General features: G+C 40.9%; 3 protein-coding genes and 1 non-coding gene across 4 annotated transcripts; 2 read left to right on the top strand and 2 right to left on the bottom strand.

The window, feature by feature from the left end:
* Positions 1-16,891: 16,891 nt before the first annotated feature.
* On the bottom strand, positions 16,892-18,939 carry LOC143304172 (uncharacterized). The gene is made up of 2 exons (XM_076626538.1): positions 18,793-18,939; positions 16,892-18,296 (listed from the first exon to the last, which is right to left on the bottom strand). Exons 1-2 carry the CDS (start codon positions 18,876-18,878, stop codon positions 16,892-16,894), a joined length of 1,491 nt encoding a protein of 496 aa, XP_076482653.1. The 5' UTR covers positions 18,879-18,939.
* Positions 18,940-32,830: 13,891 nt separating this feature from the next.
* Positions 32,831-44,371, top strand: LOC143304167 (uncharacterized). Its single transcript, XM_076626534.1, has 2 exons — positions 32,831-42,575; positions 42,631-44,371. The coding sequence occupies exon 1, from the start codon at positions 38,829-38,831 to the stop codon at positions 40,650-40,652; it is 1,824 nt and encodes a 607-aa protein (XP_076482649.1). The 5' UTR covers positions 32,831-38,828; the 3' UTR covers positions 40,653-42,575; positions 42,631-44,371.
* Positions 44,372-46,008: 1,637 nt separating this feature from the next.
* On the bottom strand, positions 46,009-48,828 carry LOC143304163 (uncharacterized). Its single transcript, XM_076626530.1, has 2 exons — positions 46,935-48,828; positions 46,009-46,841 (listed from the first exon to the last, which is right to left on the bottom strand). The coding sequence occupies exons 1-2, from the start codon at positions 48,826-48,828 to the stop codon at positions 46,009-46,011; spliced, it is 2,727 nt and encodes a 908-aa protein (XP_076482645.1).
* Positions 48,829-52,524: 3,696 nt separating this feature from the next.
* On the top strand, positions 52,525-52,643 carry LOC143304178 (5S ribosomal RNA). Its single transcript, XR_013060880.1, has one exon. It is a non-coding gene; the product is annotated as a 5S ribosomal RNA (ribosomal RNA).
* Positions 52,644-57,687: the final 5,044 nt, after the last annotated feature.

The raw sequence follows: 57,687 nt of genomic DNA, 5'->3' as shown, positions 1-57,687 counted from the left end.
GCTATAAACATTTTAAATATCATTTATGTCTGGATTTCCTTGCGAAGTTCTCGAAGAATTCGTCAAATAATGTCATCAACAATATAAATAATCGTAAAACATCTATATTTGTGTTTAAAAAATATGCAAATAAAGAGAAATAGAATAACCGAGACCGGAGAAAAAGAATCAACTTTTTTAGCAATGGCAAGGCACATCCCGTATCTGATACAAGCGGAAGAGAAATCAATTTCTATCATGTCGCACGGTGAACAAGAACGCAAATACGGAATCCTTTGTACTACTCCAAACTCTGTTGAGTCACAGTAATAATAATAATCGGGTGTTGACTTCTGCTCGTTTTTACTTGAAGCCTGCTCGTTACCTCTGACATTTGGAGGATCGTTTTCTGCCGAAACCCGTTCCATCTGACGTTAAAATCAATAAAAGTAATATTACAATAGAGACTTTTATCTCCATTGTCGTCGACTTCCGTCAAGTCTTCGTTTTCTGCTCGATGGATATAATACGGATTCCCAAAAACTTTCTTCATATGAAATTTTATTAATATACATTTATCAAAGATTACACATTTTAAAATGTCATGGTAAGGTATACTTCGATATTACTTTTACTCTCGATAGACGTCGCCGTCGTTGCTGTTGCCACACACGAGACACAACAAATCACGAAATTGACATATTACCGGTAATCTCCTCGCGTCGCAGTTCGAACATTTCACAAATAAGTTGAAGAATTGAACTTTAGATATAGTGGTAAAATTTATTATATATTTTTTTTAATAACGTTTATTTAAACCAAGATACATTTTAATACATTTGGGTATTCACAATAAACCATGAATTTTGATAAGATGTGTTAGACAGAAGTACCGATACGCGACGATACGACATAGCCATACTATGTTATGTGTCGCCGTTTTACATTTTTTGTGTTTTAATCTATTCGTTGGATTTAAGCCGTTGGGGAGTGGAGCTTTTATGTGATTTTGTTGTTGGTTGTTTTTTTCTGTCCTGAAAACTTGGTCGCAAAACAGCACGCTTCGGTAGTCTACTTTTTGGGTGCTGTGTAACTTTGGGGAGGGGCGGGATGAGAAGAGGGAGAGGGAGGGGGAGGGGGATGTTAAATAGGTTTATTTACAAAATTTACAATATTTACAATGTTTGCACCTGTGTTATACGGGGGCAGAATTGAGTTCTGATATGGTATGAGTGCCCCTTTGTTTGCTTTTTCTCCTAGTTGGAATTTTTTGCAGTATTCTCTTTCAATTGGGCCGATTTCACTTGACATGGGTCTAAACAGTATGGTTTCGCATTTGCTTGTATTGATTTTTAGTTTCCATGCGTGGTAGTAAGAGATTTAGTAAGTCACTGTTGTAAATACTGAAAAGTAACGGGGAATTTACTGTACCTTGTTGTAGACTGTTTTTTATGGAGAATTCTTTGCTTGATGTGTGTGAACCTTCGGTCATTACGAATGTTCTGCTTGTAATCATGTTCCAGACTATTTTAATTAGGTATTTAGGAAAGTTTTTCTTGATCAATTTGTATATGAGACCTGGGATCCAGACTGTGTCGAAAGCTTCTTCGAGGTCTATTAAGCAGGCGGCTACTCGTTGCTTTGCGTTTAGAGCCCAGCAGATGTCCGACGTAAGTTTGTTTATTGCGTGAATTGTGGAGTGTTTGTGCCGGAAGTCAAATTGATTTTCTGGGATTATGTCATTTTTTGTGCAGAAGGAGGTTAGGGTGTTGTTTATGATTATTTTAAATACTTTGCTTATGTTGGGGAGGAGACTTATGGGTCGTAGGTTTGCGGGCGATGAGCCATCTTTATCTTTTTTTGTAATAGCTATCAATTTGGCTTTTTTCCATTTTCTGGGGAAATATGTGTTGTTTAGTGCATTGTTGAAGAATACTGTGTAGTACCATCTTATTTTGTTCGGCAGGCGCTTGAGTAAAATGTTTGGGATGCCGTCGAAGCCGGAGGATTTTTTGTTGTTTAGTTTGGAGAAGATTGTGTTTAGTTGAATGTAATTTGTGAAGTAGTTTATTTCTGGATCTGGTTGTTTGGGGTTGTCTGCGGTGTTTTCGTTTGAGAATGTGCGGACTGTTTTGTTTAGCGTTTTGACTTGTTCCATTTCATTTTTGAGTTTGTTTGTTTCGGCGATGATAATTCTGTTTAGTTGTTCTCGGCCCATAGGTTCGTTTTGTGTGTATATTTTGGAAAAGTGGGTGCCGATAATGTCTAGCTTTTCTGTTGTTTTAGTTATGATGGAGTTACCCTCGGTGTCTTTGATGGCGTTGTGTATCGCTATACCTGCTTCTTGGATGAGGGAGGCTTTTTCTGGGGGCAATTTGAGAGGTGGGATGGGGTTTTGTCCTTTTGGTCTGAAGATTTGATTTATTTGTGGGAACATTTTTTTTAGATGTTTATGGTGATTTAATTTAATTTGATTTGATTTAATTTGAATTTAATAGGAAGGGAAAATTTAAATGATATGATTGTATTTAAGATATTGATTTAAGATTTCCGGTTAAGTTCTATTTCTAAAGTTTAAAAAATTCTTTTTTATCGAAACTTTCGATTTACACGGTAGTTGCTGCCACCAGAAATAGTCTAAGGACTATTTCGATTAGAGAAATTTCTTTAGATGGTTTATTAATGAATTAATTGCTCCCAGCTTCGTGACATCGTCACTTCCAGTGCCTGACCGCACTGAACTCCATCCCATAGCCGCACCTGGGCTCATATAATTCTACGATCCTCTGGGATCGGGGTACTCACATCGCCATGGTCACTGTTCTCGTCATCACAACAGACATCCAACTCCGCAGGAATGCAACTATCCGGCATTTTCCTTAACCTGTCATGACTGTACTTGTATGACCTTTTCCCATCCAGTGTTTTCAAGGTATATCGGTCTCCTTCCAGGACCTCCGATATCACAAACGGACCCCTGAATTTTGGATCCAATTTTGTCTGGTTCCTTTCTTCATTTTGGCGTAGTACCAAATCACCGGGATTAAACCTAACTACTTTAGCTTTGGTTTTATCGAATCTCTCTTTGTCATACCTAGCACTAGTTTCCATCTCTTTTATTGCCTGTTGTCTTACACTGGAGATATCTATTTCTTTTTCCTCGATGTTATCAGGTAGTAATAAGTCATACGGTCTTGCTGCTCTACCAATCAATAACTCTAAAGGACTCGATTTGGTTACGCGGTTGATGGTGCAATTCAAAGCCAATTGCATCTCCCCGATCGCGTCTTGCCATGAGCGCCCGGTCGTTTCCACCGTTGTGAACATATTTTTTAACGTGCTCATAACACGTTCTACTTGCCCATTGGCCCTACTTGCACCGGTCGCGATCAAATGAACTTTGATTTGTTTGCTTGCACAGAATTCTTGAAATTCCCGGCCTGTGAAACATCTACCCTGATCTGCTATTATCCGACAGGGACTACCGAACAAAAACACGGCGGACTTAAGTGCCTTGATAACGCTAAGCGAATCCAATTTGCGTGTGTGATGTAAGTGCACGAATTTCGTAAAGGCATCGATCAAGACGACGACATACTCTTTCGAGTCATTCTTGCCACTCAGCTTGCCCGTTATGTCCATGTGCACCGTATGCCACGGTATGCCGGTCTTAGGTATAGGATGCAGTTCAGCCTGTATTTTACCTGAACTAGCCTTCGAAACTCTACAAGCATGGCAGTTCTCGACAAATTTGCGAACATACTTCGCCATTCCCTCGAACCAATAATACTCATAGAGCTTCTCGAGCGTTTTATCCCATCCTAAGTGCATAATTGACTGATGCACATGGTTGATGACGGACCATCTAAAACCTCTCGGAACAATGGGTAAGCAAAGGGTTCTGCCCTTTCGTTGTATTTTACGGTAAAGTGTACCGGATCGCAGTTCGTAGGTATTCGCGATATCTTCCGCGAGCTCTTCGTTCTGTAATTTATTAACGATTTCGGAGATTTGCGGATCGCGACGTTGTTCCGCTAATAGCCAATCTTCGGAGATCTCGGCCAGATTAATCTCTTTCTCTGCGACCTTGTCTATCATACGGCGATTCAAGTCTACGGGGTTTCGCGAAAAGAAATCCACGTGGGCCATTCGTTTACCCTCTTGATACATGATGTCAAAATCTAATGTTTGCAAATAAGCCCACCACCTATAAACCCGGTCGTTTAAGTTTACTTTGTTGCTGGAGGCTTTCAAAGAATTACAGTCGGTAACTACTAAAAATTTCCGTCCATGTAAGTAGTGTCGGAAATGCTTGACGGCGCTTACTACTGCTAGTGTCTCCAGTTCGTACGAATGATACCTAGATTCCGCGGGACTGGTCCTTTTACTATAATATTCGATGACTCTGTTTTCCTTTTCGACTCTATGCATTAAAATAGCTCCATACCCCTCCGAACTAGCGTCGGTATGTAGCTCTATGGGACGATTGGGATCAAATATCATTAACACCGGCGCGTCGGTCAGAACGGAAATCATCCGTTGTCCCATCTTTTCGTGCCTGTCCGTCCAAGTTATGCGCTTGTTACTAGAAGTGAGTGCGTACAAGGGTTTCATCACTTGTGAAAATTTAGGAATAAATTTTCGGAAGTAAGAGGCCAAACGTATAAACTGCCTAAGCTGTGTGACGGTCGACGGTGCAGGTAAAGAATTCAAAGCTTGTATTTTTCCCGGGTTTGGACGAACTTCTCCGTTACGAATTACATATCCCAAATAAAGTACCGACGTCTTCAGAAAAGAACATTTAGCGAAATTGAAAGAAAATCCGGCGTTTACGAGAGTGTTTAGTACAGTGTGCAACCTTTCTAGAGCTTGATCTATTGAGTCGGCGATTATTAGAACGTCGTCCAAATAAACAACGACATACGAATAAGCGAGGTCGCCTAAGGCCTTGAAAATGGCTCTCTGGAAAACGGCTGGTGCATTTTTCAACCCAAACGGCATCGTCACGTATTCGTATTGACCGTCGGGGGTAACGAACGCAGTATATTCCGTCGAGTTAGGATGAATGAGAATCTGGTGAAATCCGCTAGCCATGTCCAGGCTAATGAAGTATCTCGCACTCTGCAATCTCGCGATTTGGTCAGCAATAAGGGGTAAGGGATACCGATCCGCGACCGTATTTTTATTCAGCGCTCGAAAGTCTACACACAATCTGTCTGAGCCGTTCTTCACGAGTATCATAGGGCTCGCGAACGGCGAATTACTAGGTTTTACAATTTGTGCTTTAATTAATTCGTCTATTCTCTCGCGTACTATTCTTCGCTCTTCCTCGCTAAGCCTGTAAGGGCTTCTCTGCACGGTGACGTTGGGATCAATTAGCCCTATTTCCAACTGGCCCGTACTGACGCGAGTACGCGGGAAACCCGTAATGAATGATTCTTTAAATTTTTCGAGAACAGAGATTAATCGATCTTTATCGTTACCGATCACATCAGTGTCAACCTCGTTAATGTTGACCGCATCTTCCGCGACTTTACCACAAGCGTTAACGACCTTTGTTTTACAAATAACGAGGCTATTTTGCGTGATATTTACGTCGAATCCCTGGCTCAAAATCTCGCGACCAATCATGATGTCGTATTTTAGGTAATCGTCAGCAAGGACATGAAAAACTATCTCCAATGTAAGACCGTTAATACAAACAGTGGACAAAATCTGAAGTGTACTCTTAATACAAGTATTCCCGATCCCCCGCATCACTACCACATCGGTTATTCTTTTACCCGAAAATTTCGAGGCTAGGGACTCTTTGATTAACGAACACTCGGCCCCAGAATCAAAGTAAAATGGATACGACTCACCCAGATGGCTTAATCTACCAGCCGGAGCTTCCACTACACAGGAGTCGATCCGGCGTTCGTCAATGGAATCGTAGTTTCTTTTCCGCGATGATGGGCAATTAGGCGCGATATGTCCCTCCTCGTGGCATTTGAAGCAGGTCACCTTCGACGATGCGGCTGGTCGTTTTTCCTTCGGGTTTCGTATATCCTGCTCCTTCCCCGTTTGTGTTTGCAGGCGACACTCCGTTCTCCAATGTCCGTGAGCACCACAGCGGTAGCACTTAATCCGAGGAACTGATAGCCTACTTCGTTTAGCTTCAGGTTCCGTTAGTGAATTTCTTGGCGAAAGTGTCGGCTGATCGTTGTAAGGGAGAATCCTCATTTCATCATGAAATTCATCCTCCGTCCTGATATTATTCGCGAGCGTTAGTCGCCGAAAGCGTCGATCTTGTGAACTCAGTATATAAAGGGCGAGGGCATTGATCACTTCGGGCATCGTTAGATCTTGCAACTTCATCTGCAGCATGGAGCGGAGGCGACTACCGTACGCTCCCGGGGATTCAGTCTCCGACGGTCGTTCTCTGGATATCCTTATTAACGCCGAAGCGGCTGTCTCTCTGCCACCAAAACGCGAAAGAAATTGTTCCTTAAACGTTGGCCAGGTAAGCTTTCCACCGCGCACCATTTGTGAAAGCCAATGCGCAGCAGAACCCCTTAGGGCGCGATTTAGAGCGGAAAGTAACGCACTATCTTGCATCGGGTGGTCTTTTAAAATCAGATCAGCATGAGAGCACCACGCGGATGGATCGGCGCCCGCGCCTTCGGGGTCAAAACGTGGTAACGTTGCATCCTTAGATTCCGTACTCGGTCTTTGCTCCCCCTGTTTCTGCGCTAGCGTCTGAATTAACTCGCGCATAAGGACCATTTGCTCCTGTAGCACTTTAAACGGTTCTAATCCCACTTCTGATGTCGGATCACGATTCGAATTTTGGGCGCGCGACGACTCTTCATGTGGACTAGCCATCGTTTCACAAAGCCGAGATTTTATTTACACGTATATACAGGTCTATCACTAAGCTTAACAAATAATAGGTACAACTAGTAATAAGTCTAACAAACACTAAGCCTAATGAATAATACGATCTACGAATAATTAAATTAAATAATACTATTAGCAATGTTTGAGTTCAAACGAATCCACGGTCACCGGGATAACTCCTTACTAAGCGAAACTAACTTAGACGCAAATGCGATCGTCGAAAATGCTCGATGTATCACTCTCCAAGGCAATCGCAAGAATGCCAGCCTCGTGGAGATTTTTCTCCCTGTACGATTGCATTTTGTTTTCTATACCCGTTTGGAAGCATCGAGAAGGTTCCAAACGCCGTTGCTAGGCACACTCGTTGGAAGCATCGAGAAAGTTCCAAACGCCGTTGCTAGGCAGTTTCTGCCTGGAGTTTTGATTACTAATACAATGTATGTCCCATTGCATCGGCACCTCCGAGGCAACATCACACGTGGCTAGGCCCGCTCTCGAGGCCGCATGCCGCCACAACCACATTTCTCGGAAAACACATACAACCACTCCAGACCTCCGTTAGATAAAACATCCATCCCGTGACCGTGGCTACGTTCAGCGACCGATTGTCACCTCGAACCCAATCTCGCTTATTACAAATCTTAAGCAATTACAACTATAATAAAATCTAGGCTAAGGTACTAGAGGATGTTCCCAAAATTTCCAAGGAAAGGCTTCGGCTTTCCTTTCATCTCCGACATGTATATATACAGACATGCATGTTTCGTAATGTAGTTCTTATTTTATAATTCTTTACCGGAATGTAGGCTAGTTTCAAGTATGTATCTGTTTAATAGAATGCGCACACATATATGTCGGAGATGAAAGAACACCGGAGTCTGTAATTGAACAATTGTAGTTATTCAATCCGATTGTAATTGTTCGAGAGTTGTGATAATGAGCTTGGGCTCGAGGCGACAGTCAGTCGCCGAACGTAGCCGCGGTCGCGGGATTTGCCTAGCAAAGGTATGGAGTAATTCTATAGCTCTCCTTAAAGGAAATATTCGTGGCGACACGCGACAGTAAACATTCCAACGGTTTCTGTCCCGTGGCTCGCCACACGCAGACCCTATTTTTCGAGTAAGATGATTGCCAGATGTCGATGCGTCTCCGCAGTACATGTTCGGCTAGCTCGAGGGCCCGTTATAAATCTTAAGGTTTAGTTAACTAAAGTCCTTCAAACAGACAAACAGTCTTTGTCCCAACTACGGGAAGATAGGGGAGACATATTTTCAACGAGCGCGGTCTCCCACTAGCAACTTTCCCTCGAGGGCGGCTAGCATATTTTTCTAACCACCGATATGGAGATTGACCAATTAGCAGCAACGTCAATTTCCCTTACTTTCTGAACGAAGGCTTTTCTCGACGAATCCGATGATCTCGTATCCTTAGACACACCCCATTATAGTTTTCCTCTGTGGCATCATCGGGACGGGAAAGGCATTCTCGTTCGCGATCTCACTGATGAAAGGAGTAACCCTTTACGACCAGTGAATATCACGCATCCGACTTAGATTTTGTGAGTACGTTCATCTATCATCCCGTCGACCGCGGATTCGTTATTGAACCTAGGATCATTGTCATTAGTTTCTCGAGTGCCTAACTACCACGGTTACTTGTCCGGCTCTATAATAATTGTATTTGCACTAGTCAATGTCTTCTCTATTGCACAACGACAACGTGTAACCCAAACGAAGATTCGTTTCACGCCCCTAACCCTAATTCTAATGTTCTCTCCGACATATATATATGTTTCTGACAATGTAACTTTTATTTCTTTAATAATACAATATTGTATGTTTTATGTATTCGTTTGATTATTAAGTCTTAACTTCGTATATACTTATACTTCATAAATTGTGTTACGTCGCGTAACACTCTACCTAGCCGAGGCCACACACCGCGGGCAATGTGGCAACCAGATGTCTTCGGATACTCGCAGCGTATCCTCCATAGTTTCAAGGACCTTCCATAAATCTCATAGATTTCCTAGGAAAGGTCCTTCAAACAAAACAAACATCTGGTTCGGAAGAATTTCCAAAGACTATTGTCTACCACGGCTTAACTAAGGAAAGTTGGTTTTTCGCACGTACGCTGCAACTGTCCTCCCACTAACCACTTTCTCTCGAGGGCGGTTAAGACCCTTCGTTTAACCAACTAGAAACGAAGCCTATTCCCTCACTCTCCTAAATAACATCGGCACAAACAAATCCGATGGTCCCGTGCGCTAGACACACCCATCCTTAGCTTTCCTCCGACACATCATCGTCTCCCAGTACAGTACTGATTTTACATCCTTCGAACGGTCAACATCCTTCCACCGGGTATACACACCCGCAGATCAGTCACTCGCTCATCTCGTACATACGCATCAGCGTAACTGTCTTCGTTATAAGTTGGTGGAATAAACGGTGAAATATAACTTACTACTGTGTCATATTCATTTAACCACCTCTGTTATCTTAATCGAAACAGGGGAACGACTACTTCGCGGCGTCGATTCACCGAATCGTAGCGAGAATTTACGCCTCTCGCTGACGCGTTTTCCTCGCGACCGCGTCTCTCCGCGAACGGTCGTAACAAATCGATAATATTGTATTTGTTGCATAGTATTATAAGCATTAACTCTAGTATTTACTAGTTCATTACATGTCTAGCATATATGTTTATATTTATATGTAACTCTCCAAGTTGATTGATTAAAATATATTTATATGTCGGAGATGAAAGGAAAGCCGAAGCCCTTCCTTGGAAATTTTGGGAACATCCTCTAGTACCTTGGCCTAGATTTTATTATAGTTGTAATTGTTTAAGATTTGTAATAAGCGAGATTGGGTTCGAGGTGACAATCGGTCGCTGAACGTAGCCACGGTCACGGGATGGATGTTTTATCTAACGGAGGTCTGGAGTGGTTGTATGTGTTTTCCGAGAAGTGTGGTTGTGGCGGCATGCGGCCTCGAGAGCGGGCCGAGCCACGTGTGATGTTGCCTCGGAGGTGCCGATGCAATGGGACATACATTGTATTTAGTAACCAAAACTCCAGGCAGAAACTGCCTAGCAACGGCGTTTGGAACTCTCTCGATGCTTCCAACGAGTGTGCCTAGCAACGGCGTTTGGAACCTTCTCGATGCTTCCAAACGGGGATAGAAAACAAAATGCAATCGTACAGGGAGAAAAATCTCCACGAGGCTGGCATTCTTGCGATTGCCTTGGAGAGTGATACATCGAGCGTTTTCGAGGATCGCATTTGCGTCTAAGTTAGTTTCGCTTGGTAAGGAGTTATCCCGGTGACCGTGGATTCGTTTGAACTCAAACATTGCTAATAGTATTATTTAATTTAATTATTCGTAGATCGTATTATTCATTAGGCTTAGTGTTTGTTAGACTTATTATTAGTTGTACTTATTATTTGTTAAGCTTAGTGATAGACCTGTATATACGTGTAAATAAAATCTCGGCTTTGTGAAACGATGGCTAGTCCACATGAAGAGTCGTCGCGCGCCCAAAATTCGAATCCTGATCCGACATCAGAAGTGGGATCAGAACCGTTTAAAGTGCTACAAGAGCAAATGGACCTTATGCGCGAGTTAATTCAGACGCTAGCGCACAAACCGGGGGAGCAACGACCGAGTACGGAATCTAAGGATGCAACGTTACCACGTTTTGACCCCGAAGGCGCGGGCGCCGATCCATCCGCGTGGTGCTCTCATGCTGATCTGATTTTGAAAGACCACCCGATGCAAGAGAGTGCGTTACTTTCCGCTCTAAATCGCGCCCTAAGGGGTTCTGCTGCGCATTGGCTTTCACAAATGGTGCGCGGTGGAAAGCTTACCTCGCCAACGTTTAAGGAACAATTTCTTTCGCGTTTTGGTGGCAGAGAGACAGCCGCTTCGGCGTTAATAAGGATATCCAGAGAACGACCGTCGGAGACTGAATCTCCGGGAGCGTACGGTAGTCGCCTCCGCTCCATGCTGCAGATGAAGTTGCAAGATCTAACGATGCCCGAAGTGATCAATGCCCTCGCCCTTTATATGCTGAGTTCACAAGATCGACGCTTTCGGCGACTAACGCTCGCGAATAATATCAGGACGGAGGACCAATTTCATGATGAAATGAGGATTCTCCCTTACAACGATCAGCCGACATTTTCGCCAAGAAATTCACTAACGGAACCTGAAGCTAAACGCAGCAGGCTATCAGTTCCTCGGATTAAGTGCTACCGCTGTGGTGCTCACGGACATAGGAGAACGGAGTGTCGCCTGCAAACACAAACGGGGAAGGAGCAGGATATACGAAACCCGAAGGAAAAACGACCAGCCGCATCGTCGAAGGTGACCTGCTTCAAATGCCACGAGGAGGGACATATCGCGCCTAATTGCCCATCATCGCGGAAAAGAAACTACGATTCCATTGACGAACGCCGGATCGACTCCTGTGTAGTAGAAGCTCCGGCTGGTAGATTAAGCCATCTGGGTGAGTCGTATCCATTTTACTTTGATTCTGGGGCCGAGTGTTCGTTAATCAAAGAGTCCCTAGCCTCGAAATTTTCGGGCAAAAGAATAACCGATGTGGTAGTGATGCGGGGGATCGGGAATACTTGTATTAAGAGTACACTTCAGATTTTGTCCACTGTTCGTATTAACGATCTTACATTGGAGATAGTTTTTCATGTCCTTGCTGACGATTACCTAAAATACGACATCATGATTGGTCGCGAGATTTTGAGCCAGGGATTCGACGTAAATATCGCGCAAGATAGCCTCGTTATTTGTAAAACAAAGGTCGTTAACGCTTGTGGTAAAGTCGCAGAAGATGCGGTCAACATTAACGAGGTTGACACTGATGTGATCGGTAACTATAAAGATCGATTAATCTCTGTTCTCGAAAAATTCAAAGAATCATTCATTACGGGTTTCCCGCGTACTCGCGTCAGTACGGGCCAGTTGGAAATACGGCTAATCGATCCCAACGTCACCGTGCAGAGAAGCCCTTACAGGCTTAGCGTGGAAGAGCGAAGAATAGTACGCGAGAGGATAGACGAGTTAATTAAAGCACAAATTGTAAAACCTAGTAATTCGCCGTTCGCGAGCCCTATAATACTCGTGAAGAAGAAGGACGGCTCAGACAGATTGTGCGTAGACTTTCGAGCGCTGAATAAAAATACGGTCGCGGATCGGTATCCCTTACCCCTTATTGCTGACCAAATCGCGAGATTGCAGAGTGCGAGATACTTCATTAGCCTGGACATGGCTAGCGGATTTCACCAGATCCCCATTCACCCTAACTCGACGGAATATACTGCGTTCGTTACCCCCGACGGTCAATACGAATACGTGACGATGCCGTTTGGGTTGAAAAATGCACCAGCCGTTTTCCAGAGAGCCATTTTCAAGGCCTTAGGCGACCTCGCTTATTCGTATGTCGTTGTTTATTTGGACGACGTTCTAATAATCGCCGACTCAATAGATCAAGCTCTAGAAAGGTTGCACACTGTACTAAACACTCTCGTAAACGCCGGATTTTCTTTCAATTTCGCTAAATGTTCTTTTCTGAAGACGTCGGTACTTTATTTGGGATATGTAATTCGTAACGGAGAAGTTCGTCCAAACCCGGGAAAAATACAAGCTTTGAATTCTTTACCTGCACCGTCGACCGTCACACAGCTTAGGCAGTTTATAGGTTTGGCCTCTTACTTCCGAAAATTTATTCCTAAATTTTCGCAAGTGATGAAACCCTTGTACGCACTCACTTCTAGTAACAAGCACATAACTTGGACGGACAGGCACGAAAAGATAAGACAACAGATAATTTCCGTTCTGACCGACGCGCCGGTGTTAATGATATTTGATCCCAATCGGCCCATAGAGTTACATACCGACGCTAGTTCGGAGGGGTATGGAGCTATTTTAATGCATAGAGTCGAAAAGGAAAACAGAGTCATCGAATATTATAGTAAAAGGACCAGTCCCGCGGAATCTAGGTATCATTCGTACGAACTGGAGACACTAGCAGTAGTAAGCGCCGTTAAGCATTTCCGACACTACTTACATGGACGGAAATTCTTAGTAGTTACGGACTGTAATTCTTTGAAAGCCTCCAGCAACAAAGTAAACTTAAACGACCGGGTTTATAGGTGGTGGGCTTATTTGCAAACATTCGATTTTGACATCATGTATCGAGAGGGTAAACGAATGGCCCACGTAGATTTCTTTTCGCGAAACCCCGTAGACTTGAATCGCCGTATGATAGACAAGGTCGCAGAGAAAGAGATTAATCTGGCCGAGATCTCCGAAGACTGGCTATTAGCGGAACAACGTCGCGATCCGCAAATCTCCGAAATCGTTAATAAATTACAGAACGAAGAGCTCGCGGAAGATATCGCGAATACCTACGAACTGCGATCCGGTACACTTTACCGTAAAGTACAACGAAAGGGCAGAACCCTTTGCTTACCCATTGTTCCGAGAGGTTTTAGATGGTCCGTCATCAACCATGTGCATCAGTCAATTATGCACTTAGGATGGGATAAAACGCTCGAGAAGCTCTATGAGTATTATTGGTTCGAGGGAATGGCGAAGTATGTTCGCAAGTTTGTCGAGAACTGCCATGCTTGTAGAGTTTCGAAGGCTAGTTCAGGTAAAATACAGGCTGAACTGCATCCTATACCTAAGACCGGCATACCGTGGCATACGGTGCATATGGACATAACGGGCAAGCTGAGTGGCAAGAATGACTCGAAAGAGTATGTCGTCGTCTTGATCGATGCCTTTACGAAATTCGTGCACTTATATCACACACGCAAATTGGATTCGCTCAGCGTTATCAAGGCACTTAAGTCCGCCGTGTTTTTGTTCGGTAGTCCCTGTCGGATAATAGCAGATCAGGGTAGATGTTTCACGGGCCGGGAGTTTCAAGAATTCTGTGCAAGCAAACAAATCAAAGTTCATTTGATCGCGACCGGTGCAAGTAGGGCCAATGGGCAAGTAGAGCGTGTTATGAGCACGTTAAAAAATATGTTCACAACGGTAGAAACGACCGGGCGTTCGTGGCAAGACGCGATCGGGGAGATGCAATTGGCTTTGAATTGCACCATCAACCGCGTAACCAAATCGAGTCCTTTAGAGTTATTGATTGGTAGAGCAGCAAGACCGTATGACTTATTACTACCTGATAACATCGAGGAAAAAGAAATAGATATCTCCAGTGTAAGACAACAGGCAATAAAAGAGATGGAAACTAGTGCTAGGTATGACAAAGAGAGATTCGATAAAACCAAAGCTAAAGTAGTTAGGTTTAATCCTGGTGATTTGGTACTACGCCAAAATGAAGAAAGGAACCAGACAAAATTGGATCCAAAATTCAGGGGTCCGTTTGTGATATCGGAGGTCCTGGGAGGAGACCGATATACCTTGAAAACACTGGATGGGAAAAGGTCATACAAGTACAGTCATGACAGGTTAAGGAAAATGCCGGATAGTCGCATTCCTGCGGAGTTGGATGTCTGTTGTGATGACGAGAACAGTGACCATGGCGATGTGAGTACCCCGATCCCAGAGGATCGTAGAATTATATGAGCCCAGGTGCGGCCATGGGACGGAGTTCAGTGCGGTCAGGCACTGGGAGTGACGATGTCACGAAGCTGGGAGCCGGTTTAGTACCGACAGCGACGATGTCACGAAGCTGGGAGCCGGTTTAGTACCGACAGCGACGATGTCACGAAGCTGGGAGCCGGTTTAGTACCGACAGCGACGATGTCACGAAGCTGGGAGCCGGTTTAGTACCGACAGCGACGATGTCACGAAGCTGGGAGCCGGTTTAGTACCGACAGCGACAATGCCACGAGGTTGGAGCTGGTTTAGTACCGATAGCGACAATGTCACGAGGTTGGAGCTGGTCTAGTACCGACAGCGACAATGTCACGGATTTGGAGCTGGTCTAGTACCGACAGCGACGATGTCACGAAGCTGGAGCTGGTCTAGTACCGACAGTGACAATGTCACGAGGCTGGAGGCGGTCTAGTGTTGACAGCGATCGTGTTACGAAGCTGGTTATGTAACGAACTTTGAGAGTATGTGCGATTCGAAGGATGAGACCCATTTGGGTGTGAAATCGAGAATGGTCCGTCATGTCATTACGACCCGACTGAAAGCACGCAGAATGCAACTGGCACTTTGAATGCTAATCACAATGACACTAATCTTGTTTCCTTTTGTTTTGTTAACGAAGGTACACCCGAGGACGTGTGATAGTCAGGATGGCCGTGTCGGAGATGAAAGGAAAGCCGAAGCCCTTCCTTGGAAATTTTGGGAACATCCTCTAGTACCTTGGCCTAGATTTTATTATAGTTGTAATTGTTTAAGATTTGTAATAAGCGAGATTGGGTTCGAGGTGACAATCGGTCGCTGAACGTAGCCACGGTCACGGGATGGATGTTTTATCTAACGGAGGTCTGGAGTGGTTGTATGTGTTTTCCGAGAAGTGTGGTTGTGGCGGCATGCGGCCTCGAGAGCGGGCCGAGCCACGTGTGATGTTGCCTCGGAGGTGCCGATGCAATGGGACATACATTGTATTTAGTAACCAAAACTCCAGGCAGAAACTGCCTAGCAACGGCGTTTGGAACTCTCTCGATGCTTCCAACGAGTGTGCCTAGCAACGGCGTTTGGAACCTTCTCGATGCTTCCAAACGGGGATAGAAAACAAAATGCAATCGTACAGGGAGAAAAATCTCCACGAGGCTGGCATTCTTGCGATTGCCTTGGAGAGTGATACATCGAGCGTTTTCGAGGATCGCATTTGCGTCTAAGTTAGTTTCGCTTGGTAAGGAGTTATCCCGGTGACCGTGGATTCGTTTGAACTCAAACATTGCTAATAGTATTATTTAATTTAATTATTCGTAGATCGTATTATTCATTAGGCTTAGTGTTTGTTAGACTTATTATTAGTTGTACTTATTATTTGTTAAGCTTAGTGATAGACCTGTATATACGTGTAAATAAAATCTCGGCTTTGTGAAACGATGGCTAGTCCACATGAAGAGTCGTCGCGCGCCCAAAATTCGAATCCTGATCCGACATATATATACATGTATATCTGGTGTTTCAATTATTTCCCCTTTTGTAGTTATTCTTATTTCCCGGTTTATTTGTTTGGTTCGTAACTCGTTCAATCCGTTAGCTGGTTTCATTTATTATTTTTTTTATACTGATCGGATTTATTAGTTGCCCTCGCCTTGTTAATCCTTCCTTTAGTTTCGTAGCGCCGTGTGTTCGTTTGTGCATTCAAATCTTTATTCGCGCGTTTTGCATGGGATAGTTTTCTTGTTCTCGTTACGGCGCGTGCGGAGCGCGGGACGTGACATCCCCGCCCTTGGAGTTCAAATTTCCAAAGGAAATTTGACTGATGGTATCTCTGAGTTCGCTCAAGGCGGACGTAGATGTCGTTGGTAGTTGAGTGACTACCGGTGTTATCGATATCCCTTGAGGTTGTGCTGTTTGATCATCGATATTTCGTTTTCTTTTGAGGTATAGTAGCAGGTGGGTAACCGAGCCGCATATTGCTGCTAATAGGGCGATTCCACATCCGTAAGTTTCATGTAATTGGTATCCATGTATGGCTATATCTATTATCGTCTTGATTAGTTTAAATATTACAAGTATTCCAAATATTGCTGCACTGACGGTTCCAAATTCCATGAAACCAATCCATAAGCTTGATATGGTATTTTTTGCTATTGTCGTTAATGTGTTTTCGTCCATCATTCCCAGAATGTTTACTGTTCCAGGGACGATTGTTTTTCCTGTTTCTCCTCTGGCCAATGTGTTCAAAACTGCAGATTTTTCTGCCGGGAACATGACGTGGTCCCGAAGTGCATCAAGGTCCTTTTGGGTGTATATTCCGCTCGTGGCCAACGACGATGGTGCTGAATATTACATACATATACATATATACAATATATATATACAATATATATACAATACATATACAATATACAATATTACATATATATATACAATAATACATCCGGGCGGAGTTCCTGTGGTGCAATTGTTTCCATGGGTTTTGGTACGAATTTGTGCCAGAGTCCGTCGATATTGTATAGTGTAGGTAATACCGCGCTACATTCTCTGTGGTTTCCGTGTTGCGTTAGAATGTGTGTTTTTGGCGTTAAAAATGCGGTGCGATTCCCTTGCCAAACGGGTAGCTCCGAGTAACATTCTGTTGTATGTCGTACCTTTACTTGTACCGGAATGCATTTGACTATGTGGACTGCTTCTCCTGCGATCAGGGCCATGTGTCCTGGGGTTTTGGTTATGGTATATGCAAATTCATCGGGCAGTAAGATTGCTAAGCTTAAAGCATTCTCTATTAGTTTCTTCTGCGTGGTACATCTTTGTGTCAATATATCATGGTACAATGTTGTCATTTGTCGTTTAATATGTTTCTCTACGTAAATGAATTTTGAGTTGACGTATGCGAATATGTCCAAGTTTTCGACTGCTGTCTTTCTTTTGGAGATGAACGTATTTCCTCTTGTTGTTTCTAACAGGAACAATTTGGGATGTTCGGTGGATAGTAGGGTATATCCACACAGTGGCTGTTCTCCGGTTTTAGTCAGTGCAAATGTTACTTCCTGCGTTGTTAGTGCGTAAACTGGTTGTGCTGATTCTCTGTTGGTTTTTATTTCTTGGATCTTTGTAGCAATTCCTTCATATAGCACATCGTACTGATCAAATTTGCATGGTGAGGGTGGTTGTGGTTGCCAATAAGTGTATCCGTCTTCAGCGTCTAGACAGTTTCCTTCGCTAAAGGTACATACCGTTCCTGATTTCAGTAGAATTTTGTTCTCCTCGATCCGTACTGGCACGACTGCTGATTTTAAACTTATCCTCACTGTTGCTTGTACGACGACCTTTTCCCAGCTCCCGTATGGCTCTACATACTGTGTTCCCTGGCAGCTGCCGTCGTCTGTTAGCTTGCCGGCTAGGACAAGCGACCTTGTTTCTGTTGCATTATCCTTTAGGCCAACTATAAGGTTTTGTGGTCCGAGTGAAAACGTGCCGTCTTGGTGCATCCTTGCGCATTGTTGGGCGGTTGTTTCATGGAGGTATTCGGCGAATCCGTTATGCACTGCCGACGTGTGAGAGTGCATGCCACAGTAATATACAATTCGAGTTATTTGCACCTTGCATTGCCTTACGTTGGTAAATTCAAATTCTGAGAGTTGAAGTAATTGTATATAAATATCTTGGGTTTCAGTCAATGTAGGCTGTATGCTGCAGTCCCCGATGGAGTTTAGAGAGATAGTGGTAACATTGAGGTGGTTGCCATTGCAGTCATATCCTACCAGGCCGTGTGTTATTTTGATGAGGGTGAGTACGATGACTAGGCAGTTCATCTTCCTATCAACAATTTATTAAATCGTTTCTTATTTCTTACTCTCGGGTTTATTAGAAATAAGAATAACCTTTTATTATTATTATTAATATATAAAAAAAAAGTTTATATGTTTTTTTGTGTGTTGTTTTTTTTTTATTATTATTTTTTTTTTATTACAATTATAGCTTGTCTTTGAATATATATATATATATATATATATATATATATATATATATATATATGTGCGTGCAATGGTAAATATGACGACTTATTTTACGAGTCACTTAGATTATCAATAGATATCGCCTACTTTACAACATGCGTGTATGTATATATTGTTAAACATTAGGTGAAAGTTATATGCATAGTTATAAATGTCATTTGTTTACAGGTGGATAGCAAAAGTATTTGGTTTCGTGAGTGGCGTACAGGTGCTTTACAGTTCTACGGTACGGATTGCTATTCCTTGGACTAAAAAAAAAAATTCTTTCGATGTCTGTCAGATTTTTGTAAACGAACATGCATGGAAGGATTTTCTGCAGAGATTCAAAATGCTCTCTGGATTCCTCGTGAAACGTCTGGACAACATCTACATGTTCTTCCATCCGTCGTTCAGAGAATGGTTGATGAATTCGCCATCAGTTCTATACACACATACAAAAATAGTTAATATATATATATTATATATTTTTTTTTCTTTTTTTTTATATATATATGTTTCATTCGGACCTGTTCCTTGTAAGAATACTGTATCTCTGTATATAATATAATATATATAATATGTTATGATTATGTTAGTTGTTATTTATTATATGTATTTTCCTTAACTCTCTCCCCTTTTTTTTGTTGTTGTTTTTTTTTTATTAGTACCTAATATTACTATTATGATGCTGTATTTCATTCTATTGGCTATTATTTGGATGTGAGCGCGACGAATTTTTCAACATGGCCGCTCGCGTGTATCTTTGGTATGGCGTTGGTTTAATGTCAACAGTAGCGTGTCGTTGAAATAGTTAATTAATTGTTAATCACTATAATTTTACTTAGTAATGTTTTTGTAATATTGTTTTGTGTTTCATGATATTGTGTGTGTCAATACCGTGTGCTACCTTAATGTGATAGCATGGATTGTATTGTTATCGAATTTCGATAGTCATTGTTTTGATTATACGTGACTTGCATTTATATAAGTCTTGTTTAATTTAGTTAATGTTTTTTGTGTATTGTGTTACCAGATATTTTGTGTAGCGTAACTTTATTCTTTTGCACCGAGTTCAGTCATGTTGTTAATATTTAGTTAGTCTATCTTGATTAATTTCTAACCTACTTCTGTGTTTATTGACCTTTCTCATTCTTTTCTATTAATTTATTATTGCTTGTACTTGCTATTTGCTATTATTTTGTGTATGATATGAATTAGTTTCTTTATTAGTGATTAAAATCTATTTGTTAGATTAACATTGTCTGTAATTCTTCAGATTCTACTCTTTCGATGCTGCATCACTTACCTAGATCATTCCCACAACATCATCCGATTCTTCGATAAGCCTTGGATACTTACTACGGTTGTCTTCAATCGTCTTATATCTGTGGCTATAAAGGTACTGTTTAATTCATTTAATTTAATATGTGTATAATGCATTGTGTGTGCGACCGCTATTGTGCATTACAAAATCCACTTCTACATGTTAGATATAATAATATAACAATGCTACGTAGATTAATACATAATAAAATATCCTTTTACTTTCAATTAATCTATCTTAATTATTTTCTAACCACTTTCTATATTTATCAGCTATTTTATTTCTTCTTGTTAATCTGCGAAATCCATGCATGTACACTTCCTTGTATGGTGATTGATTGTTCACGAGGTAAGTTGCACTTTCACTGTTTTCGTTATTCGTTGAACTAGCTCGTTTCCCATTCAAACAGTAATTGGAGCACTTGTAATAAGCTTCTTTTCTTTTGAGGTTTCCGCCATCTGTGTTGTTCGATGAACAGTGCAATGCTTCCACAGTATTGTTATAACATTTAGTACTGTTGTATTTTGCATTAAGGCAATTGAAGTTAATTAGTTCATTTATTTTTCAGCTGGCTGTTGTACATGGTGTTTCGCAAACAGAGATCCATAACCTATTTTGCACGTAAACCTTCTCGTATGATGATTACTTGTTCACAAGGTAACTTTCACTTTCACTCTTTTAATTTTATTGAATCAACACGTTGTATATTCAAACAATAATTGGAGTACACATGATAATTTTCCTTTTTTTTTCTTTTTTAGGTTTTCCCTATCTGTATTATTCCACGAACAGTGTCACACTTCCTTTTGATTTATCCACAATATAGTTATAACACTTAGTAACCTCGTATTTTGCACTGAGACAATTGAGACTAATTTATTCACTTATTTTAGGTAGCTGTCGTACATTATGTTCCACGAACAACGATCCATAACCTATACTTGCACGTACACTTTCTTGTATGTTGATCACTTGTTCACAAGGTAACTTTCACTTTCACTAGTTAATTGTTCATTGAGTTAACACGTTTTATATTTAAGCAATAATTGAAACACATATAATAATTTTCCCTTTTTCCTTTTAGGTGTTCGATATCTGTATTATTCGACAAACAGCACTACAACATACACTACTGCACTACGTTGCCCACTGAAATCACTTTATTCATTGTTTATTTCGATTATGCGCTAGTTTTAGCTTGTTTAAGTGCACTGTTCGCGGAATCCCTTTTACTTCAATCTTGACGTTTTGGTTCTGCAGGATTTCTAGCACTTTATATGGTCCAGTATATTGATCGGAGAATTTTCCTTTACTGGGTTCTTTTAGTAAATATATCGAATCTCCTACTTTAAAATCCTGCGGGTTGATTCGTCGGTCGTAATATTCTTTTGATCTTAGTTTGGATTTTATTAAATTTTCTCTTGCCATTCGTTGTACGGTGTTAATTTTATCGAACAGGTCTTCGAGATATTCTGCGTATGTTGGTTCCATGTTCTCTTCGATTATTACTTCACCAGTAGGTTCTCTGGCTAAATGTCCAAAAACTAATTCGTGCTGGGAGAATTTCGTTCCTTCGTGTACAGAGGTATTATAAGAAAACATAGCTAATTCTACCCATTCGTCCCAATTTCTGGAATTTTCAATGTATAATTTGAGATATTCAATCAGTACGTGGTGAGATCTTTCGATTGAACCGTTACTTTGTGGATGATATGCCGTCGTGGTGTATTGTTTGATGCGGAATCTCTTTGCTACTTTCTTCATTAGTGAGGATGTAAAGTTCGTTCCTTGATCAGTGAGAATAGCTCTCGGTGATCCGAAACGACAAATAAATCGCTTTACAAAAGCGTCCGCTATCTCGGCTGAACAGATTCCTCCTAGTGGAATCCCAATTGAGTATTTTGTTAATAAATCTTGGATGGTTAATATATATTCATTTCCCTTTTGAGTTTTTGGTAATGGTCCTACAATATCCATACTAATTTTATCGAATGCTTTACCCGGTGTGTCTGTAAGTACCATTGGTTGTTTTGCTTTTATTCTTGTGAGTTTCTTTAATTGACATTCCTTACATGTTCTTACGTAATCTTGAATTTCCTTTTTCATATTTTCCCAATAGTAGTGTTGTCGTATTCTTTGATAAGTTTTGGTAATTCCTTTGTGTCCTGCTACGCTTGATTCATGTTTTTCTCGTATTATGTTGTTCCGCGCTTCCACAGGTGGAGTAATTACTTCTCCAGTGCAAATGGTGATGGATAAGGTTTTTTCCATAAATATTCCCTTTAATTTTCTGATTGTATATCGCCAGGGTATTTCCTCCAAGTTTCCTTTGCTAATGCTAAACGGAGTTAACTGTTTTTCATTTACTACGTCTAATAGAGATCTTAGCGAGTTTAATAAATTGTCTGGTGTTATTGGAATATTTCTATTTTCCTTTATCGGTAGGGATACAATGTATTTTCCGGAATCGTAATTCAATCTTGCTTTTTCTAACATTAAATCTTCATAACGAGGCAATTTTCCCGTTTCCTTCATTTCTAAGGCTGCTTTATCTATCGGTTTGCCGTGTATATCTATAAATACTACTTTATGGTCACTTACTCTTGCAATTGAGTCTCGGGTTTCCGAAATTTTTAGTTCCGCAATTATCGTAGGTCTCGTGTCCTTTTCTTGTTGTTGAATTAGTTCTGGAACTACAGTGGAGGTTTCTTTTTCGCTTGTCGTGTCCGTGTCTTCCTTTTCTCGATTGGTTATTTCTCTGTCTGTACTTACATTGATTTCTGTTAGTGCTTGGTCTAAATATTTTATGGGGGTTTCTTCTATTGTAAAATGTTTTCGGGTAAAACCCTTTCCTTGGTTTTTGGAATCACTGGGTTGAGGCAAGACGCGTGGTTTGGCTTCGAATACGGGAGAGTCTTCCGTTGACGTGTCTATTTCGAATCTTTTTGGGACAGGATAGCGAATCGGTGAGACTTCCTCTCTCTTTCTGATTGGTAAACATACTTCTGGAAGGTTCCTGCGTCTGCGTTTACGTTCGCTCTGCCTTCTTTGTATACAATATCAAATTCAAAGTCCGATAATTTTAATTTCCATTTCCAAATTCTGGAAGTAGGATCTTTGATAGAATGCATCCACACTAAAGGTTTATGATCGGTTACGATAGTAAACTTTCTTCCGTAAAGATACGGTCGGAAGTGCATTGCGCTGTAAACAATTGCCAGCCACTCCTTTTCTATGGTAGTGTCACGTCGATTCGGGGTAATTTCACGTTCCGCACGCAAGGTGAGAAATTCGTACTTACATTTTGATTGTTATTAGAAAATTTATTGAACACTGACACAGTAACAATACAGAATGGTCAAACAGCACAGAAAAGAATGTTCTTACAACGACTCGAGAGGTACTTTTTTATATCAAGGACCCGGCTCCTGTGGAGGGGCTATCGCTGGATGCCGGTCACATAGGGTTTCTATTACTGCTTAGCCATCATTTTGCTGACCAAGGTATGTGAGGCATAACCATCCTTTCGTTGCGTTCTCACGACCACCGTGACATTCCCCCCTCCTTAGCTTCGCTTTGCTCCGCTAAAGCGTAAGGCTCTGGTGGGGCTTCTAAGTTGAATGATCCCCTCATCTTCGTCTTCGGTGATATTTTGGAAGGTGACCGTCCTTGGTATTGTTGATGTTTGATCGATCCTGTTTACGCGAGCGGTAGGGCAGAGTATTTTGATACGTACATTTTTAGGAAATGATCGGCGTAGACATTCGAAAAGTTTACATTTGTACATTACATATATTGTTCCTAGTCCTAGGGCTATGATTCCTAATATTTGTAGTGTGGATATGCCATATTTCTTCAATGAATTTATGCGTCGCTCAAATTGCAGGGTACTGATTTGTGTTTGTAATGTGTCGAGGTTGGCTTTATATTGGTTAAAATTGTGAGTTACTTTTGGAGCTGTTTCTAATATTTTCTCTAATATTGGAACATCTGTTTCTTCGAAGCTGTATATGCTATTCTTAAATTTGGTTTCGTAAGAGATATTTTTATGTGATCCTCCTATTTTCATAATATTATGATCGTATGTGATTATGCACCCGGTTTTACTGCTAATTAAGCTTGGTTGTCTAATTTCTAGGATTTTATGTGTCTTACATAACACGTCGATTTGTACATTTTTCGCAGGAATAATAATATAATGGTTTTCCGTCTGCAAAGGTACGAACGTCAATTCTTCCAGCTTGAAGACAGCAGTCGGGCAAGTTTTGACCGTCTGTCGATTAGTAATTAATTCTGATCTGCATTCAGGTGAATTGATTCTATTGTGACTCGGTTGAGTTCTTTTACAAATGTGGATGATTGCCGTTCGTTTACAATATTTGTTTAAGTAGTGACTATCGACAAAGGTGTATTGTTCTGAGTCGGTTAGTATCAAATCAGTTTCTATTACAGGCGCAATGAATACAGAGTTTTGTTTGGAAGGTATCGGGTAAATTTTAGTTATTTTCCATTCATTGTTTTCCAAAAGCGGCACAGTTATTGTATATATAAGTTTGTTATCTCTTATCCATACCTTTAGTTTGCTTAGATCTAGAATTAGTTGAAAGTTTTGAACTGAAGGTTCGATATGGTTAGTCATAAAGTTTTGTCTCGTTATTTGGTCAAGTGTTTTTAAGAATTGTTCGGGTTCTATAACTTGTGGGTTTATGATTCCTTGTTTCCCTAACATAACAGTGTTAAAAATTTCGTCGATGTTTATATGGAGTTCTGATATGGTAGATTCGCTTTGAATTAATAGGGAGACTAATATTTCGTTTTTTTCATTGTGGTTTTCAATCTTGTGTATATCGTTGGCTAAGTTTTCAAGTTGATTTGTTTTGGTATTGTCTAGCACGCGTTTGATGAGTGCGGTTTGGTTACTAAGAATTGTTTTTATTTTATTGTTGGAATCAAATAATGTATCGATGTTCTTGTTAATGAGTTCTAAATCGTTTTCGTCGAGAGTTCCGAATAAAGTTTTGGATACTGAGCCTATGACATTGAGCAATCCGCGTTTGCTTTTATAACGCAATAATAATTTGAGTTGCCGAGTCAGGTTTTGAAGATTTCTGTACTTAAATTTTAGGCTGCTTATTTCTGGTATGTAAGCGCAAGGTGGTTTACATTGACGGTCTATTAAATCTATTACGCGTTGTAATCTATTAACTTGGTCAATTGGATCGTTAAGGCCTACTATAAGGGTGATATCTATTTGTTCGTTGTACAGATAGCAATTGTCAATGTGTTCCAGGAATATGTTGGCGTAATTCAATGGTTTTACTTCTAGATCGCTTCTAATGTACTCGAGTGTTATGATGATCCATATTATGGTCTTCTTCCTGAAAGGTAGGGTTTTAGCCTGTTACCGTGGATTCTTTGCGTGTGACCGTTGGAATATTCGATAAGATAGGTGGGTGGATTGGATGAGAGGATTTCTGCAGGTCCTAGCCATTCGTGGTCTAGCTTGTTAGTTTTGTGATCGTTATGTACCCATACTTTATCTTTTACTCGGAATATCGTCTGTGTTTTAATAATTTTTCGCATTTGATCCCTCTGGTATCGCTTTTTGTTAGATTCGGTAACTCGTCTTGCTTTAGCTGTATAGGCGTTGTGTCGATTTTTCCAGAGGTTAAACAATTGTTCTCTGGTTAGGCTAGGAGTGGTTGATATTGAGGATGGCATGTTAGCTTGTCGTCCAAATGTTAGTTCGAATGGGGTATGTCCGGTCGTCTCATGTACTGAAGTATTATATCCCATGCATATTAATTTTAAGTTTTCATCCCAGTCGTTCTGTCGGTCGGTCGTACAAGTTCGAATAAGGTCCTTTACTACGGCATGCGTTCGTTCAAGGGATCCGTTAGATTGTGGATGGAAAGAAGTGGTTTTTATGTGTCGGATTTTGAAAGCCCTTTCAAATGTGTCCATCAATTTACATACGAAATTTCGTCCCATGTCCGTCAGAATACTTTTTGGTGCGGAAAATATGTACACATAGTGATCCAAAAGTTCGTTAATGATTGAGTTGGCTGTTTGGTCTTTTAAGGGTATGAGGATGAGATATTTGGTTAATTGATCTTGGATAGACAGGATAAACTGATTGCCCCGTTTGGTTTTGGTGAGAGGTCCGAATATGTCCATTGCGATTTTGTCATTAGGATTAAGGGGTGTGTCAGTTATCATAGGTTGTTCCTTGGCCCTGATACGATTTAGCTTTTCTCGTTGGCAGGTTTCGCAGTTTTGTATGAATTCTGTAACGTCTTGTTCTAGGTTTGTCCAGTGATGGTGCTCTTGTATTCGTTTCACGGTGCGGTGTATACCTAAGTGTCCTACTAATTCGTTACGATTTTCGCGTAGTATCGTTTGTTTTTGTTCGTTATCGTAGTCTACTGGCGGATCTTGTCCAAATATTAATTTAATTTGAGGGAATCTAGTTGTTAGAAACGTTAGCATGAGTTGAATATTTACCTTTTCTAACGTGCTGAAGCTATTGTCGTTTATTCCTATTTGTAAGCGTCCGGTTCGGTGTTTAATAAAGTGTTTGGTTAATTGACGCAACCAATGCTGTTCGTTAAAGTCTCCCAGTTCGGTCTTTGTAATTTGTTTAAAGTGTGGTCTGTTAGGTTTTTGGGTTATCGGAGCTGGGGTGATATTGATTTTCCAGTCTATATACTCGTCATAATAGTCCGGGTTTTCTACATTGGGTTGGATTTCTTCATTAGTGATAGGATACAATCGGGATAGAGCATCTGCAGCTGTATTTTCTTTTCCTTTTTTGTATTCGATTTCATAATCGTACTCCTCGAGTCTCAAACGCCATCGCATGAGTCTCGATGAGGGGTCTTTAACATTCTTTAACCATTTCAAGGCTTGATGATCGCTTTGAATTTTAAATTTTCTACCAAGTAGGTATTGTCTTAGTCTTTTGATTGACCATACTATTGCTAATAACTCTTTCTCGGTTGTGGAATAATTCTTTTCAGGAGGGTTCAAAGTTCGGGATATATAACAGCATGGATGTCCGTCTTGGGAGAGTATTGCTCCTAACCCTTCGTTACTTGCGTCTGTTGTTAATGTGAATGTTTTGTCAAAGTCTGGATATTGTAGTACAGGGGCTTTGCAGAGTTTTTGTTTTAGTGTGTCAAATGCAAGTTGTTGTCTATCGGTCCAGTAGAATGGAGTGTCCTTTTTTGTGAGATCTGTCAATGGTTTTGCGATTTTAGAAAAATTACGTATAAATTTTCTATAGTATCCAACGAGTCCTAAGAATGACTTTATGTGGGTCGCGGTCTTTGGTGTTTTAAAGTCTTTCACGGCTTGAATCTTTTTGGGATTAGGTTTTACTCCTTCCTTTGTTACTACGTGTCCTAAGTATTCTAATTCCGGTTTCAAAAATTCGCATTTGTCCGGTTGTATTTTTAATCCTAAATTTTGTAGTCTGTCTAGTATAATGGCTAGATTTCGGTTATGTTCTTGGATGGTGCTCCCGAATATTATAATGTCATCCAGGTATACGAAACAGTTATTTCCTATTAACCCCCGTAGCGCGGTATCCATCATACGTTGAAACGTCGCCGGTGCGTTTTTAAGGCCGAAGGGCATGCGATTATAGTGGAAGTGACCTTGTGGGGTTGAGAATGCAGTATATTTTTTGGAATTTTGCTCCATAGGTATCTGGTGAAATCCTGACGAGAGGTCTAGGGCCGAGAAAAATTTAGCTTTGCCTAAGTGCTCGAGTATTTCGTCCGAATTTGGTAAAGGATACGCGTCTTGGTCTGTTTGCTCGTTTAATTTTCTAAAATCTATAACGATTCTCCATTTTTGTTTGCCTGATGCATCTAATTTTTTTGGAACTACCCAAATTGGTGCGTTATATGGACTGTCCGATGGTTCTATGATTTGTTTGTCTAACATGTCGTTGATTTGAGTCTCGATTTCCTTTTTATGACATTCGGGCGGTCTATAAGATTTGATGTTTATAGGTTTGTCTGTCTTGAGTGTGATTGTATGTTCTGTCAAGTTGGTACATGGTAATGAGTCTGTTTCCATATTAAAAACGTCTAAGTAATTGATGAGGATTTTCTCAAGGGGTTCTCGAAGTTCTGGATCAATATGTTTGGTACGTATTATTTGTGCGAATTTATTAGTTTGGCTTAGTTTATCGGGTTTCTCTATTTCGTTTGTAATGTGACAGATTTGCTTACCAGTGTCGATGAAACATACTGTTGTGGGCTTTCCTTCGATGTATTGGGCTGAGATTAGAGTTTCGCCTGGTCTTATCTTGCTATCGGTTTCCTGGAATGGTAATATAATTTCGTCTAAGGTTAGTTTATTGTTAGTGACGCTGTATTGATACTTTGTAAGGAATGGGAGTCCGATTATTCCATCTTCGATTAGGGGAAAGTTGTTAGGGACTACGTAGAATTGATGATTTTTCTTGAGCATGGTTAAATTGCAAATTTTGTTAGTGGTATGTTTGTCACTTCCCATTAGGAAGGTTTTTGGGTTAGAAGTTTGGACGTTTAGTGAGGCTTTTTCTTTTATAAGGTTGATTCCTGCTCCGGTATCGATGAGGAATCTGGCTCTTCCTCCGTCTCTTCGTTGCAGTACGATTGATAGTAATCTTCCGGTGGTGGTGCAGTTAACTCGAGGTAAGCTTCCTCTGGGTTCTCCGTTGTTTGGTTTACTCGAGGTGGAATCTTTCCTTGGCTGGCGAATGGAAAATTTCGAGAGTAGCATTTTTCGGCTGTGTGTCCAATTCGTAAACACTTTGGACACTTCGGTTTCATGCGGTTGTCTAATGGTCGGCTAGGTAGCTGAGCAAAAGTTTATGGCTGTGAATCGGTAGTAGTTCGCTTGGATACTAATGTAATGTTGTGAGATTGATTCTTTGGGCGGTTGGCAACACGATTTGCATCTCGTAACCATTGTTCTCTATCAGCTGCTAGTTGTTGGGCAAGGTTCAGGTTCTTTGGATCGCTAGATACCACCATCTGTCCTATCTCGTATCGTAAGTTGAGCAAATATGTTTTAAGTGCTTCGCGTTCTTCAATATCTATAGCTACGCGTCGTTCTGTTGGTGTGCGGTTTTCGTTTTGGACTGCATAATTTAATTCGTTTAGCTGTTGTCGGAATCTGGAGTTAAAAGATTGTACACTTTCTGTTGCCCCTTGTTTTAAATTCTTTAATTTGTCCCTACAGTTGCTAATAGTTGTTGGTGTTAATACGTGTTGTCTTAAGCATGAATATAAGTCTTCGAACGAGTTGATTTTTAGATATCGTATGTTTCGTTTCGCGTTGTCGGTAATCTTTTCGATCAGTATGAGATCTAATAATAGCTCTCTGTCACTTGCCTTGCACCTAGCTCTTGCTTTGCGGACCGATAAGATGAAATCTTCAACGCCTACGTCATCTTGACCACGTAGTGTCTCGACAGTTCGTATGGCCTTATCTGCCTCGAGCCCTCGATCTTCGTTGTAGTTGTTTATTGGTTTAATCGCGGCGCGGCTAGATGCGGCTCGTGGTCTTTGTGACGTGTTCGGTCCGTCAGTTTCGTCATCCGTTACGTTATCAGCAGCGGTTTCTAAATGGGCGTTTATTTGCGACTGGTCAGTCTCGGTGTCGTATTTTATTTCCATGGTTTTTGCAAGATCGCGTATTTCTTTAGAGCGATTTCTATCGCTAGTTTCCGCAAATTCTTTTATGTTTTTAATGTTTTGATCGGTGCTGTTTCTAAAGCTTCTAAACTCGTGAGTTAGGCTTTCAAATTGTTCAATCAGGGTAGCGATTAGTTCGTTTTGTTTAGCGGTACTCTTGTCAGTTTCTATTACTGCTTAGCCATCATTTTGCTGACCAAGGTATGTGAGGCATAACCATCCTTTCGTTGCGTTCTCACGACCACCGTGACAGTAGAGTAGTTTTGTTCGGCGGAATTTAATAGTCTTGAGGCATACGCAATCGGCAAATCCTTTCCGATTGGCCCTTGACTCAGTACACCGCTTATTGCATATCCTGATGCGTCTGTGGTAAGGTTAAAAGGTTTAGAAAAGTCTGGATATTGTAGAATGGGTTTCGTCATTAACGCTGTTTTTAAATTATTGAATGCATCTTCTTGATTTTCCGTCCATTTGAAGGGAGTATCTTTCTTTAATAGTTGTGTCAATGGTTTCGCGACCTTGGAGAAATCGGGTATAAATCTTCTGTAATATCCTGCTAGTCCCAGAAATTGTTTGATATTTTTCGCCTTCTTTGGTCGTGGAAATTTTGATACGGCTTCGACCTTTTTTGGATCGGGTTTCACGCCATCCTCACTAATTATATGTCCCAAATAATTCACCTCATGCCGTAAAAATTCACACTTATCGGGTTGTAATCGTAATTTGGCTGTCCTCGGTCTTTCCATTAATTTATTAAATTTAATTTCGTGTTCCTGGAGAGATCTGGAATAAATCACTATGTCATCCAGATAGACGAATAGTTCTATTCCTTGCAGACCCGATAATACCGAGTTCATTAAACGTTGAAATGTTGCTGGGGCATTTTTTAATCCAAAGGGCATTCTTTTGAATTGAAAATGTCCGTATGGTGTCGAAAATGCCGTTTTGTGGGCGTCCTCTTGCGACATACGGATCTGGTGAAAGCCTGATGCTAAGTCAAACGTGGAAAAATATTTTGCACTTCCTAATTGATCCAATATTTCTGTGATGTTGGGTAATGGGAAGGCATCGCCAATCGTTTTATCGTTCAATTTTCTATAATCGATAACTAATCTCCAGCGTTTATTTCCTTGCGAATCGGGTTTTTTGGGCACAATCCATAACGGGGAGTTATATGGAGATATTGATAGTTCCACTACGTCCGTATCTAGCAATTCTTGAATCTGTCGATTTATCTCTTCTCGATGTATTGGCGGATATCGATACTGTTTGGTATTAATTGGTATATTATCTGTGGTAATTATTCTATGTTCCAGAACTTCAGTTGCCTCCAATGTATCTCTTGGAATATGAAATCTATCTTGATTGTTACGAATCAATTTTTTTACATTTTCCTTTTCTTCTTCGTTCAAGTGTTCGAGTCGTAGTAACTCATTTATTTTTTCGTATCTACTTTCCTTCGATTTTAAAACTGTATTACACGCTGTCCTAGGAAGCGGGGAGGGATTTTCAAATTCCTTAATTACCATCGTCGGTGTTGTAAATTCGTAATCTCTTGAAGTAGTATTTATTACTCTTATATAGCCTTTTCCTTTATGATTCCTCACAACTGCATTTCCGAAATAGATTCCCTTGCTCGGCTCGATTCTTGGAATAAATCCCTCTTTTATCTCTGGATTAGCGATATTAATTGAACACGTTATTGAACTTCGCTTCGGTATAATTATTTTCTCCTTAGTGTCGAAGGGAATATAAATATTTCCCCATTTGATATGTTTTTCTTCATAATCTAAACGAGCTTTACAACCTGCAAAAAATTCGGATCCTAAGATTCCGTCTTGATCGATTAGTAATGAATCATCGACTACGTGAAAAATAACCGGATGGCCCGCGACCTGTATTACCGTCTGCCCTAGGGAGACCAGGCTCGTTGCCGTAATTCCTCGCACTTCAATTGATTCTTTCTCGTCGATGATGGCTGAATCGGGTAAAGCAGGTTTCTTGATAATATTGATTTCCGATCCAGAGTCTAACAATAAACTCGTCTTGGTTTTTAGATTTGGGGAAACTATTCGTGCAGTTGGGGTCGTTGGAGAATCGTTAAATTTTACTGAAATAATTCGGAGAGGTCGCCTTCCGAATCTGAATTCAACTCTTGATGATTTTCCTTCGCCGGTTGCTTGTGCTTCGCTCTTTCCCTTTTGTCTTGAGATTCTGGATTCTCTGTCTGTGGCCTTGTTTGGTTGTGGGATGACTCCCCCACAGTATTTAGTGGCTGTTCGTTCGATCTTATAGTCGGCATTGCGTTCGCTCCGTCTCTCGTTATGGGTGGTGGAGTTGATCTCGCGTGGGTGGCTGCCCTCGTCCTGTTTGTTGCCGTCGGCGCCGGTCGCCTGATTGCCGCTTGTACTCTCGGGCGATTCGGCGTATCGTTCCCTCGTGGCTCGCCCCATTCTCCCGAAGGACGTGTTTGGTTTCCCGACGGTCTCGAAGCGTAGGGTACGATTAATCCGGCGTCTACTCGGGCTTTAAATTTGTAACAGTCCTTCACTAAATGTCCGGGTTTTTTTACAATAGTTACACATGATATTTTGTCTATTAGTATTCGGAAAATTCTGCGATGGAGGTACTGATCTTCGATCTTGGCGGTTGTTTCTGATATTGTTATTAGTGTTCGAGGGACGTGCGTTATCGCGTCTGTAATAGTTCGAGGGTGTCGGTCGATGGGGTCGCGTTCTGTCGGTTATTTGTCTCAATTCGTGTGTTGCTTTAACGGCTTGACGATACGCATCTTCTAAAGTATGGTACCCTGCTATTTTTACTCGTACATATACCTCGTTCGGAAGTCCTTTAACGAAAGCTTCTCTCGTTTCCCAATCTATAGTATCTTGTACGTCGGGGGATATGATGCCGTAGTCGCCTCTTTCTCCGTCCATTATTGCTAATCTAAGATTTCTAACGCGATCCATATAATCTAATATATCTTCCCCGGGTCGTTGAAATATCGTTCCTAATTCTCCCTTATATTCATTAAGAGATTTCTTTGGGCCGAATAGATCCTTTAATTTGTTTCCGAAATCATTTAAACTCATTAATTCCGTGTCTTCGATGGCGAGGAACGCGTGTCCACGAAGCTTATTTACTAACAATTTTACCAATTGAGGTTCTTGATATCTGGGAATCATATTTCGCGCGCGCTCACAAGCTCTTAAAAAATGGAATACCGATGGTCGATATCCGTCAAACACTGGCACCGATTCGATCGCGTCTTTTAGCTTAATTGGCTGGGTATGTCCACCTGTCTGGACCGTTTCCTGTTGTGCTGTCGGCGGCGATTTGGGTGTTTGAGGTTCCTGTTTCGTTTTAAGTTCGAATAATCCGCTTTGTAATTCGGCGAGTTTTGCACTCATATCGCGAAAGTTCGCATCCCATGCTTTAAGCTTTTCCGACAATGTCAAAACCATTTCTTCGTCAAACGATTCCACTACAGTCGCCATTGTTTTTTAAATATATATTTTATTAACAAGTGTGACAACTTTAATCTACTATGGAGCGTGTCAAATCGTTTAAACCAACTTTAATCCTCCGTGAAGCGGATCCCACCGCTGCCACCAAAAATTTACTACTCCAAATGTTACGTATTAATTTGTTTGTTTAAATCGATCAAATCTTAAGTTTAAATTTTACTGAAAAATTTTTTTTTTTATATAGTTTGAGTTTGTATGTAATCTGAAGGGAAATAAGTTGAAATGATATTATTGTGTATTTAATTCCGATTTAGGTAATTAATTAATACGGTAGTTGCTGCCACCAGAAATAGTCTAAAGACTATTTCAAAATATTTTATTTTTATTATTTTCTTTTGCGTTTAAAGGATAGCGTTAACTGACGCTTAATGCAACTGGTAAACGAATTTCACTTTTCGGCTAACTTGCTATGCGCAGGGATACTAGCGCGGGAGAGGATTAAAGCTGGGTACAATGAATATTTTTCCTCGTTGAACGGATTTTTATTTTGACGTAGAATTGCTTAGGTTATTATATATATATATTTTATTAGCTGGATATTTATATTTTAGCGTTGCTGGATTAGATAGGAATATGAGATTGTTCGTTGTTTTATATAAATTTATTTTTACGTTCGACTTCTTCTTCTCTTTTAATTCCGCCGTAGTAGTTTGTCGTTAGGACCGAAACTCAATTCATTTACCACGATGAAGTCTGTCGCCACGATCTTCTTGCCTTTTGAGTTTAATTAACGAGGATGATTCTAACGATCCTCTCTGCGTGGAACTCGTGTGATTTCGCAAGCCTTGCCCAAAGACGGGTAATATTTTACCAACAATGGGAGGAGGAATGCGAAGATCAGAGGATGTTTCAGTAGCTGAAAACACCGTTCGCACAAGCCGACACAACGGACAACACCTTTGTTTAAAATTTAAGCAATGTTTCTATCTTTAAAACCGTTCGCGAAAATGAATGAAATCGATGATAGGAGGTTTTTAATTCAATTCTCGAGGACAACGAGATTACCAGAGAAGAAGAAAGTTTTTAAAATTAATTCTCTTACCTTGAGGAAAAGGTGCTATCGGGTGCCATTACTCCAGGTGTTTCGGTGATCGACGAGGTTTGTTGGGTTTATTATTTAATCTCGAATATAGGGTTTTTACCAGCCTTTACTTTATTAAGCTATTTCGATACAAATTGAGTAACTCGCTAACTGAATTAATACCGTAATGAGGACTTAAAATTTTCTTTTATTTAATCGCGACTCCTTTTTCTTTACCGAAAAACTAAAGACCCCGAAACGCAAAAATACTTATACAAATTCTAAACGCAGTAATGGGCGCAAAGAATGATGAGCCGTAATAACAAACGATCGCAAGATTTATGAACAAACTAATGAACGCTGCGCTATGTTGCTATGCTTATTTATAATGCCATCCCCCACGGGGTGGTGGTCCGCTGGGGGTACGCTTCCGTGGGAATCGGGATGTTGCAGTTTTGGGCTTCTCGGAATCGTACGTGACAAAATGTAAGTTCCATATTTCAACTTAGTTTTCTATCAGTCCTGTGAGGGGAACCCCCTCTGGTTGAAATCGTTGATACTGATCGTTGCGTGAAAGTTCGTTTTGCGAATGAAATTCCCGAAGAGGTTTTGGAGGCGCATCTTCGTCACCATGCTTCTGGGAGAAAGGGAATTTCCCCTGTTGTGCGCTATTGGTGTATGCGTGAGTTCAGCGAACTTTATCCCGGAGCTCCTTGTTTCGATTTTGATTTAGTGTAGCTGCTTCAATTTCGTTGGTTCGCTGTTTGATGTTCCTTATTGTTATTAATTTTTGATATATTTTGTTTTGTGTTCAATATATATATATATATATATATATATATATTAAAATATATATATATATATATATTAAAATATATTTTAAATCTGATAGTGTTAGGTTATTTACGTTTGTTATTATTTATTATATATATTATTTTTTTATTTTTATATTGCCCCCCTTTTATATATATGTCGGAGATAAAATGAAAACCGGAGCCTTCCCTATGCAATTTTGAGGAGGCCTTTTAATGCTTTAGCCCAGATCTTATCATAACTGTAATTAAGTAATTGTCATCTGTAATTGTTTGACATTTGTGAAAAGCGAAAGTGGGTTCGAGGTGACAACTGGTCGCTGAACGTAGCCACGGTCACGGGATAAACGTTTTGCCTGACGAAGGTGTGGATCGGTTGTATTGTTCTCCCTAGAAATCACATAGAATTGTACTTTAGAGATGTCGATATAATGGGACACACGTTGTATGAGGAATCAATCTCCAGACAGAAACTGCCTAGCAACGGCGTTTGGATCTTTCTCGATGTTTCCAAGGAGTATATAACAAACTTCTGACAGATATTGCCTAGCAACAACGATTGGAACCTTCTCGATGTTTCCAGCGAGAATATAACAAACAAAATGCAGTCGGATTACGAAAAAGATTTTATGCAGAGAGGCCTTCGTGTGATCGCCTTGGAAAGTGATACATCGAGTAATTTTTTCCGAGTGATTCAGCAAACGTATTTTTTTTTGTGTTATAAAATTGTTTAAAGTTTTCCCGTTGACCGTGGATTCGTTTGAACCCCGGATCATTGTTTATAGCGTAAAATTAAATTCAATATTTGTAAATTTATCAATCGTTAATTTTCATTATTCGTTAAATTAGTAAATCGTAAGATATATTATTCGTTTCTTTTATTGTTCGATAAAACTTATTATTCTTTAATCTAATTAATAATTTAATTTATCATTTGTTAATCAATCATATCATTTATAAAAATTCATTATTCATAATATTTGTAAAACCTTGTTTATTCGTGTAAATATACTCTCTGTTTTGTAAAACAATGGCTAATTCAAACGAAGAATCGTTACGCGCCTTAAATCCTAATGTTAACCCGACATATATATATATATTTTTTTTATACATTTGTAGTTGCGCACAAAATTTATTGAAGAAAAGTGTTAACAATGTGTTTTCATGATTTGTTTCTCGCGCCTGACTTCCATTAATCCCTAATATTCCTGTCGCCATGACGCGTATAAATCCAACATGGCTGCTCATAAATGTCATCAGCAAAGTTTTAGTGGCGGGTCTTTAGTTTTGTTTGATATCGAAGTAAATTTTCGTCTGTCGCTCGTTTTTCCTTATTCTACCGCAATCAGAACATTTATTTATTAACATTATTTTAAAGTGACAGTAGTATATCTCGTGTGAATATACGTATATATATATGTTTATGTTGTGTGTTACTTCAGTATAGCTAATGTTTTGTAATTCTTTGATCGCGTTATTTATTGTTTCGAGTAGTTTATTTTATAGAGCATTCGATAATATAAAACATATGCACTCACACGTACATATATATATATGTATATACGTATTTATATGCCTATTTCTCTTGCCCGTATAGTGTTCATACGAAATGAAATGTTAATTATTTGTTTTATATTAATTTCTTTTAATAAGATAGAACACGCACACGCACACGTATATATGTATATATTTCTGGCAAAGTGATTTTCATTCAGATTCTTTAGTGATATAGTGTTGTGTATTTGAGGTTATGTGTCAATCATTTGATTTCATATATACATATATATCTTGTATTGTGACAACATAGTATTGAAGGTTTTGTGTCTAGATTATTGTGCGTTTAATGTGTGTTTACATAATTGTGTTTGATGATAGAATTTCTGTATGCAATTCCTCGAATCGTTGCGGTGTTAATTGCCTTGTTAATCCTTCCTTTAGTTTCGTAGCGCCGTGTGTTCGTTTGTGCATTCAAATCTTTATTCGCGCGTTTTGCATGGGATAGTTTTCTTGTTCTCGTTACGGCGCGTGCGGAGCGCGGGACGTGACAATATGTACGCGTATATACAAGACTATCACAAAGCTTAACAAATAATTAAGTCTAATGAATAATAAATTTGATGAACAATGAAGTTAATAAATAATAAATTATACGAATAATTAAGTTTAACAGATAATAAGTCTAATGAATAATAAGCTTAACGAATAGTAAGATTAATGAATAATATGATTTACGAATAATGTATTTAATGTACACTATTAACAATGTGTTTGTTGGGTTCAAACGAATCCACGGCCAACGAGATAACTCTTTACTAAGCGTAAAAATAATCTTAGGCACAAAATACGATTGACGAAAATGCTCGAGGTGTCACTCTCCAAGGCAATCGCACGAATGCCGGCCTCGTCTGAAATTTTATACGCACTCGTTAGAAGCATCGAGAAAGTTCCGAACGCCGTTGCTAGGCAGTTTCTGCTTGGAGTTTGGTTATTGATACAATGTATGTCCCATTGTATCGGCACCTCCGACGTAACCTCACACGTGGCTAGGCCCGCTCTCGAGGCCGCATGCCGCCACAATCTCACTTCTCGGAAAACCCATACAACTACTCCAGACCTCCGTTAGGCAAAACGCTTATCTCGTGAGCGTGGCTACGTTCGGCGACCAATTGTCACCTCGAACCCAATCTCGCTATCACAAATTTTAAACAATTACAGCTATAATAAAATCTAGACTAAAGTACTAGAGGATATTCCCAAAATTTCCAAGGAAAGGCTTCGGCTTTCCTTTCATCTCCGACATATATATTATTTCTGGCATATATATTTCGGGTTCACATTATGATTAGGGTTAGGTGCGTGTAACGAATCTTCATTTGTATTAGCCATTGTTGTTATGTAACAGAGAAGATATTTACTAGTACAAATATGATTATTACAGAATTTGACAAGTAGCCGTAGTAATTAGATACTCGAGATGCTAATGACAATAATCCTACGTTCAATAACGAATCCGCGGTCAGCGGAATAACAAAATGCGCTTCCTTCCAAAGTCCAAGTTGTACTCAACTTGCTTGTCTACGGTACAAGTATTACTAAACTAACTGTTGCGTCGCATGGAGCAGCGGAACCCCAGCCAACGCTACCTGGCGGCCAGCGGCCCACCTACCTGCTTCCAGACCCCCAATAAACTCAATGACCGGCCATAAAACGTCACCTTCTAGCTAAATTGTTTCCAGATGTGTGTCGAGCAATCTAGTTGTCTAGAAGCATTTCGGTTTATGTCCGGATTAGCAAAATCCTTGAGTTTGTTATGCTATTAAAAAAGGCTCGGAAAAGGCAGGTAGTCACCGAACGAGAAAACCCAACACATAAACATAGGATAGAAACGACTGGTTTTCCCCAGCAATAAAATCACCCCGGACACTGGTGAGAAATTCCTCATGTCCTGCTTCTTTAGCGGGGTCACGACCAATCGGCATCAAGCTTTCCTTCGGGGAAAACTAAGAGGGAGTCAGTCAGCAGTCGGTCAGTGAGTCAGTCAGGCAGCCAGTCAGTCAGTCAGCAACCTCGGGAAGTCTCAGTTCGCAGCAACGATTCGCGCTTACGCTCTCGCCCTCTCATCCCCTGATCTTACGTTCTAACCGAGTCCAACCGTATCCCGGTTGCTGTTAATTCACCACTCAGTGTATACACAGTGTCTTAATAAAACACAACTGAAAACCCGTTACAGCAGTGTGCACTTCAATTAACCACCTCTATTAGCCTAAACGCAATAGAGGATCGATCATCTCGCGGCGTCGATTGAACAATCGTAACAGGAATTTACGACTCCTGTTGATGCGCTTCTACACGATCGTGTCTCCCCGCGAGTGAAAGAACATTTTGGTCCTTCGAGCCGGATACGTGTCAGTGAAAGAGTGCACCCCCAGTTACCACGCAACATCAAGGTAAGCTCGCTCAAATTGTCGAAATCCCTCATGGCTCCCCCTCAGGAAGAGCGCGTCCGGCAATTGCTGCGGAAACGCGAAGGATTCAGACAAGAATTAGAAGCGTTTCGCACATTGCTCAACAATCACGAGGAAGGGACACCCGTGCATGCTATTCAGCGTAATTTGCAAGACATAGAGGGAGAGTTTGCATCGTTCAAAAAGGGCCAATGCGAATTAGACGACAGAGACGAGGGTCAAACACTGAAGGACCGGGTTGACCTACAACAGAAGTTCTACACCATCGCCGGACAGGCGTCCGCCATCCTTGAGGAGGCAAAGAAGCAAGCAGAACCAACCACCACAAATCTTGCAACAAAGCCATCGGACATGTCATTGCCGGAACCCGTCGATTTGCCTAGAATTCAGCTACCCACCTTTTCTGGAGCCTACGAAGATTGGCCGGGGTTCGCGGATCAATTTCGCTCCACGGTCCACGATAACCCCCGCATAGACGACTGCAAGCGACTGATGTATCTCCGTTCTTGCCTAAAGCATGGGGCAGCTCTAGCGATCGCGTCATTAAGCAATGCGGCAGCTAACTACGCAGTCGCCTGGGAAATATTAGAACGACGGTATAACAGACCAGCCAAAATTGTCGAGAGACACTTGCAGGAGATATTTGACGCAGCCTCCTCATCACGGATAGCACATCGCGATTTGCAGTCCTACACGACCAAGTTGGAAGCTCATTACAAAGCCTTGGCCGCCATCGGACAACCAACCGCAGATGCCCTGCTTTTGCACCTATGTACCGCCAACCTTGATCGGGAAACCGATTCAATATGGAAGGAAAAGATAAGGTCCACACCATTCCCCACGTTCCCGGACTTCTTGCAATTCTTGAACGATCGCTGTCAGGTCATAGAACCTGCAAGAACGACACGCCCACCACGAGGGCAGGCATTTGTCACGTCACGATCACCGCCACTCTGTCCAATCTGCCATGGACCACACAAAATTTGGCGCTGCAACACCTTTAGGACGAAGACGATCGACGAACGGATTCTAGCCGCCGAGGAAATCTCAGCGTGTACGAATTGCCTGCTACCAGGACACAAATTGCAACACTGCACCTCTGGCTCTTGCCGCATATGTGATCAACGCCATCACACGCTCCTACATCGATCAGACGCGCCAATGAGCAATCAGACGCCTCCCACCACGCCCCCACGCACAAGGAAAGCTCCGTCATACCATCCAAATAACCCATCAACCGGCCCCGATCTGCGCCTGCAAAAAACGCGATTCGGGTGGGTCATCGGGGGGAGCCCACCTTCCCCAGGACCTGCCAGGGTCTTCCATGCCTCCACAACGGAACTAGAGACGGACCTCACCCGCTTTTGGGAACTCGACGAGGGACCTCAGATAAAACACTTATCGGAGGCGGATCGACGATGTGAGGAGCATTTTCAAAATCACGTCCAACGCACCAGCGATGGGCGATACATCGTCGCACTCCCCTTTAACGACAAAATCTCGTCACTCGGATCATCCAAGGCAATGGCGATGAAACGACTCGCCTCTCTCCAGCAGCAATTCAGACGAAATCAACAGTTCGAAACAGCGTATCGGGCGGTCATTCAGGAGTATCTGGACTTGGGCCACATGACCAAGGTTGCATCACGCCACGAACCGGAGAACGACTATTACTTGCCACACCACGGCGTCGTTAAGGACTCGAGCACATCCACAAAACTTCGCGTTGTGTTTGACGGATCCGCACCCAGTACCACCGGCGTCTCGTTGAAGGACACCCTTTATACAGGTCCGAAGCTGCAAGAGGATTTGTTCGATATCCTCTTGAGATTCTGATCTCACCAGTACGTCCTCACCGGCGATGTCGAGAAAATGTACCGACAATTCCTCGTGCGTCCGGCCGATCGAAGATTTCAGCAAATTTTATGGCGCAATTCCGACGGCGAGTTGGAAACATATCAGATCAACACCGTCACGTTCGGACTGTCTGCAGCACCCTATCTAGCCATCCGGTGTCTCAGACAATTGGCAAGCGATGAAGGGTACCGATTCCCGCGAGCTTCATCGGTATTGTTACGGGACTTTTACGTCGACGACGCTCTCACCGGAGCGGATACGATAGGCGAAGCGCTGTCAATCCGCACAGAACTCACCGAACTCCTCCAACTAGCCGGTTTAAAAATCAGAAAATGGGCGTCCAACAACCGGACACTACTCAACGGACTATCTGACCCGGACATAAATCAGAAGCTATAGCTGGGCGAACCTCAACCCTTAAAAACACTTGGGGTCTTCTGGAAGTCCTCCGATGATTCACTCATTTATTCGGTTGACGCCAAGGCAGACATTCCCCGCGTTACGAAGCGATCGATCAGCTCCGTAATCGCTCGAATCTACGATCCTCTGGGGCTGCTCGCGCCAGTGATCGTCCGCGCGAAAATCCTGCTTCAGCGAGTCTGGGCAGTGAAAGTCGAGTGGGACGAATCTCTCCCATCAGATCTCCATTCAGAGTGGGACAGGTATTATTCTCAATTGCCACTCTTGAACAATATTACATTCCCACGCAAGGCGATCATTGACTCCGCAACTGAGATCGAAATGCACGGCTTTTGCGACGCCAGCGAGAAGGCCTACGGCGCATGCGTCTATCTCCGAACCGTTAATCCGGACGGCCGCGTACGGACCCAGCTGCTAACCGCGAAGTCAAAAGTAGCCCCGCTAAAATCCCAAACCATTCCGCGGCTCGAGCTGAGCGGAGCCTTCCTTCTTACGTCCCTGATGGCTACCATACATCAAGCCTTATCACACAGCATCACTCGTATGGTCTATTGGACCGACTCCGCCATCGTTCTCCACTGGCTAACCACGTCACCCCACACACTCAAGACGTTTGTCGCCAACACGGTCTCCGAGATCCAAAGAAAAACCAGCATCGGCAGTTGGCGTCATGTCCCCACCCACGACAATCCCGCGGATCTAATATCGCGAGGCCAAACACCCGAAGAATTTCTCCGCCCGACCATTTGGCAGCACGGTCCAGAATGGCTCCAACAATCGGAAGATTCCTGGCCGACCTGGACCCCAATACCACAAACGGAGTTGTTAGAACAAAAAACGGCAACTTGTCTATCCGCGGCTCCCGCCGATTGCAGCCTGTTGGAACGGTACTCCTCCTGGCCTAAGCTAATTCCGAATTAACTAGCTCGATGATGGCCCAACAACCGCGACCAGGCTCTCCGGAGCGGACTCGCAGCTACCCCGAGCTACCCCCCCCCCCCGTGGCAGAAGTGTAGCAGAACTCTCCGCACTAACGACGCTAATACTACAAAGAAAAGGAAAATAGAAACAGCAACGCAAATAAACACACACAACAGATTCGCCGTATTGGAATCCTCAAACGACGCCATGGAAATCGTAGAACCGCCACCAAACCAACTCTCACAGAGAATCCCCCCTCCCCCACCAATATTTGTGGACGACGTCATTGACATACAGACAATGACCAGGTCCCTAGAGAGAGATATCAGCAAGGAGGAATATAACCTCAAGATAAGCAACAATAGAGTAAAAATACTGCCGACGAACCCAGAAGCTTACAGAAAACTCACCAAGACACTCAGGACCCTGAACGCCAACTTCCACACCTACCAACTCAAACAGGAAAGGCCTTTCCGGGTGGTCCTACGAAACATACACCACTCAGCAGACATAGACGAACTCAAATACGAACTCTCAAAACTCGGCCACGAAGTCATCAACGTAAGTAATATAAGGCATAGAGTCTCGGAAGACCCGTTATTCTTATTTTTCATAGATATAAAACAAAAGCCAAACAATAAGGAAATCTACAATATCAGTCGCCTAATGAACGCAATAGTAAAATTCGAACCACCGCTTGTGAAAAAAGAAATAGTGCAATGCAAAAGGTGCCAAAGGTACGGTCATACGCAGAAATACTGCAACCATACTTTCCGCTGCGTTAAATGCGCAGGCACTCACTCCACTGACCAGTGCGCCAAATCACCGGAAACTCCAGCGAAATGCATCCACTGCCAAGGGGACCACCCCGCCAACTACAAAGGCTGCCCAGCATATAAAACACTATACACGAACAGGTACCCTAAGCTCAGAGCAAAAGAGGTATCCAACCAAACACCCAGCCCGCCGAAATTCACGACTACCCCAACCCCCTCAACCAACCAAGCACCCAGTCCTACCAAATTCATCTCCACCTCAACCTCCTATGCCCAAGCAGTACAAGGCATCCAAAATAACCCGAACAGCCAAAGGAACCTTCCCCAAAACAGTGACCCCAACCCACCTAACACAGACAACTCCTCAAGGCTTGAAAAGCTAATAGAGAAACAATCAGAGCAAATAAATCACTTGCTATCGCTACTAACACTCATCGTGGAAAAATTAGCACGCCCCGACTCAAAATAAAACCAAGGCGCATAGCACTCTGGAACGCCAACGGTCTAGCGCAACACAAACTTGAACTAGAACTCTTCTTAAAACACCAGCAAATCGACGTAATGCTCGTATCGGAAACCCACTTCACCGACAAGAGCTACCTGAAAATAAATGGTTACAAATTCTACCATACCCAACACCCCAGCGGAAAGGCCCACGTTGGCACCGGAATAATAATCAAAGCAAGTATTAAGCACTACGAACTTCCATCATTCCAGAAAGACTACCTACAAGCAACAAACGTAGCAATAGAAGACTGTCATGGCTCAATCACCACCTCAGCAGTATACTGCCCTCCCAGACACTCCATCGCCAAAGAAGACTTTGATAACTTCCTGGACACCCTGGGCAATAGATTCATAGTTGGAGGAGACTATAACGCCAAGCACATTCAATGGGGCAGCAGACTGGTTACAGCAAGAGGCAAAAACCTCTTAAACAGCATAATAAACAACAACCTCAACTACCTCACCACATACGAACCCACATACTGGCCCACTGACACCAACAAAATACCCGACCTTCTCGACTTCTTCATAACTAAAAATATCCCATCAAGACACGTCCAGATCAACTCCTCGGCTGATCTCTCCTCTGATCATTCTCCCGTGATAGCAACAGTCAGCTCAACAATCATCGAGAATACACCTAATGGCTCCATTCACAACCAACACACCAACTGGCAGCTCTTCAGAGAAGTCTTTACACACTCAACCTCAGCCTTCACCCCACTAAAAACAAAGGAAGATATCGAAGCAGCCACGGAATACTTAAACACGAGCATAATAAACGCAATCCGCCTCTCCACACCGACAAAGCCATCTAACAGCAAACAAGAATATCCCCAATACATACTAAAAAAAATAGCAGAAAAACGTAGACTAAGAAGAGTATGGCAGACCCATAGAACACCGGAGGACAAACGCAAACTTAACAACGCAACTAGGAAGCTATCCAGAACCTTAAAAATCTATAAAAACGACTGCTTCCATAAATACCTCGCCAGCTTATCCCCCACAGCCGACGCCAACTACTCACTACGGAAGGCCTCCAGGAAACTCACACGCCCCCCACAAATAATCCCACCGCAAGGTGGATGGGCGCGAAGCCCTACAGAAAAAGCCGACCTGTTCGCTAAACACTTGTCAAAAGTATTCAAACCCCATTCCCCCAAAGCCGCCGCGGACGTTACCGAATACCTGCACACCCCCTTCCAAATGTCCCCTCCTATCGAACCCTTCTCCTCTGCAGAGACTATAGAAACAATCAGTCGCCTAAACCCCAAGAAAGCAGCAGGACACGACCTAATAAGCAATAAAGCAATCAAGGAACTTCCCACAAAAGGGATAGCACTCATCACATCGATTTTTAATGCTATCCTTCACCTGGAACACTATCCTAAGGCCTGGAAAATCTCATTGATCACCCTCATCCCTAAACCCGGTAAACCGATACACGAAACCTGCTCCTATCGCCCAATCAGTCTTTTACCTACCCTGTCCAAACTATTCGAGAAGATGCTCACGAACCGACTCCTTCCAATCCTAGAGAACTTGAAGACACTCCCAGATCACCAATTCGGCTTCCGAAAACATCATTCTACAGTAGAGCAAATCCACCGCTTAACTCATACGATCAGCCAAACACTCGAAAAGAAAAAATATTGCTCAGCGGTTTTCCTAGACATCCAACAGGCATTCGACAAAGTATGGCATGAAGGGCTACTATACAAGATTAAAAAGATCCTACCTCACCCCTACTACTCCATCCTAAAATCTTACCTAACCAATAGACAATTCATGGTTAAATGCCTAGACGCCACTTCCGCAACATTCCCAATAGAAGCCGGCATACCCCAAGGTAGTGTCCTCGGACCCCTACTGTACTCCATCTACACTGCCGACCTACCTATATCAAACGATATAACAATAGCGACATTTGCAGACGACACAGCGCTATTAGCTACCCACGCAGACCCGGTAATAGCCTTATCCACTCTCCAGCGAAGTCTCGACTCCATGGAAAAGTGGTTTCACAAATGGGGCTTCAAAGTCAACGAAAAGAAATCCTCACATGTAACCTTCACGCTCCGAAAACAAACCTGCCCCCAGGTCACCATCAACGATGCAACAATCCCTAGCAGGGACACAGTCCGATACCTGGGCATGACCCTGGACAGGAGACTAACGTGGAAGACACACATCTCAGATAAAACGAAGCAACTAAAGGACAAACTAAAAAAACTCTATTGGCTCACGGGCCGACGCTCTAAACTAAACATAGAGAATAAAATTACCCTCTACAAGACCGTAATAAAACCTGTCTGGACCTACGGAATCCAACTATGGGGAACAACAAGTAACTCCAACATTGAAATACTCCAACGCTTTCAATCGAAAACGCTAAGATCCCTAATTGACGCACCTTGGTATGTAATCAATGAAACAATACACCGCGACCTCAAGATACCCACCGTCAAAGAGGAAATAGCAAAATATAGCGACAGATATAACAAAAGAATCAACAAACACCGAAACCCCCTAATCACTGGACTACTCGATACGACGGACCAGATTCGCAGGCTGAAGAGGCACTACCCGCTAGACCTAAACGTTAGATTCTCTTAATTATCCAAATTAAGCATTTGCACTTACTTATAATACTTATAAATTATACCTATCTATAATAAGTATTAACTTATTGTAAATAATCAGCCATGTCACTGCGCCACGCCAGAAAAATTACTGAAAATTCTCAACGCGAGAATTGATTGTAATTTCAACAAATAAATAAAAAGGTATGGGAAAGCTTCTGGCGGGATGTAGCCTGTTGTCAGAGTGTTTTTGTAATATGTGTCATTTGGAAATAAGCAGCTGAAGATTAAACTATTTTCTTTTATCTTTGCCGCTTGCGCGAAGTGGTTTCGTATTAGCTTTAGGATGTGACAGTCTATGCGGTGAACGTTGGCTAGGTCGTATATTATTTTGTTTTTTACGTATTTTTTGAATCCGCTGTGTTCGGATCTGTAAGTGCTCAGACAAGCTCTGATGCATTTTCTTTCGAATATGCGAATTTTTTCCATTTGGGAGGCTGATATGTTGTACCAGATTGGGCAGCCGTAGGTTATGATCGGTCTGATTAGTGCTTGATAGCATAGAATTTTTACTTTGCTGTCGAGATGTTTGGAGTGGAATAGTTTTTTCATTTTCCAAAATGCTTTATTGGCCTTGGTAAGTTGAATTTCGGTGTGCTGCTTGTAGTTTAATTTGTAATCTATGTTTACCCCTAAGTATTTTACGCAATTTTTGTGTGGTATGAGGGCCCCTTTGTCTGTTTTTTCTCTTATCTGAAATTTTTTGCAGTGTTCTCTTTCTATTGGGCCGATTTCACTTGACTTGGGCCTAAACAGTATGGTTTCGCATTTACTTATGTTGATTTTTAGTTTCCATGCGTGGTAATAGTCGTTTATTTTCTCAAAGAGTTCTTGGAGTTCCGTTTTTATAGTTTTGGTTTTGCGGCCTGTTACGTAGATGATTAGGTCGTCTGCGAAGGCTATGGAGCGTTTATGGATGGATGTATTGAGCTCAAAGAGGTTTAGTAAGTCGCTGTTGTAAATACTGAAAAGTAACGGGGAATTTACTGTACCTTGTTGTAGACCGTTTTTTATGGAGAATTCTTTGCTTGATGAGTGTGAACCTTCTGTCATTGCGAATGTTCTGTTTGTGATCATGTCCCAGACTATTTTAATCAGGTGTTTAGGGAACTTTTTTTTGATCAATTTGTATATGAGACCTGGGATCCAGACTGTGTCGAAGGCTTTTTCGAGGTCTATTAAGCAGGCGGCTACTCGTTCTTTTGCGTTTAGAGCCCAGCAGATGTCCAACGTGAGTTTGTTTATTGCGTGGATTGTGGAGTGTTTGTGTCGGAAGCCGAATTGATTCTCTGGGATTATGTTATTTTTTGTGCAGAAGGAGGTTAGGGGGTTGTTTATGATTATTTCAAATACTTTGCTTATGTTGGGGAGGAGACTTATGGGTCGTAGGTTTGCGGGCGATGAGCCGTCTTTATCCTTTTTTGTTATAGCTATCAGTTTGGCTTTTTTCCATTTTCTGGGGAAGTATGTGTTGTTTAGAGCATTGTTGAAGAGTACTGTGTAGTACCATTTTATTTTGTTCGGTAGGCGCTTGAGTAAGATGTTTGGGATGCCGTCGAAGCCGGAGGATTTTTTGTTGTTTAGTTTGGAGAGGATTGTGTTTAGTTGATTGTAATTTGTGAAGTAGTTTATTTCTGGATCTGGTTGTTTGGGGTTGTCTGCGGTGTTTTCGTTTGGGAATGTGCAGACTGTTTTGTTTAGCGTGTTGTCTTGTTCCAATTCATTTTTGAGTTTGTTTGTTTCGACGATGATAATTCTGTTTAGTTGTTCTCGGCCCATGTGTTCGTTTTGCGTGTGTATTTTGGAAAAGTGGGTGCCGATAATGTCTAGTTTTTCTATTGTTTTAGATATTATGAAGTTACCCTCGGTGTCTTTGATGGTGTTGTATATCGTTATACCTGCTTCTTGGATGAGGGAGGCATTTTCTGGGGGCAATTTGAGAGGTGGGATGGGGTTTTGTTCTTTTGCTCTAAAGATTTGATTTATTTGTGGGAACATGTTTGCTGAGTCGTTTTTGGAGATGTTTTTTATTTTGTTTGTCCAGTAATGGTTTATAGAATTTGCGAATTCTTGTTTCAATTGCGCTTTTATTCTGTGTAGTAGGTACTTTAGGAATTCTAATTCTTCTCTTTTGTCGTAAGAATAGTTAAATTTTATATTGTTTATTTTGGAGAGTATGTAGCTTTTATCTCGGTGTAGATCTTTTATTTTATTGTTGATATAGGGCTCGCATGAATTTTTTTGTTTTATGATTGGCACGGATTTTTGGAGAGCGATTTGTGTATGTTTTTCTATTTCGTCTATGAATGAGTCGATTTGTCTATTTGTTAGGTTGACGTTGTTGTAGATCTTTAGGTCGCAGTTTTGTTCAAGTATGTTTTGGAACTTTTTCCAGTCTGTCTTTTTGTAATTGTACCTGGGTGTCTCGGTCTGAGTTTCGAGTGTTAGGAAGTCAGATGTATTTTTGTTTATGTGAAATACTAGGGCGTTATGGTCACTGTCATAGGCTAAGGTATTGAGAGTGTTATTTGGACGTAGGTTTTGGAATTTTAGTCGCGCATCTGCTAGGCATATGTCCAGGTATGAGCCTCCTTTTGGGTAAGAGGGTAGCTCGGAGCTGTATAAGTTTGTTTTGTAGTGGATGCTTTTATTGTCTAGCCAGTTTCTAATGAAGTTGCCTCTCGTGTTGTTTATTTCGTTTTTCCAGCTTGTATGCTTTGCCTTAAGGTCTCCTGCTATTATATAGTAGTTTTCCGGTTTGTTGAGCTGTAAGAGTTCGAAAAGATTATTGAATTCGTAGTTAAAGTCTTTCTGGTTTTCGTAGGTTGCGTAGGCTGCAGTGATGAATAAATTTTCCTTATTGCTTATTTTTATTTTTATGATCATTGTTTCTCAATATTGTTATCAATAAGAATTGTTTTGTATTTTATAGGGTTTTTTATGAGGATCGCTGTTCCTCCTCCTTGACTGGCGTTCGGTCTGTCGTGTCTTATCATGGAGTAGTTTTTGAAGTGTACATTGTGTCTTTTGTTTAGTTTTGTTTCTGAGATGAGTACCATATCGGGGGCTTCTTTATTTATTAGGGTTAGCATACTGTATCTTTTTTGGTTTGAAATTAAAGAGTTAGCATTTATTGTATTTATTTTCAGATGCTTTAGGTTAAATTTACGTGTTTTTTGCTGTAATTGTTGGTTTAGTGGATTTTGGTTATTCGTCATCTGTACTATTGAAAGTGCTGAAGATGGCGTCGAACCTTTCTTCGTGCGTTGATAGTGTATTTTTTATTTCATTTAATTGCATTTGTTGTTCTTTTAACGCTTGGAGAATAGCTTTTTTAAAGTCTTCGATAACGTTTATAATGTTATCGATTGTAATTGAGCTTTGGCTTGAGCGCGGATCTAAGTTTGTTAATTGTTATGTGTTTTCGATTGTTTGATTTAATTTTGTTTGTTGTTTCACTACGTCAGAGAGCTTTAGTTCTGGGACGTATTTACGGCGTATTTGGGCAATTCGTTTTATTTTTGTTTCTTTGTCTTTCTTGATTTTATCGGCTAGCTTTTTACGAAGCTCTACGAGTTTGGGGCAACATTTGTATGACGCGGGGTGTCCGTAGTTTTTGCAGTTAACGCAGAATATTTTGTCTTTGGTTACTGTGTTTTCTCTTTTTATTTTGCAGTCGCCTGGACCATGGGGCTCAGTGCATCTAACACAGCGGTAGTTTAGGTTACAGTTTTGTGCTGTGTGACCTAATCGCTGGCATTTGTGGCATTGAGTTATATCATCATTTTTTAAAATTATTTTTTCCCATTTTATTCTGAAGTAGTTAAAATGGTTAACTTTTAACAAGTTACTTATATTACTGTCGGGGGATACTTGTATTATGTAAATTGGGAGCAATATATTGTTCTCCCTTGATCTTTTTGTCGTGAATCGTGTGACTTTTGTGAATTTTACGTCGTCTATTTGCAAGGCTTGTAGGTCTGTGAGTATTTCTGTTTCGGTGTAACTATTGTCTAAACCTTTTAACAAGTATGTATGGTGTTTCTCTGTCTCTGGTAGAAAAACCAACTTTCCTTAGTTAAGCCGTGGTATTCTCACGCACGCTGCAACTTTCCTCCCACTAACCAATTTCTCTCGAGGGCGGTTAAGACCCTTCGTTTAACCAATTAAAAACGAAGCCTATTCCCTCACTCTCCTAAACAACATCGGCACCAACAAATCCGATGGTCCCGTGCGCTAGACACACCCATCCTTAGCTTTCCTCCGACACATCATCGTCTCCCAAGACGGTACTGATTTCACATCCTTCGAACGGTCAACATCCTTCGAGCGGGTAGACACACCCGCAGATCAGTCACTCAATCATCTCGTACACACGCACCAGTGTAACTATCCTCGTTATAAGTTGTGGAATAAACGGTGAAATATAACTTACTACTGTGTCATATTCAATCAACCACCTCTGTTATCTTAACCGAAACAGGGGAACGACTACTTCGCGGCGTCGATTCACCGAATCGTAGCGAGAATTTACGCCTTTCGCTGACGCGTTTTCCTCGCGACCGCGTCTCTCCGCGAACGGTCGTAACAATAGGTGAGAAAAACTAACTTTCCCTTGTCAAGCCGTGGTAGACAAGAGTCTTTAGAAATTCTTCGGAAACAGACGTTTGTTTGGTTTGAAGGACCTCTACTAGGAAATTCCTGAGATTTATGGAAGATACTTAAGGCTATCTAGGGTACGCCGTACGGAAGAGCGGACATCTGGTGTCCGTCTGGCCCGCGGTGAGTGACCTGGGCCAGGCAGAGGGTCGCCCAGCGTAACACTCTGGTTCAGATTGTAGTATACTAAATCTGTTTTTTGTTATGATTGCTGGACGATACGAGATAGGACAGATGGTGGTATCTAGCGATCCAAAGAACCTGAACCTTGCCCAACAACTAGCAGCTGATAGAGAACAATGGTTACGAGATGCAAATCGTGTTGCCAACCGCCCAAAGAATCAATCTCACAACATTACATTAGTATCCAAGCGAACTACTACCGATTCACAGCCACAAACTTTTGCTCAGCTACCTAGCCGACCATTAGACAACCGCATGAAACCGAAGTGTCCAAAGTGTTTACGAATTGGACACACAGCCGAAAAATGCTACTCTCGAAATTTTCCATTCGCCAGCCAAGGAAAGATTCCACCTCGAGTAAACCAAACAACGGAGAACCCAGAGGAAGCTTACCTCGAGTTAACTGCACCACCACCGGAAGATTACTATCAATCGTACTGCAACGAAGAGACGGAGGAAGAGCCAAATTCCTCATCGATACCGGAGCAGGAATCAACCTTATAAAAGAAAAAGCCTCACTAAACGTCCAAACTTCTAACCCAAAAACCTTCCTAATGGGAAGTGACAAACATACCACTAACAAAATTTGCAATTTAACCATGCTCAAGAAAAATCATCAATTCTACGTAGTCCCTAACAACTTTCCCCTAATCGAAGATGGAATAATCGGACTCCCATTCCTTACAAAGTATCAATACAGCGTCACTAACAATAAACTAACCTTAGACGAAATTATATTACCATTCCAGGAAACCGATAGCAAGATAAGACCAGGCGAAACTCTAATCTCAGCCTGGAACTGATTGATGCCCGCTACTTTCTCTATGAGCGTTACCGTGTCCTTTGGGTCTTGTAGCGTTATGTTGATAGGCGGCGGTTTGTTATCCCTTGTAGTGGATGGGGCGTTCGTACGCCCCTCTGCGGTGTATCTGGTGGGGCGTCCGTCCGGTGCTCGGTCCCCCCTTGGCGATGCTGGTGGCGCTGGGCCTCCTGGGTTGTACGATGGGGTCTGTCGCCCCTGCAGTGTTGATTGTTTTGGTGGTATGGTGGGACTGTGTTTTCCTATTTTGCCTCGTAATGTTTCGTTTTTCTTTTTTATTTGTTCTAGCGTTGAGCTCGAAGTAGAGTAGTTTGATGGTCCCGGTTGTGGATGAGGCTCTGGTTCAGATTGTAGTATACTGAATCTGTTTTTTGTTATGATTGCTGGAGGCGAGGTAGCTCTTACGGGCTTCATGTTTTTCATTTCTTTAGCCTTTTCTTCTTGGCTGGAGTGATAATCTATAACTGTGTTTCCTAGGATGTTTACTAGTCTTTTCGTCCTGGCAACCAGGTTTGGTTGTGGGTTGAGTTTCCGCGTCTTTTGAGCGGAAAGTCTTAAACTATTCTTGATTTTTTTGGCTGTTTTTTGTGTGATTATTTTTCTCTTGATGGCTTTTTTTATCGGGTCCACGGTGGGTTCCGTTTCGTTGCTTTTGGCTTCATTATCGGTAACTTCTATCTTTTTATACAATTTTATTTTGTCTTATTTTATTTTATTTTATTTTTATTCTTATTTGTATTTATAGAGATGATGTCAATGCAATATTTTTCACTTTTTGTCACTTATTCCTTCTACTTTAACGAATGTTTGTCTACTTTGACGCGCGTACTGAGAGGTCCGTCCTGCTCGGAGGTCTACAGTCAACTGACCACTTCTTTTTTCCTGAATATTAAGAGCAAGTAACAAAATTACTCACTTCAGCCAACTCTCATACCACGTTGAGTGCACTCGTTCTCGTCCGATCACGAAAGTTAAGCAACGTAGGGCACGGATAGTACTTAGATGGGTGACCGCTTGGGAACTCCGTGTGGTGTTGGCTTTTTTTAATTTTTTCCAATTCTTCCTACTTTTCTTAATAATTTATGGTCATGTACATCGTGTTAAAAATATACTTTTAGTATTACAGCGTATGTCAATGTCGTGGTTATTCGTTATACATTCAAGTACGCTTGTTTGAAAGTCAATAGACTATTGCTGAATCACGTACTACTTATAAATTGTTGTCTAGCACGTAAGTGTAATTTCATGTACATTATACACTAGTACTGTGCGCTATAATTCATGAACTGCACAATAGATTTAATGCACCAATTATCTATGCATCTATTACACTGATTCCTGCAGTAGTTTTTACTTTCCACACTCTATGGCCGCCGTTTGCACAAAACGGCTATTTATATTTATTCCAATTTTTATTCCACGGATGACGATGTAATAAATTTGTTAACATATAGCAAACTCGATACCGAATATTCATTACATACGTCTAATCCATTATGTCATTCGTGGTTTAAGTGAATATTTACTTTCACGTTAAAAAGACAAAGAAGGTGAAACCATACTAATTGCTGTACGTTCTGGTCGTTGTAAAAGATTTTGGATGGAAGAAACATAAACAGCTTGGTTTTCTTTTCCTAATCAAATCCAGTCTCTTTCTATGATAACGCAACGGATATCATAGAAAACAACGGATATAACATAGTTGATTAAATAAACCAGTAACACCATAAATTAATTATGCGCATAAAGTTCATATTACTTGTCTACCAACCAACCAACCAACCAACCAACCAACCAAACAGCACAAGTTATGTGATATAAATAACCTGATGAGATAATCTTTCAAGCACGAGTCCAAAATCTACAATGGCACAACTTTTCTTCGAAACAGAGACGTCCAGCTGTTTTTTCTACAACCCGTTTTCACTATGAATTCAATGGAACACCGTTTGGCCTAAAAGGTGTAGCCACCTGAGTAAGATTTCATACATTTAGGTGGACGTATGCACATCGTTCATCTTCACGAACATTTATACGTAAAGTCACATACACGTATTGTCTTCATAGTTGTTCGAAAATCGTGTCTCCTTGGCGATGAATTACAGTAGAGTTTTGTACAGTAGTGAATTACTTAGAGAAGACAGTGCAAGCGAAACAGGAAAAGGTGTGAGAGTCGGCTTAATAAGATACATATCGGTCAAACAATGTCGGCCTTTTTCATCCAACGCTTGCATAAAATGCTAACAGTTATTCTTTTCGTAAAACAATATCAATTATTTATTAGCATACTATTTTTATAATCAATTCGTTATATTTTCTGTATGATTGATCGCAATTAATCGGTCGTCATTCCCGTTACTGGGGGGAAATCAACCTACAGGGGCCCTAGTGTTCCCTTTAACACGCCACTAAGTTCGACGGTTGAGTAGTGTAAAATGATCCGAATTCAATCGTCCATGAAAGAATACTAATTATCCATCAGTCAATGGTTAAACCTTATGTTTAATTTTTTTTAATTAAATTTTTACTGACTTTTTTGTGAAATTTTTCTGATTAAAATGAGGCCAAACACGATATAATTTATATCACATTTATATGTATATGTCGGAGATAAAAGGACACCGAAGCCTTCCCTTTGGAATTTGGGAAAACCCCTTAACACATTAATCTAGATTCTACTATAGCCGCAATTAAGCAATTGTCGTTATTCAATCCGATTGTATTTGTTCGAGATTTGTGATAATGAATTTGGGCTCGAGGCGACAATCAGTCGCCGAATGTAGCCGCGGTCAAGGGATGAACGCTTTCTCTAACAGAGGTATAGAGAAATTCTATAGCTCTCCTTAAAAGAAATAATTGTAGCGGCACTCGACAGTAAACATTCCAACGGTTTCTGTCCCGTGGCTCGCCACACGCAGACCCTATTCTCCGGCTAAGATGATTACCAGATGTCGATGCATCTCCACAGTACATGTTCAGCAAGCTTGAGAACCCGTTATAAATTTTAAGATTCAGTTTACTAAAGTCCTTCAAACAGACAAACAGTTTTTGTCCCAACTACGTGAAGATAGGGGAAATGTATTTTTTTCACGAACGACGCTTCCCACTAGCAACCTTCCCTCAAGGGCGGCTAGCATCCTTTTCTCGATACCAACATGGAAATTGACCAATTGACAGCAACGTCAATTTCCCTCACTTTCCGAACAAGGGCTTTTCTCGACGAATCCGATGACCTCGTGTCCTTAGACACACCCCATCACAGTTTTCCTCTGCAGCATCACCCTGACGGAAAGTCATTCTCTCTCGTGATGTCTCAGTAGCGAGTTACATAGTGTCTTTACGCTTGGTGAATATTCTACGTTTTAACAAAAAGTTAGTTTAGTAATACTTGTACCGTAGACAAGCAAGTTGAGTACAACTTGGACTTTGGAAGGAAGCGCATTTTGTTATTCCGCTGACCGCGGATTCGTTATTGAACGTAGGATTATTGTCATTAGCATCTCGAGTATCTAATTACTACGGCTACTTGTCAAATTCTGTAATAATCATATTTGTACTAGTAAATATCTTCTCTGTTACATAACAACAATGGCTAATACAAATGAAGATTCGTTACACGCACCTAACCCTAATCATAATGTGAACCCGAAATATATATGCCAGAAATAATATATATGTCGGAGATGAAAGGAAAGCCGAAGCCTTTCCTTGGAAATTTTGGGAATATCCTCTAGTACTTTAGTCTAGATTTTATTATAGCTGTAATTGTTTAAAATTTGTGATAGCGAGATTGGGTTCGAGGTGACAATTGGTCGCCGAACGTAGCCACGCTCACGAGATAAGCGTTTTGCCTAACGGAGGTCTGGAGTAGTTGTATGGGTTTTCCGAGAAGTGAGATTGTGGCGGCATGCGGCCTCGAGAGCGGGCGCTACGAAACTAAAGGAAGGATTAACAAGGCGAGGGCAACTAATAAATCCAATCAGTATAAAAAAAAATAATAAATGAAACCAGCTAACGGATTGAACGAGTTACGAACCAAACAAATAAACCGGGAAATAAGAATAACTACAAAAGGGGAAATAATTGAAACACCAGATATGCATGTATATATAAATATATTTTAATCAATCAACTTGGAGAGTTACATATAAATATAAACATATATGCTAGACATGTAATGAACTAGTAAATACTAGAGTTAATGCTTATAATACTATGCAACAAATACAATGTTATCAATTTATGAAATATAAGTATATACGAAGTTAAGACTTAATAATCAAACGAATACATAAAACATACAATATTGTATTATTAAAGAAATAAAAGTTACATTATCAGAAACATATATATATGTGTGCGCATTCTATTAAACAGATACATACTTGAAACTAGCCTACGTTCCGGTAAAGAATTATAAAATAAGAACTACGTTACGAAACATGCATGTCTGTATATATACATATATAAATTATATTAATGTATGCTCTTTCTACATTATTGATTCAAATCAACAATCTAAGATACATACTTAAAACTAGCCTACGTTCCGGTAAAGAGTTATAAAATAAGAACTACGCTACGAAACATGCATGTCTCTATACAAACATATAAAAATCTATATTCTAAACTACTACTAATCTATGTGCATTCTACAATCTAAGATACATATTTAAAACTAGCCTACATGCCGGTAAAACATTATAAAATAAGAATTTGATTATGAAACATGCATGTCTCTATATAAACATATAAATAATCTATTTTTCTAAACTACTACTAATCTATGTGCATTCTACAATCTAAGATACATACTTAAAACTAGCCTACATACCGGTAAAACATTATAAAATAAGAATTTGATTATGAAACATGCATGTCTCTATATAAACATATAAATAATCTATTTTTCTAAACTAAAACTACTATTAATAATCTACAAAAGAAATAGAACACACAACGCAACACTTGGGACTAAGCGACAACCTGTCGATAGCTCAAACGCTCAAAATAATTAACACCGCAACGATTCGAGGAATTGCATACAGAAATTCTATCATCAAACACAATTATGTAAACACACATTAAACGCACAATAATCTAGAAACAAAACCTTCAATACTATGTTGTCACAATACAAGATATATATGTATATATGAAATCAAATGATTGACACATAACCTCAAATACACAACACTATATCACTAAAGAATCTGAATGAAAATCACTTTGCCAGAAATATATACATATATACGTGTGCGTGTTCTATCTTATTAAAAGAAATTAATATAAAACAAATAATTAACATTTCATTTCGTATGAACACTATACGGGCAAGAGAAATAGGCATATAAATACGTATATACATATATATATATGTACGTGTGAGTGCATATGTTTTATATTATCGAATGCTCTATAAAATAAACTACTCGAAACAATAAATAACGCGATCAAAGAATTACAAAACATTAGCTATACTGAAGTAACACACAACATAAACATATATATATACGTATATTCACACGAGATATACTACTGTCACTTTAAAATAATGTTAATAAATAAATGTTCTGATTGCGGTAGAATAAGGAAAAACGAGCGACAGACGAAAATTTACTTCGATATCAAACAAAACTAAAGACCCGCCACTAAAACTTTACTGATGACATTTATGAGCAGCCATGTTGGATTTATACGCGTCATGGCGACAGGAATATTAGGGATTAATGGAAGTCAGGCGCGAGAAACAAATCATGAAAACACATTGTTAACACTTTTCGAGTAAAAATAGCAGGGTACCATACTTTAGAAGATGCGTATCGTCAAGCCGTTAAAGCAACACACGAATTGAGACAAATAACCGACAGAACGCGACCCCATCGACCGACACCCTCGAACTATTACAGACGCGATAACGCACGTCCCTCGAACACTAATAACAATATCAGAAACAACCGCCAAGATCGAAGATCAGTACCTCCATCGCAGAATTTTCCGAATACTAATAGACAAAATATCATGTGTAACTATTGTAAAAAAACCCGGACATTTAGTGAAGGACTGTTACAAATTTAAAGCCC

The sequence above is a fragment of the Bombus vancouverensis genome, unplaced genomic scaffold (assembly GCF_051014615.1).
Source record: "Bombus vancouverensis nearcticus unplaced genomic scaffold, iyBomVanc1_principal scaffold0025, whole genome shotgun sequence".
NCBI lineage: Eukaryota > Metazoa > Arthropoda > Insecta > Hymenoptera > Apidae > Bombus > Bombus vancouverensis.
Note: the sequence above shows the minus strand (reverse complement) of the source record. Positions and strands in the feature narration are given on the sequence as shown.

Coding starts and splice junctions, on each gene's coding strand:
- LOC143304167 (XM_076626534.1), top strand. CDS start 38,829: ATGGCTCCCCCTCAGGAAGAGCGCGTCCGGCAATTGCTGCGGAAACGC.
- LOC143304172 (XM_076626538.1), bottom strand. CDS start 18,878: ATGGAAGAACATGTAGATGTTGTCCAGACGTTTCACGAGGAATCCAGA. Junction 18,297..18,792: donor CAGAAAATCCTTCCATGCAT/GTTCGTTTACAA, acceptor AATTGTTGATAG/GAAGATGAACTGCCTAGTCA.
- LOC143304163 (XM_076626530.1), bottom strand. CDS start 48,828: ATGATCATAAAAATAAAAATAAGCAATAAGGAAAATTTATTCATCACT. Junction 46,842..46,934: donor AAAAAACGGTCTACAACAAG/GTACAGTAAATT, acceptor AACGCTCCATAG/CCTTCGCAGACGACCTAATC.